General features: G+C 41.0%; 2 protein-coding genes across 2 annotated transcripts in view; one reads left to right on the top strand and one right to left on the bottom strand.

Annotated features, from left to right (window-relative positions):
* Positions 1–14549: 14549 nt before the first annotated feature.
* On the bottom strand, positions 14550–54280 carry ASB8 (ankyrin repeat and SOCS box containing 8). Its single transcript, XM_053694108.1, has 4 exons — positions 54151–54280; positions 28122–28237; positions 20311–20415; positions 14550–15957 (listed from the first exon to the last, which is right to left on the bottom strand). Exons 2-4 carry the CDS (start codon positions 28224–28226, stop codon positions 15325–15327), a joined length of 843 nt encoding a protein of 280 aa, XP_053550083.1. The 5' UTR covers positions 28227–28237; positions 54151–54280; the 3' UTR covers positions 14550–15324.
* A 12980-nt stretch (positions 54281–67260) lies between these two features.
* The window catches only part of PIGQ (phosphatidylinositol glycan anchor biosynthesis class Q), a 46542-nt gene continuing 41713 nt past the window's right edge, over positions 67261–72089 (top strand). Inside the window, exon 1 of the mRNA XM_053694321.1 lies at positions 67261–67320. The gene's annotated coding sequence lies outside the window, so the exon portion shown is untranslated. The remainder of the gene's footprint in view (positions 67321–72089) is intronic.

Raw genomic sequence — 72089 nt, 5'->3', positions numbered from 1 at the left:
AACAAGAATCAGCAGCAGCACAGCGGGGAGTGGAAGTGACAGATACAAAAATGTTCATTTTGCTCTCAGTATAAACCTTTGTGTATGTAGAGAGAGATAAGATAAAGAGGCATTTTTGTATAGAGAAATAAATAAGGATGTCTGCTCTTTTTCCAGGCTCAGTTTATTCAAATGGACTATTTTCAATGAGCAAAAACAGCTATTTCATATACAAAAAAAAAAAAAACCTGCAAGGAGCAATTTCCCATATATTCTATTTTACAGTACTATGTCCTTTAATCTGTATGGTCTTGAACTAGCGAGATCAGCATAATATAGCAAAAGTGAAAGTGGTGGGATTATTTAGCAGTGACATGAAAAATGCTATAATCTGAGGATAGAGGAACATTTTAGTCATTTTTATCCTTACACTATATACTGTATATCATATTTATATCCTCTACTGTGGCCAGTTAAAGGATCATAATAGTCTTAAAAAACTACATGCTCTAATTGTTATCAACCCTGCACTACTATGTGTTAAACCCCTGCAAAAGGGGTTAAACACACACTAGAAATACCTCTCAGGCCCCGCAGAGCACTGCTTATCCTGAACAGAACCTGCTATTGACCCAATCAGCAGCGCTGACTCTGCTGTGTAATTAGCGCTTATGATTAGTTCAGTGCAGATTTCTGCTCGGGACCTGCAGTCCTGAGCAGTACTTTTATTGTCTGTTTAAAGGGCGGTCAAGTCCAAAAAAAAAAAACTTTTCTTGATTTAAATAGGGAATGTAATTTTAAACAACTTTCCAATTTACTTTTATCACCAATTTTGCTTTGTTCTCTTGGTATTTTTATTTGAAATCTAATTCTAGGAGGTTCATATGCTAATTTCTTAGACCTTGAAGACTGCCTCTAATCTGAATACATTTTGACCACTAGAGCGCATTAGTTCATGTGTTTCATATAGATAACATTGAGCTCATTCACGTGAAGTTACCCTGGAGTGAGCACTGATTCGCTAAAAAGAAAGTCTGTCAAAAGAACTGAAATAAGGGGGCAGTTTGCAGAGGCTTAGATACAAGGTAAAAAGTGTATTTATATAACTGTGTTGGTTATGCAAAACTGGGGAATGGGTAATAAAGGGATTATCTTTCTTTTTAAACAACAAAAATTCTGGTGTTAACTGTCCCTTTAAGCCTCTTTGCAGTGTAGGGTCGATAGTCTTAAAATTACATGTTCTAATAAATTAGAGTATGTTATTTTTGTTAATATTATGGTCCTTTAAGGTCAGATATAAATGAGCTCCTGCAACTGATTAATCAATCACTGTGAAGCAGGTTGCAGGGTCTGAGGTCTGCAAGATGCATTCCAGACTCTTTGGGGACAGTGGGAAAACAACACTTCCCAGAGGTAAATTATAGTAAAACAAAGCAAGAAAGTATGTTGGTTTTCGTCACAGTAATGGAGGATGCAATCACATAACCAGTGTCTGTGTGTATAAGGAACAGAATAGATTCCTGAGTGCGCTGTACATTTTTTTCTATATGTCACAAAGGAAGTTACATAAAATGCTAATTCATGCACTGCCAGTTGGGTGTGAAGAGGTTAATAAGGGTAACACATGGTTTAATGATTAATTAGAGGTATCTTTTTCCTGCCAGGCCCTTAGGCTCCCTAGAGAGATACTGACTGATAGATATCTAGATAGGTCACAGGTGAGCGACCGTGAACATGAGTGGCTTTTCCCACCATTAGCAGAAACATTATCTACCCGGCTGAGCAGCGCATGTGAGTGTAGCGATTTATCTGCAGTACGTGAGCGACAGTGACAAAAAGTTATTAAGCAAAGCCTGAGTTAGTATTTTCAACCAATAGTGTGCGGTATATTCTGCTACATATTTCTCTGTATCTTAGTAGTGGTATTATGGGAGTACACCTACATTTTTATAGGGGGATTTCAATGTCCTTAAAGGGACACCGAACCCAATTTTTTTTCTTTTGTGATTCAGATAGAGCATGACATTTTAAGCAACTTTCTAATTTACTCCTATTATCAAATGTTCTTCATTCTTTTGGTATCTTTATTTGAAATGCAAGAATGTAAGTTTAGATGCCGGCCCATTTTTGGTGAACAACCTGGGTTGTTCTTGTTGATTGGTGGATAAATTAATCCACCAATAAAAAAAAAGTGCTGTTCAGAGTTTTGAACCAAAAAAAAGCTTAGATGTCTTCTTTTTCAAATAAAGCTAGCAAGAGAACGAAGGAAATTTGATAACAGGAGTAAATTAGAAAGTTGCCTAAAATTGCTGTTCTATCTGAATGATGAAAGAAAACAATGTGGGTTTACTGTCCCTTTAATATAATAGTATTGAAGAGAAAAAATATACAATAAATGATAGGACCACTAAATGGTCAGCAGAGGGCGCACAAAACAACAAACAAAAAAACAGGATCTTAAAGGGATACTAAACCAAAAAAAAAATCTTTAATGGTTCAGATAGAGCAGCAATTTTAAGCAACTTTCTAATTTACTCCTAGTACCAATTTTTCTTTGTTCTCTTGCTATCCTTATTTAAAAAGCAGGAATTTAAAGCTTAGGAGCCAGCCCATTTTAGGTTCAGCAGCCTGGATACTGCTGGATAGCGCTTGCTTATTGGTGGCTACATTAAGCAAACCAATAAGCAAGCATAACCTAGGTTCTCAACCAAAAATGGGCCGGCTCTCAAGCTTTACATTCCTGCTTTTTAAATAAAGATAGCAAACAAAGACAATTTGCTAATAAGAGTTAAAGGGACAGTCAAGTCCAAAATAAACTTTCATGATTCAGTAGAGCATGTCATTTTAAACAACTTTCCAATTTACTTTGATCACCAATTTTGCTTTGTTCTCCTGGTATTCTTAGTTGAAAGCTAAACCTAGGAGTTTCATATGCTAATTTCTTAGACCTTGAAGGCCGCCTCTAATCTAAATGCATTTTGATAGTTTTTCACAACTACAGGGCGTTAGTTCACGTGTTTCATATAGATAACATTGAGCTCATGCACGTGAATTTACCATGGAGACAGCTCTGATTGGCTAAAATGCAAGTCTGTCAAAAGAACTGAAATAAGGGGGCAGTCTGCTGAGGCTTAGATACAAGGTAATTACAGAGGTAAAACGTGTATAATTATAACTGTGTTGGTTATGCAAAACTGGGGAATTGGTAATTAAGGGATTATCTATCTTTTAAAACAACAACAATTCTGGTGTTGACTGTCCCTTTAATTAGAAAGTTGCTTGAAATGGCTGCTCTATCTGAATCATGAAAGAAAACAATTGGGTTTAGTCTTCCTTTAAAGGGACATAAATATTTTATTTTGTGATTCAGACAGAGCAGACAATTTTAAACAAGTTTCCAATTTACTTCTATTATTAAAGGGACAGTCTACACTAAAATTGTTATTGTATAAAAAGATAGACAACGCCTTTACTACCCATTCCCCAGTTTTGCACAACTAACATTGTTAGATTAATACACTTTATAACATTTAAACCTCTAAATGTCTGCCTGTTTCAAAGACTCTTTGCTTGATTTTCTTGGTATCCTTTGCTGAAGGAGCAGTAATGCACTACTGGGAGCTAGCTGACCATATCTGGTGAGCTTATGACAAGAGACATATGTGCAGCCACCAATCAGAAGTTAGCTCCCAGTAGTGCATTGCTGCTCCTAAGCCTACCTAGGTATGCTCTTTAACAAAGGATACCATGAGAGCAAAGCAAATTAGATAAACTGGTAAATTGTTTAAAATTGCATACTCTGAATCATGCACGTTTAACCCTACTGTCCCTTTAATATAAAGTGTTTAATTGTGTGTAATAAAACAAGTTTGAAAGATACTTTCATTATATTATTTTGTCCCCTTTTCCTGAAATTTGTTGGTTTTCTCAATCCCCTAGAGTTTCTATAAAGTAATGGACGCTGCCATGATGGAATCTAAGTTTTCCCTTTATCGATCTCTTCTTTTGAGGTCAATTAGAGCCTAATATAAAACGGGTAATAAAAGAGTTTGCAAACCTAGCTGTGGAGAATATAGGATGGTTAAAGTAACTAACGAGGCTTTCATGCCGTCTTGTTTGCACATTCTCTTTTATTGCCTGTTTTATAACCATCCCTAATAGTCCTCAGCAGAAGAGAAAGAAAACGGTTTCAACTTGGTGGTGCCCATTACTTTACATAAACTCAGGGGAACGGAGAAACCCAATAGTTGTCACCATGTTGGAACCTAGGTGTTCCCTTTATCTGAAAACCTAGGTTCCAATATGGTGGCACCCATTGGTTTTCTCAGTGACAGCGCCAATTATTTTATACAAACTATAGCACTTTATAGACCCTAAACCTTTACCCTAATATTATAAATATACATCTACATACTATCCTCAAGCTAATGTTTGGTTTGAATACATCATATGTAGCATTTTTTTTAATGTTTAATATTCTTTTAAAAATGGAAATGAAACCCACAATTTTTCTTTCATGATTCAGATAGAACATAGAATTTTAAACAACTTTCCAATTTACTTCTAGTATCAATTTTCCTTTATTCTCTTGGTATCCTTTATTGAAGGAGCAGCAAAGCACTATTGGGAGTTTGCTGAACACATCAGTAAGCCAATCACAATAGACTTATATGTGCAGCCACCAATCAACAGCTAGCTCCCACCTCCTGAGCCTACTTAGATATGATTTTCAACAAAAAATACCAAGAGAATGAAGCAAGTTGGATAATAGAAGTAAATTGGAAAGTTGTTTCAAATTCTATGCTCTATGCCTTTAAAGGGAAACTAAAGCCAAAATGTTTCTTTCATGATTCAGATAGAGCATACAATTTTAAACAACTTTCTAATTTACTCCCATAATCAATTTTACTTTGTTCTCTTGCTATCTTTATTTAAAAAGCAGGAATGTGATGCATAGGAGTCGGCACATTTTTGGTTGAGAACCTGGGTTATGCTTGCTTATTGGTGGGTAAATGTAAGCCTCCAATAAGCAAGCGCTATCCATGGTGCTGAACCTAAAATGGGCTGGCTGCTAAGATTTACATTCATGATTTTAAAATAAAGATAGCAAGAGAACGAAGAAAAATTGATAATAGGAGTAAATTAAAAAGTTGCTTACAATTTCATGCTCTATCTGAATCATGAAAAAAAAAGTTGGGTTCAGTGTCCCTTTAAGGCTGGCCTTGTGGTCAGGCTATGTACATATCTCCTATTTAACGTCGGAGAGTATAATCTTATTTTCGTCCACGCAATTTGAGACAGCACCTGGCAGTGCTACATATCTGCAGGGTAACTAAACAGAAGCTTAACACTGAGTCAAAAGGTTAAAAAAAACCTGTTTTTTAACCTAGATCTATTGTTCGTAAACCCTTTTTCCAAATGGCACAAGAGAAGCAAACACATTAAACTTGTAAAAGTTTGCTGTGCGCAGTGAATACCAAGCGCCTGCTTCTTCCTTACGTGTTTTTTCTCATTGCCCATGAGGTCACTGCTGCGCTTTTGGAATCAGCTCTGATCTTAAGATATAAGCTGCACGGGCCTCGCGAGTACAAAAGGTTAGAGAGGCTTACAGGCGTTTTCTCCTCTTTTTACAGAGAATATAACAAACAAGCGATCAGTTTTTTTTAAAAAGAAAAGCGTAGTTTGCGGCTCCATCAAAGTCCAATTAACAAAGAAAGTTCTGTTCTGCAGTTTAGCACAAAAAGTCTTCTGATATTTTTTTATCAGATGCTACCTATAGAGAGAAAAGCCAGGACGTTTTAAAGTGACATTAGTGATATAAAAGTGCAAATGCTCTAATTTGTTACCTGGAAGCTACAGTTAAAGGGATAATAAAGTCCAAATTAACTTGCATGATTCAGATTGGGCAAGTCATTTTAAAAAAACGTTCTAATTTACTTTTATCATCAAATTTGCTTTGTTCTCTTGTTATTATTAGTTGAAAGCTAAACCTAGGTAGGCTGATATGATAATTTAAGCCCTTGAAGGCCGCTCTCTTATCTGAATGCATTTGACAGTGTTTCACAGCTAGAGGGCGTGAGTTCATGTGTTTCATATAAATAACATTGTGCTCTTACACATGAAGTTATTAAAGAGTCAGCACTAATTGCCTGAAATGCAAGTCTGTCAAAAGATCTGAGATAAGGAGGCAGTCGGCAAAAGCTTAGATACAAGGTAATTACAGAGGTAAAAGTGTATTAATATAACTGTGTTGGTTCTGCAAAACTGGGGAATGGGTAATAAAAGGATTATCTACCCTTTCAAACAATAACATTTTTGGTGTTTACTATCCCTTTAAAGGACCAGTCAACACATTAGATTTGCATAATCAACAAATGCAAGATAACAAGACAATGCAATAGCACTTAGTCTGAATTTCAAATGAGTAGTAGATTTTTTTATAACAAATTTCAAAGTTATGTATATTTCCACTCCCTTTGTACCATGTGATAGCAATCAGCCAATCACAAATGCATATACGTATAGTCTGAATTCTTGCACATGCTCAGTAGGATCTGGGGACTCAAAAATTGTAAATATAAAAGACTGTGCACATTGTTTTTTAATGGAAGTAAATTGGAAAGTTGTTTAAAATTACATGCTGTATCCGAATCATGAAAATTTAATTTAACCTGAGTGTCCCTTTAATTTAAGCTCAACTGGAGCTTTTTGTAAGTATATTCGATTTGTATAGGTTGAACTTGATGGACTTTTTTGGACTGTCTTTTTTTCCCAACCTCCTCTACTGTTACTAAGTTAATTTTGACTTTCAAGTCTCTTTAAAAGGACATAAAACAAGTTGGGATAGAGACAAAATAATATATGTACTTTAATTACTTTACCTGCAAATTTATACTGCAGTGCCTCGCCGTTAGCCCTTTCTTTTTAGTTTCTGAATTGCAAAGCTCTAACTCCCCCCACACATTTCCTTCTATGGCTGTATCTATATCTATTGTTGCTTTGGTAGAATGCAAAAATGCATAGGGATTATATCTGCTGGAGCTGCCTAGAAGCTGTGAACTCAGTTGAAATACAAAGCCTGTGTCCAAACACTGATAAGGGGCTGCAAATGACTGATCCAGACAGCTTAGCTATGTAATTACTTTTGCTTATTTTTGAAAAATTATTTTAAAATACTTGCCAGCAATTTTAAACATTTTTTATGCAAACAATTTTTAATTAATTATCCCTTTTAGGATATACACAAATCTCAACCTGTTTTATGTCCCTTTAAACTCAAGAAATGTGTAGCATGTATATGAAAAAGCACTATAGGGACCTTCTAATGCAAAAAAATGGCAAGCTCAAATTTGTTACAGCAGATTATTCTTGCTCTTCTAATGCTAGATGCGTTTATGCGTTTCACCTATTTGTAGGTGTTAACCTTTGGGAGTTCCAAGCATTACAGCTCCAGAGCAGAAGACAGCCAGCCAATCAGGCATGACACTGGCTCATAGCTGCCAATTAAAACTGTTCTCTGCTTTAGAGCTGCAATGCTTGTTGGTCCCGAGGGGACTTTAAAGAGACAATTCATCAAAATTTAAATGCACATGGATCAATTACACCTTTGAATAGAAACATATTTGCAATATACTTGTATTGGCAAACATGCTTCTAGTAAAAGTAATCACTGTTTTAGTATTAGCATTTTTCTCTGCACGTGCATGTGAGGCATAGCTAGATATTCTCAGTGCACCAGCGTTTTAAATACTGCAGCTGCTCAGATCACCAGTGGGGCTTGTATCATGTCAGTAATTAAAGGGACAGTCAAGTCCAAAAAAAACTTTCATGATTCAAATAGGGCACGTAATTTTAAACAACTTTCCAATTTACTTTTATCAGCAATTTTGCTTTGTTCTCTTGTTATTCTTAGTTGAAAGTTAAACCTAGGAGTTTCATATGCTAATTTCTTAGACCTTGAATGCCGCCTCTAATCTAAATGCATTTTGACTGTTTTTCACCACTAGAGGGCATTAGTTCATGTGTTTCATAGAGATAACATTGAGCTCATGCACGTGAATTTACCGAGGAGTGAGCACTAATTGGCTAAATTGCAAGTCTGTCAAAATAACTGAAATAAGGGTCAGTCTGCAGAGGCTTAGATACAAGGTAATTACAGAGGTAAAAATTGTATTATTATAACTGTGTTGGTTATGCAAAACTGGGGAATGTGTAATAAAGGGATTATCTATCTTTTAAAACAACAACAATTCTGGTGTTGACTGTCCCTTTAACCCTTTGATGACAGGGTTAAACTAAAAATACTTTACTGAATAGTTCAAATTTTTAAAATATTTGCTAATAGCTTATAATTTAGCAAAACATTTCTTGCCAAGCAAATACACATGTGAAACAGCTATAGCTTTTATTAGAAGCATTTTTGCAAATACTGGTATATTACAAAAATGCTTCTATTCAAAACTGAAATGCATCCATGTTGATTCCAATTAGAATGTCCCTTTAAGCCCTTTGCATGAGTTAGACAAATAATAAACTAAAGTCAGTCATGCAAACATTAAGCCTCTAAGTAATTATAGCATGCATTCATTTTTTTCTGGCTTCCACTGCGTTAGTTCCTTAAAAGGGACAGTTTACCCAAAAACTTTCTCTCTAATTTGTTCCCAATGATCCATTTTACCTGCCGGAGTGTATTAAATGATTTACAAATAGGTTCTTAGCCTTTATACTGGCAAATAGCTGATTTAGCCTGTAGTATCCATATCTATAATAAATGTTTCTATACCTAAGAATAGGCCACTGGTTTTCAAACCTGTCCTCAGACCTCACTAACAGGCCAGATTGTCAGGATTACCTTGGGTGAGAGCAGGTAAAATAACCATGTTTATTAATCAGCTGATTATTTCACCTGTGCTCTAGTCCAGATATCCTCAAAATCTGGCCTGATAGGGAGGCCTGTGGACAGGTTTTAAAACCAGGCTATTGAGTAACTATACAGCCAGCAGAAGAAATTACACTCACAGTGGGAGATAGAAGAGATAAAGTTTTAAAATGTTAATTTTCTATTGTTCTTTCTAAGTATTGTACAGAGACTGAGATAAGAAAGGGAAGCATTCGAGTGATAAGATAACAAGATCTGATCTGTCTGCAAGCTTAGACTATTTTGATGGGCTGTGGTTTCAAAGAGCACATCCAGCTATTTATTTTGCAAAAAGAATCATAAATGAGCAATATCTCATACAGTTTATACGCTGCAGCTGGTGTAACAAGTCATGGGGAACACAATTTTACAGTGAACTGTCCCTTTAAACTCACCACCCGCGCCCCCTACCTTACAAAAAAAAAAAAATAACTTAAACATAATATTCTAAATAGCAGTGCACAATCCCTAATGAACATAACGCAATACACTTTAAAAGAGTAATTGATCAAACATTAATTCAAAATTTAAATGAAACTTTTCAGTTTAATTAATAAATAAATAAAAAAAGTATAACCTTAAAGGGACAGTCTAGTCAAAATTAAACTTTCATGAGTCAGATAGGGCATGCAATTTTAAACAACTTTCCAATTTACTTTTATCATACAATTTGATTTGTTCTCTTGATATTCTTTGTTGAAAGCTAAACCTAGATAGGCTCATGTGCTAATTTCTAAGCCCTTGAAGGCTGCCTCTTATCTCAGTGCATTTTGACAGTTTTTAACAGCTAGACAGCACTAGTTCATGTGTGCCATATATATATATATATATATATATATATATATATATATATATAACATTGTGCTCACTCCTGTGAAGTTATTTATGAGTCAGCACTGATTGGCTAAAATGCAAATCTGTCAAAAGCACTGAGATAAGGGGGCAGTCTGCAGAGGCTTAGATACAAGGTAATTTCTTTGTCCTTATGATATTTTTTGTTGAAGAGCATACCTAGGTAGGCAGTGTGGACGTATCTGGAGCACGATAGGGCATCTTTTTGTGGTAACACTGCTGCCATCTAGTGTTCTTGCATTAACATTGTTAAAACCATTCTTGAAAGACCATCTGCTATATAGTGCTCCTGAGCATACCTACCTTATATCAAGACAACAAAGTAAATTTGAAAATGGAAATATGCTGGAAAGGTTTTTTTTTTTACAGTATCAAAATAAAGAGGGAAAAGTGGGTTTAATGTCTTTTTAACATGTATTTTTATGTTTAAATGTTTTTATTTAATTTTCAGATGAAAACATCATAATACAAATAAACTTCAAACAGGAAGCAGTACAGGTTCAGTCTATAAAGAAAGTCACATTCGTTATATGCTTATCAGGATTTTACTCCGAATAATATTGTTATCATCTCCGACATAGTATCCTATTCCAAACAAAAAGAAACAACTCTCACATAATATCTCCTCCACCACTGGCCTGTTGTATGGCATTCCGTCCTATCCTTCTAGACCTTTCAATATGCATAATATATGGTTCCCACATTTCAATGAATCTGTCTTTAGTGTTTAAGAGTTCTGCTGTGGCACTTGACATATAGTGGTATTCTATTCTCTTTTCAATATACTCAAATGAAGGGGTATCCATCTTCCAAAACTTAGCTATACACATGCGCGTGACAGTACAGATCATATTGACTAATTTAGAGTGCCTCTTTAGATGTCCTTCTAGTGGAAAGAGGGCCTGCTCTGGAGAAAGGGCTATATCTGCTTCTAATATTATGCTTAAGTAATTTGAGATGTACTCCCATACCCGCTTGATCCCCCCACAATGCCACCACATATGTAGATACGCCCCCACTTCGTCACATCCTCTGTAGCATCGATGATGCTCGCGATCTTCATCTTTAACCCATCTAGTGGGATAGATGTACCACCTGTGTATTACTTTGAGGTAGTTTTCTTTTACAGTAGCATTAGGGGAGAATTTAAGACCTCTCTGGATATTTTCTGTCCATGTCTCTACTGACCAAGATCTGCCTAAATCCTTTTCCCATTTTACCATGCTATAATTTTTTTTATCTTTTTCTTTGACATTGAAAATTGGGTATAGTAAAGTAATTATGCCCCTCTTGTATTCTTTAGATAAGCACAATGACTCATATATAGTGTTATGCTCTCTCTTCGTGTTTCCTAATATCTCCTGTACCCTTGATTTGAGTTGTAGGTATTGAAACCATAGATTTCTTTCAGGTTCCCCTAGTTCTTCATGCTGCTTAAAAGTTAGTATCCTACTATTTACAAGTGTATCTGCAATACGATATAGGCCCTTATTTTCCCATTTTCCCTGCAATTGTGAACTTGTTATTGACTTGATGGGTATTAAGGGTGTAGCCTGAGATCGGCTATTAATGATTGTGTGTGTTCTGGTCAATTTATCCCATAAAATGATAGTGTGATGTATTGCTACATACTGTCGTAGAGATTGAGGTCTGTCTAGTCTGCCTACCTCCATGATATCAGTTTCTAGTTGAACCCATTGTGGAGTCTTTGTCGTTCTATGCCATTGGATGGTTTGGGCCATTCTAGCTGCATAATAATATCTTAAAGGGACATAATCCTCATATGCTAAATCACTAATATAAAAGGGACATAATCCTCATATGCTAAATCACTTGAAACTGATGCAGTATAACTGTAAAAAGCTGACAGGAAAATATCACCTGAGAATCCCTATATAAAAAAGGAAGATATTTTACCTCACAATCTCCTCAGCTCAGCAGAGTAAGTTCTGTGTAAAAAGTTATACTCAGCTGCTCCCAGCTGCAGGTAAAAATTTTTAAAAAAAATGAAGAAATGAACAGCAGCCAATCAGCATCAGCAGTGCTGAGGTCATGAACTTTTACTGTCATCTCATGAGATTTGACTTGACTCTCATGAGATTTCATTGTAAACTTCCTTTACCTGATTGGTGAAATAAGATGAGAGTGCACGATGCTGATCCCTTCAGATGTCCCAGGACAGACACACTAAAATGCTGCTTAGAAATCCTTTACAATGGGAGGTGGCTACTGAGGAACTTTTGAGGTAAAATATCTTTCTTTTTTACATAGAGATGTTCAGGAGATATTTTCTAGTCAGCTTTTTACAGCTATGCTGCATCACTTTCAAGTGTTTAAACATTTGGGTATTATGGCCCTTTAAGTCTAGGAGCCCCACTCCTCCCCCTGATTGATGTCTGGTCAAAGTGTCCTTATTAATTCTTGCCCTTTTCCCCTGCCATATAAATTTGAGGATTTCCTTCTGCATCGTTTGTAACTCTGATATCGGTACATTTATTGGGAGAGAGCGAAATAAGAGGATTTTAGGTAGTATCGTCCTTTTGATGGACATAATCCTTCCATATAAGGAAAGTTTATGTTTAGCCCAATTGGATAACAATGTCTTAATCTGGTTAAATATAACTTTATAATTTTCTCTGTAAAGAGTGTGCACATTTCTTGAAAGGTTGATACCTAAATATCTGATGGACGTTTTTGCCCAGGAGAAAGCAAAGTTAATCTCCAAAAGTTTTTTTGTGTTATTAGGTAGATGGATATCCAGGGCCTCACATTTACTCTCGTTCACCTTATAACCTGATAGTGGACCGAACTTACCTATCTCTGAGTATATTACTGGGGGGGAGAGTAAAGGCTTGGTGACTGCGAGGATGACATCATCCGCAAACAGTGATATTTTGTATACGTTTCCACCTAATTTAATTCCTGATATGTTGGGGTTGTCTCTAATTTTCTGAGCTAATGGTTCAATACACAGTGTGAATAATAACGGAGATAGTGGGCAGCCCTGTCTAGTCCCATTTCTGATTGCTATTTGCTTCGATTGATATCCCGACAGTCTAATAAACGCATCTGGAGTAGAGTACAACTTTTTTAACCCCATGTAGAATGGACCCCTTATTCCCACCTTATTTAGAACTGCTAGCATATACTCCCAATTGATTCTGTCGAATGCCTTCTCCGCATTCAGGGGAAGGAACAGAGAAGGCATTCCTTTATTTGATGCTAGATTTATCAAGTCTATAATCTTTCTTACATTATCTGGGGCCTCTCTCTGAGCTATAAATCCTACCTGATCAGTATTTATTACATTTTTTATGTGGATAGCCAATCGGTTTGCCAAAATTTTAGTGAAGAGCTTAAGGTCCTGATTTATTAATGAAATTGGCCTATAGTTCTGGCAATATTGTTTACATTTCCCCGGTTTTGAAATAACTGTCACCCTCGCAGTAACCAAATCTTGTGGTATATCTATGCCTTGCAAAATATTATTAAAAATAATTACTAAATGTGGTACTACAGATTTTTGGAGGTCCTTATAGAAGGAGCCTGGAAACCCATCCGGGCCTGGGGCTTTATTTTTCTTTAATCCTTTAATAGCTAGGTTAACCTCCTGAAATGTTATAGGCGCATTGAGCAAATCAAGATCTTCTTGGGATATTTTTTTTAATGTGCTACTCTCCAGAAAATTATCTAATTCTTTTTGTTTATCTACACCGAGTTTAGGTTGTGGCAAGTTATAAAGTGAATTGTAATAGTTAGCAAATTCATTAGCTATCTGTCGAGGGTCATTGGTTACTGATCCATTTGCTAACTGTATTTGTGGACTAGTGGAGGCTCTGGTCATATCTTTCAATTTATTTGCTAATAATTTATCAGGCTTATTCCCATACGTATAGTATCTCGTATCCACTGCTTTAAATGAGGAAATTGCCTCCTTGTCAAGCAACAGGTTAAGTTCCTCACTTTTCTTTTTTAATACTTTAGTTGGGCCTCCCTTGGGATTTCTCAGTATCTGTTCTCGAATTGTGGAGATCTCCCTCCTCAATTGTTCTATTGTGTAGTTATATCGTTTTTTAACTTTGGAAGAATCGGCTATAATCAGGCCCCTAATGGAAGCCTTCAGAGCACTCCAAATTATGTTTGGGTTGGATGTAGAGCCCTCATTTATTTTCATGAATTCGTTGATATGTTTCTCAATTTGGTGTTTAAAAACTTCATTCTGGAATACTTTGGGATGAAGGGTCCAGGACCTTACTCTGCCTGGATTTAACACGCCTTCTAGATCTATTCTCATCATGTCATGGTCTGACCATACGCAACTACTAATAGTAGCCTCCGTAACTAAGGGTAGTATGATTTGACTTATTAATATCAAGTCGATTCTAGAACGTGTGCCATGTACTGATGAGTAGTAGGTGTACTCTTGGGCTCCTCTATTTACTGCTCTCCAGCTATCTAATAAGTTGTGGTCTAGTAGTTTAACATGTATTTTTAATAGTGAAGTGATTACTAAATGTGATATATTAGATTCATTCACAGTGATTATGAACAAGTGTGATACCAGCATGTTGTGTTTGCACCTTATACCTAAGTATACATTGTTCATTGGCTGATAGGAACATCGCCCACAGTTTTTATTGGCTGTCAGGGACACTCCTCTACAAGCCAAAGATATGGCCCGACATGAAACACTTTATATCACTTCCTGTTTAAGAAATGTAAAAAAAAAAACAACAGTACAGAAATCTAGGACTTCAGCTGCATATATAGAATTTCTAAACAGGAAAAAAAGCCATCAAGATAAAATTAAAAAATTTTTTTTTTTAATTTATTGTTAAACCATGAACTGAACAGGTTTGTTAGAAAGTTGCAAACACGTTATCCCTGCTACCCTACACCGTTAGCCCTGGCAAAAGCCTCTGCTCCTTGTGGGACGGCACAAAATGACCAACCTATAACACAACATCACTTATTACAACAGAGCAGCCTAACAAAAGGGCCAGATCAGATTGTGCAGGTTGTTCTGTTTGTCAACAACTAATATTTATAAATCTACTCAAGTGAGAGAAGTAGAGGCAGCCCAAAGTCAAAAAGGGGGAAAAATGGAAATAAGTTTATGGAAACAGAGAAACTGTAAAAAAGTGGGTACAAAAATATCTTAAAGGGACATTAAAGTCATTTTTTTATAGACAGCAGCAATTAAATCACTGAACTGCAAAAGATCTGCTTACAAAATAAATATTTTTAATATTGTAATTATGTTTTTTTTAAAGCTCATTGCTTGTAGCCAGTTAGAAAGATATAAATGAATGTCTGCATTTTACGCACTTACTGTGTAGCATGTTACAGGGTCATTGTCCTGGCTCCTGCAGGAAGACCTCGAAGAACTACAATTAAATTACAGGAAAAGTGGGCAACATAATTAAAAGATGCACACGGTTTTAATATGCTTAGTAAATATATTATAAGGATTTCATTTTCATGGGAAGATGAGAATTCTGCTCCCCGCTTGCAGAAAAATGGTGAGTAAAGGCCGCTTGGGTAACCTCTGGTTGTCACACAGTAATTGTTTAAATCTATTCTTTAAGAAGTATGTAGTCCTGAATAGACCTGGGAATGGGCAGTTCTGGCACAACCTGCGACAGCAGTCGCTCTCCTAAGCAGTCTCTCACTACTCGCCTTGCCAGTGTCTTCATTGTGCCAGGGTCTGAGCACAGCCTGGTCAGTCGCTCGCACAACTGATTATCACGGGACGCCTCTGCTGGGATTCCTCCCTGCTTTCGAAGCCGGAGATGCCCACTAGCTTGAATCAGCAAGTCCAGACACTGCTCCTCCTTCTCGCCCCCCAACCCTCTGCCCATCAGTGCCACTAGGCGTCCTGCAGGGTATAGCCCTTTTAGGTTGACACTATCTGGCTGTGCGCCGTAGTCCAAAAGCAAACGTGCACTTTCCAGGTTACCCTTCATAACAGCCCAACTCAGTGGGGTGTCTTGGTTGTAGTCTCGAGCATTAACTTTAGCTCCGCCCTCCAGGAGCATCTGCACACAGCCCGACATGTTTTTGAAAGCTGCCCAATGTAAGGGAGTGTCTTGGTTCCCATCAAGAGCATTCGGGTTGGCTCCATATTCCAATAAGGTCTCTACACATGCTTCATCCTTCTCCGCTGCGTAATGAAGAGCTGTGCGTTGGAATCCATCTTGAGAATTCACCTGCAGCAGAAGAGAGTAAACAGAAATAGGGAAGCTTAGACACATTGTTAGCAAGTTACACAAGTACAAAAATAACATGCTCTAAAGAATGAAAGCATTTTATGTTTGTATTATTAAGTCCCTTTAAAGGGATATTAAAGGGATGGTAAATCCTAGCTTTTGTGAATTGCTAGGATTTACCAGTGGAACAAATAAAAGGGGACTTTCAGTCATGAAGTATAAAATACTTCATGCTGAAGGTTCCTTTATTTGTTTGAAGCTGCCTCAGACAGCTCACAGCAGAACACTATTTTGCTGAGAGGTGATGTTTCCATCTCTTAGCCAATAGCCGTACTGGATATCCAGCTTGGCGCCAGTTGGACCGCACGGCGATTTGCTAAGAAGTGGAAACGTACCACAGTAAAATTGCGTTCTGCCTCGGGCTACCTAAGCCGCTCAAACAAATAAAGGAACTTTTAGCATTAAGTATTTTATACTTCATGACTGAATGTCCCCTTTATTTGTTCCAATGGTAAATTCTAGCATTTCACAAACGCTAGGATTTACCATCCCTTTATGCTGCTAGGCATAACACCAAACTATATTTTTTCTTCTCTTCAGAGCCGTTTCTAAATTAAACCGTTACAGGTGACAATAGGTAAACTTCCACATCTTCATACTCTGCGCCGCCATCTTGGAACTGAGGTATTACAGAAGCGGTGTGCATTCACAGATAAGTGCCGGCTTTTTGACAGCTTTATTGTGTACTTCAGACTTGCGTGCGTGAAAGGAAGCAGGGGGGTTTACTTTTTCCCTGGCTGCATTACTCTATACTATGTGCACAGCCATTTCTTTATTTATGTTATGTGGCAGTATATAAAACTGAAAACATCCGCTATTTCATTCACACCAATCTGAAGTGTACAACACAGGATACACTTGAAAAAAAACAGCATCATCACTGATCTGTGAAGGTTTCCTACGTCAGTCACAGGGTGCGAGAATACGAGAGCTCCAACATAGCAACGCCCTGTATGAAAACATAGACCTTCGCCAACCAGTAAAGTAAATATACTGTTGAAGTTCTGTCCAGAAGTTTAATGTCCATTTATTAAAGGGACATTACATTGTAATAATTATATTTTCAGATTCATTAGAGCATTTTATTATTAAACATACTCATTTATAAATATGTTTTACCCACTGATAAGGAGAAAACACAAGTTAAAACGTCAGCATCAGGGGTCTTCTAGTGCTATTCAAGAGCATGGCACAACTAGCTATTGGCTCATACGTACATATGCCACTCCTGAATGGCTCTGCAGTTATGCCCTGCTCAGGAGTGGCATATGCACGTATTGCTGCACCATAATTGGACTTTAATTATGTTACTAATAATCTCTTTAGAGTGATATTTTATTGGTCTTGAAAAAGGCGTTATATTTGCTGAAACGCGTTGAGCTAATTTTATTAAATTTTTACCATACAGAGCTGGTTATATATGCTTTTAATTTTGTATAATAAATCCTCTGGAAAGAGTTGCTTTGCTGTCTGGACCTTTATGAAATAAATCCTCTGAATCAAGGCACCTGACTCCTTGTGAGTATTTTCCATATTAGTGCTTATTGTGAGCCTGACTTGCTACACCATTGAGAATCCTCTTTCAAAGTCATCTTTGGAGACAGAATATTAACCCCTGATGGATCAGCACCATTCATTTCTACAAATACATTTGTACGGTTTTGGGAGAGATCTGGGAAGACAGCGATCATATTTGAGGGGAAAACTGGAACAAATCCCCAAATCCGGAATTCCAAAATCCAAACTTATTCTGAAATCCAAACTTTGAAAGTCATATTTTAATAAAAAAAATAAAATGATCAAAAATTACTATTTCTCTCTACCTATAAGTCCCAATTGTCTCTGCCTTTGGTTTGTTTTTTTGTGTGATCTTAAAATGTAAATAATAATCTATATTTATTTAAAGCAACAAATATTACCTTTCTGATTAAAGTGCTGTACTCTCTGAGGGTACTATGTATACAAAAGTATTATATTATAAAAAAACTAACTTTAAGTTACATGTATAAGCTGTATTAGTAGTACACTTAGTCCCATCCCCTCTCCAAACTGTCCCATTTTAAAGATGAAAATATTCCGAAATCTAAACTTTTTCGGGTCCAAAGCTTTGGATAAAGAGTTTTCTACATGTACTCTTATCTTTTGTTTTTGTGGTTCAGTTTTTTTGCAGTCTTGCTTCTATATCTGTATTTGTTCCAATCATGTTCAACTGCGGTTTTATTGTTTCCGATACGCCGTTTTTAACACTGGAGCAATAACAATCCAAAAGCCAACACAATTTATGTATTTCAGAAAAAGCGTAACGCATCCGAGTGGATGTCAAGTAAATCAGCCATACCATGCAATGACAGCATCGATATCTGAGTTTTGCATTACTCTCTGATATGGCCACAGTATTAGATATATGAATATAAGTTTTAGATTCATTATATTTACTATAGTATAATCCATCGGAGGTGGGCAGGACAGACATTTACATATGTATATGAATTTATCAGACATACGTGACATCTTATACAGTAAATGAGATATGTAGGAAGCACGAGAAAAAGAAAAAAACAACATCTAGAAATGGTGTTTAGCAATAATGCTCTTATAATGGTCATTTTTATTTTACACTCGCATTTTCGTGATTGTAATTTACAGTTATTTCAACCAGCAATCATTTATATGTCATTGAGATTTAACAATTTGCTGTTCTGTCTCGTTGATCTCACAAGATCTTTTGCACAGGTTTTAATGAAAAAAATTGTATTTTTAAAATAAAAAAAATAAATCACTATTTACAGTATCTAGAACCTTGTTTTGCCATCTGTAATAATTTCTTTTGTCAAATACAAACCTTGTTCTGTACATTGAGCTTTGGAACTGTTGCCGATATTTTACACCACAATTCTCAGCATTAGAAGTATTACAATACCGTTATAGAAAATTAGACTTTCTTCTTTATTTTAGATGAAAACCGCATCAAAAACAGAAAATGAGGTTCTCTCAATCAATAAAAAAAGTAATAATAATATTTTTAAAAAATTTAAGTTTTTTTTTTTTTTTTTTTTTTAAAGTAATTGAGCAAACAAGCAAAGTTTACCCATCCTACCCATAAATAAATTGCATTCCAAATGTTTAGAATTTATAAGAAAACCTGCCCTATCCAATTGCAACATAAACTCCATTAAAGGCACAGTGTATTGTAAAATTGTTTTTACCTTAATGTGTTTCCGAAGACTTGTTATACCAGCTGCAGAGTATAAAATGTGAGATATTGCTCCTTTCTGTTTATTTTTGTATTTCCAACAGATGGTTTTGTTCTTTGAAACCAAAACCAATCAAAATGGGTTGAGCTTGCAGGGAAATCAGATATACTTAATTTATTACTTTCTGTACACACATGCTTCTTTATATTATCTCTGTAAACCAAAGCCCAATACTTAAAACAATAGAAAATTAACATTGTATTGCTTATCTCTTCTACCTCCTACTGAGAGTGTAATTTCTTCTGCTGGCTATGCTTACACAGGTTTTCTTTAACCTATACTTAAGTATAGAAACTTGTAGAATAGGTACGGATACCATAGGAAAAAACAGCTATTTGAAATGCAGAAATAAAGTAAAAGGATATATTTGCAAACAACTTAATACAGTTTAGCAGGTAAAATGGATCATTGGAAACAAATTAAAGTAGAGAAAATGTTAGGGTAAACTGTCCCTTTAACCCCATTAAGCCATCTCTGTTTTCTGTGATTGACATCCATTATTGGTCATTCAGGTGCCATTGTGAAAAAATCTCACGACAGTTACAATGTTTTTTGTGTTTGACTTAGAAAGAATGTAATTGGTTTAAAAAAAAATAAAAAGCCAATCCTGTTTTTGCAGTATTTAAAAAGAAAATCAGATTGGAACTGACCCTATAGTTATGAAGTATTTGCTTAATTATGCCCCTTTAACAGTAGGATACAACAAACGAATGCATTCTGTGCGTTACCGTCTCACAACGTGTGAACGATACGAGATAGATGTTGCTGGTACTCAGTAGTTTGCTGGTGCGCGTCTCCTGAGTACGGAGTAAAACAAAAGCACTGCTTTAGAGAAACCTTGTAGCCGACACGCTAAAGCTAAAAGGAGGGGAAGAGAGATTGAAGAAGTCTACAGGAGCAGAGAAAAAGCCTGAGGTGTGAATTATTGTGCAGGAGAATAAAAAATGAGGAGCAAATGAAAGCAAAGAGAGAAAAATGAAAAAGAGAGTGAAGACAAGAGAGTGTTATTGTAAAGAAACAGATGATCAGTTTTACTAACATGAGCACCGTACTCCAGCAGAAGCTCCACGCAGTCCAAATCGCACACCATGCAGGCGCAATGCAGCGGCATCAGGGTGTCGTGTGCACAGTTGACATCTGCACCCTAAATAAATTAAAAAAAAAAAAAAACAAGTTAGTGTAAAGACTGGGACTTTGACAAAATATTAGTTTTTTTTTTTTTCTCTCTTAGTACCGGAAGATTTTACCCCCCAAAACAGTTTTTGTTTTTATTCTTTAGAGGCGTTTCACTGTCCACCATTAAAGAAAAGGGAGTTCTGCTTATCAGCCAGTGAGAAATCAGTCCTTAAGGCTGATGTCACATGCACTTCTTATTAGCTTCAAAAGCAAAATAAACGGCTTTATAAGAAGCCTTTTTCATGCAAAAGGAAGATAGTACACTAAGGGCTCGATTCATCAAGCCCTTCTCTCCCCTTTAACTACAGGTTTGCACAAGCAAAGCTGCAGTCAGGATTTACCAAGCAGAGGTCATCAGGTCGCCGCTTCCCTGCAATGTTCTCCACCTCTTAGGTGAAGAATTTCAGTCTCCCGCCCTCTTCTGACTGGCGAGATTGACAGCTTCTGTCCACGCCTGATAGGCTTTGCGCAACAGGGCGGGGTTGCACACAAGCTCGGAGGATCGCTCGTGTGCAGCTCTCCAATCTATTTTTTTTTTTTAATTGTTTTTAAAGATAGATAATACCTTTTACTACCCATTCCCCAGCTTTGCACAACTAACATTGTTATAATAATATACTTTATAACCTCTAAAACTCGGCCTGTTTCTAAGTCCATGTAGGTCAGACCTTTTCTCTGTGCTTTTTATTAGCTTTTTACAGCCAGACAGTGCCATTTCATGTGTGCCATATAGAAAACATTGTACTCACTCCCGAGTTATGCACGAACCAGCACTTACTGACTAAAATGTATATCTGTAAAAAGCACTGAGATAAGGGGGCAGTCTGCAGAGGCTTAGATACAAGGTAATCACAGAGGTAAAACGTATAATAATATAACCAAGTTGATTCTGCAAAACAGGGGAATGGGTAATAAAGGGATTATGTATATTTCCCTTTAATCTCCGCTTCTAAGAACAATTAGGGATTATAATAAATGAGTTAATAGAGTTCATAAACAATCTTTATGAGGATCAGCCCACAATTTTAAGAGTAAAATTTCAGTAAACTGTCATGATAGATACAGAATGCATTTTTAAACAACTTTCCAATGTAGTTCCATTATCAAATTTACTTTGTTCTTTCATATCCTTTATTAAAAAGCATATTTGGGTAGGCTCAAGAACAGCAATGCATTACTGGGAGCTAGCTACCGATTAGTGGCTGGACATATATGCCTCGTCATTGGCTCACCCAATGTATTCAGCTAGCTCCCAGTAGTGCATTGCTGCTCCTTAAACAAAGGACATCAAAAGAATGAAGCAAATTTCATAATAGAAGTGAATTGGAAAGTTGTTTAAGAAAGTGCATGCTCCTTTTTACTGCAAATCTTTATCAATAGCAATACTTCCGCCACCATTTGTCTTGTTTGGAAGAGCCAATCTGGGCTTTATTCTGTAGACAACAAGGTCATTATGTTAGTATAAACAGCATTGATTTGCAGCTACAATCAGCTTAAGTCAATTAGAAACGGATATGAAACAGAGTTAGCCTTGATAAGTCAGCAGGGTGCATTTTATGTTCTGAGAATAAGACAATCCTGAATTCGCAAAAACATAAATTATGCTTACCTGATCATTTCCTTTTCTTCCGTTGGAAAGAGTCCACAGCTGCATTCATTACTTTTGGGAAATAAGAACCTGGCCACCAGGAGGAGGCAAAGACCCACCAGCCAAAGGCTTAAATACTCCTCCCACTCCCCTCATCCCCCAGTCATTCTGCCGAGGAACAAGGAACAGTAGAAGAAATATCAGGGTGAAAAAAGGTATCAGAAGAATAAAAAGACGCCCCACATAGAAAAAGGGTGGGGAGCTGTGGACTCTTTCCAACAGAAGAAAAGGAAATTATCAGGTAAGCATAGTTTTTCTTCCTATTTGGAAAGAGTCCACAGCTGCATTTATTACTTTTGGGAAAACAATACCCAAGCTAAAGAGGACACTGAATGCTAAAACGGGAGGGTACAATAGGCAGCCCATTCTGAGGGCACCAAGTCAGAATCCAATACCAAACAAAAACTCTGCTTCGTCCGAAGCCGAGAAAACTTTGAAAAGGAAAGGCCCCAAGGGCATTGACCCGCAGATAGTCCAGAAGCCTAGCTAGAGACCGCAAAATCAGACTCAACTGAGCCCACAGTCCTCCAGGAGACACCGTTGCCCAACAGGCGGACCCTCACTAAGGGATAAGGCAAAGAAGAACCGAAAGGTCACCACAAAATCCATAAAAGGAAAACCCCCAATAGCGAGCCCAGCTCACAAAGACCCAAATGGGTCTTGACAGACAAGGGGAGGCTATGCCCAGACCAAGCAGAAACCAGAGGTTTAAGACCGGGCCTCAAAACAGAGAAACCTCTCAACATCGTGCAAAAGCACCGAAAGACAACTGAAGACGGAGTCCTCACATCGTCAGAACTAAGAATACTATAGTATTCAGACAAAAAAAAGAACGTGTAACAAACCCAGACAAAAAACCCTGAGTAAAGAACACGCAGCCATCATTAGGATGACACAGAAGAATACTTGCTGAGAAGTAAAAAGCGGGCAGCAAGAGAACAGATTGCAAAAGGAGAACCGCTAGACCTACATACAGGGCTCCAAAAGGGGGAGTACATAACCTCAACGAGACCCACTGCACCCCCAAGAGAGAGAGACGTTACACCCAGAACCCAAAGGTAAATGGTAACCCGGGACCCTCAGCTTGTAAACCCAGGGGGCTAGCTACAATGCCAATCTAGATCCTGAAGATGACAACGCATCTCAGAACCCACTCCCAACTGGGCCAGCCCAAGCATCGGTAGATCTTGAAAACAGACCCAACACCAGCTAAAAAACGAGCAGAAGAATGGCCACAGCCATCCCAACAGAGTACGGGTGCCAACCCGACCCCTTAGAAACAGACAACAAGGCCGTAAACCCAAAGGAATCTAACAAAAAGGCCCACCATAGTCTCGACAGGGAGCCAGAAAGACTCATGATGGAACGTAACAACCTAGAGAAAAACACCCCTCTCTGAAAGGTTAACTCTCAGTTCCAACCTCCTGAATCCAAGAGAATCCCTATAAAAAAGGACCACACCTCGATAAGTAGGAAAATAAGCCCCTCACACTAAGAAAAGGGATGGGGCCAAAAAGGCAGAGCAGCTGCCCACAAGACACAAAGCCACAGGCTAAAGGAGAGATCAATCTCCAACGCAGATGAACTTGGAAGGAATCCCCCTAAGGAATTAGCTAGCTCACACACATCCAATGTGCAATAGCTGCAGCAGAGACAAACCCATTCGTCTGCAAAGCAGTGAATCCATAAGGTTACCACAGCAAGCTGACCAAGGGAAACTGGCCATAAAGGCGTAAGTCCAGTCCAATGAGCATCAGCACTCAAGACAACCTGGCCAACTAGTCCAAGTAAAACGACATAGCCCAAGTTCCCAGGAACTGGGGAACCCCGAACCAGCCCTAGAGCCAAAAAGTCCAGCAACAACTCCACAAAGGAAACCATTGAGCGAAGCCTCAGCAACTGGAAGCACCAGGGAGAAAACAGATCTGAGCCCCCAATTATTTAAACAAACAATATCCGAGAACTTAACACCCCGTCTGATATAAGAAAAACAGACCACAGGGAGATATCAATGCAATATCCAGATCAAACCAGATAACGAGATAAGTCCCGACCCAAGGAAGAGACCACCCCTTGCGAAAGTCTAATGCTCCAAAGGAGCTAAGGTGATAAAAGTGGTACAACGACACTAGAGCCCATAGACTCTGAAACAGCCTCAGGACAACAAGCAATGGGATACCCCGAGGCCAAAAAACACTCGAGCAAAGGCTGGTCTCCGCATCACATCCATACAATCAGAGGATCATAGAGAGAAAAGGACATATCGCAACCCCAGCTCTGAGCGGAGCCCAAGGAGACCATGCCCAGTGCCCCTAACAGGGAACGACCATATCCCGGAGGGGAACCCAGGTCCCTAAAAGGAGACACAACTCACATGGAGACAACAGAGGAATACCAAAAGGTCTCATAAAAAACAGCTAGACAGTACACAGTCAATGTGCAATAGCTGCAGCTGGTCACATTCTGCAACCCATCCGCTGCAAGGCAGCTGAATTGCCCAATAAACTACTAGCTGCTGAGAACTAAGTCCAGAAGGACAATTCCCAGCCTCAAAAGAAAAAAAGGCCAAACCAACTCGGCGCCTCTACCGGACCAGCCAAGCAGAGCGGCGCCACGTGTCCGAACAGCTACCAGACAGAACTGAACCCAAACAGGACCAGACTGCAATCCGGGTCCTAACCGTCAAGCCGCATAAATCCTCCCTCAGATGGGAGGAAGGAAAACAAACAGGACATCCTATTGGATGAAAATAAAATACAAAGCAACCCATAGGTTAACGCCCAAAAAGAAGCAGGCCTACCGCAGGACATGCCAAACGGAGCTGGAAAAGATCTCAATACATGGACAATCAGGAGATTACATCATCTCCACATGTCTAATGAGGTGCGCCATTTGAAGAGCAGACTGAGTATTCCCGTATCCGATAAGGATAGGGTCGTTCAATAACTGAAAAAACATGTCTGAGTAACACGTGAAGGCGTACAACGAAAAGGCACAACACTCAGGGACAGTCGCACCCGCAGGGAACTGTACAGTCCAAGGTGGAATACCCGAGACAACAGGAGAAGGGAAGGGAAGGCACCACCCTGTCCTCAAACTCTATTCAATTTAGGAAATAAAGGTTCATCAGGCAATATGACCTCTGGAACCCCTGAATTCGCCAAAAACTTCCTTTAGAAGAAGCGCAAATTCCTAAAACTAAAGTCTGGTTCCTCCGCAGCTGGAGGTTGAGAGGCAGCAGACTCCGACCCAGAAAGTTCATACTCTGAAGCCTCAGAAAGAACTTCATCCTCGGATAACCCTATCAGTTAAATCCCAAAATTATTTGATGTACTCTGGGAAGGAGAGCAATGTGTAACCTTTCGCTTGTGCTTAGCAGGGCGAGGTAAAGCATTAAGGCCGCAGACACCGCCATCTGAACTGCGCAGTAACGTCTGGAGAAAAAAGGCCCCCTCCAGATGGAGGATCCGCAATGCTACGGGAAAACTGCATGTGTAGAGAGATAACAATGTAGGGTACACACACCTCACTGGACGACAGCTCCTCAGAGGCGGACTGCTCTGTGGTATCAAACATGTTTGATATTATCACATTATCAAGGCATATGGAACATAATTGAGAGGGGGAACTAGGGCCTCCTCAACATATAAACAGGAATTACTCTTTAGGAATAGAGGGAGTGCCCTCTAAAGTAACATAATCCTCCATCACTGGTGCAATAACCGGAGAACTAGAGAAATAAAACATCTTATTTTACTCAAACAACTGCATCTTATACACCTATGGCTGGGGCACTCACCACCTCCTATGACCCATACAATACAGAGATTTATGACTCCTCTCTGATAGACGCCCGGTCAGGAAAGAGGGAATTAATCACAGTGCACAATGCAGGACCGTCCCTGATATGAGAGAAAGCGCCAAGCTTGTAAGCTGCATGGCTCTCAAAGTGAAAGTGAAACCTGTATATTCCATAACAGCCTATGAGCCCATAACATCTCACACATAAAGCAGCATAAAATCAAATAAACATATAAGATTAGTATTCCCCCCTGTTCAATAATCCCCCTAAGGAGATATTAACCCTTGATTCTATAAAGATAAAAGGCGCCACACTGTGACCCCCGACGATCTTACCAGAATCTATGCCGTGGAACAGGAACACGGCCCTTCAAGTGTGACAGGTCGTAGCATCGCTCCCGACATGGACTTGAGAGAAAAAGCAGTCTGCGAAGCTCGTCAATGCCGATTGCTGTAGGAGCTGTTAATATGAGTCGGGATGGTGTCGCAAAATAGAACTCTCCCTGCATCTCCGGACTCTGACTTTCACCCAGGCCCTCACTGAGAAGCTTATAGGGCTACTTAAAACTCCTGTCCCATTGCGAAGTGTAGTACCCTCCATAAGAGGCAAAACAAATTCTGACAATTCTCTGCCAACCTCCTGAGACGAAAAGCAAAGAATGACTGGGGGATGAGGGGAGTGGGGGGTATTTAAGCCTTTGGCTGGGGTGTCTTTGCCTCCTCCTGGTGGCCAGGTTCTTATTTCCCAAAAGTAATGAATGCAGCTGTGGACTCTTTCCAATTAGGAAGAAAACAAAAATTACATGAAAAGGAAGCAAAATAATGAATTTATATTTCAGAACTAACTAAATATTTTATATAAACATTTCAAGGTGTTTACTATCTCATCTTAGTTTAATGCCCCTTTAAGAAATTATACCAAACAGCTGTAGCTTTTCAAAACTGGCTTAAAGGGGATATAAAACCCAAAAAATATATTTCATGATTCTGAGAGAGCATGTGACTTTAAACAAATTTCTAATTTACTTCTATTATCATTTTTTCTAAATTCTCTTGGTATCTTTTTTTTAAAAAGTCGGAACATAAGCTTAGGAGCCGGCCCATTCTAGAGCACTATAGGCAGCAGTTTTGCAAGAACACTAGAGGGCAGCACTATTCCCTGTCAGGTAGTGATCCAGATGCTACCTAGGTATCTCTTCAGCACAGAATATCATGGGAACGAAGCAAATTTGATAATAGAAGTAAATTGGAAACTTTTTTAAAACTGTATGTTCTGTCCGAATCGGAAAAGAAAATGTTTGGGTTTCACATCCCTTTAAACAGAGCAATCCTTACAAACATGAATTTTGATATTCATTGACAAACTTATGTCCATACCAAGAAACAAAAAATAATTACTTAAATAAAAATGTATTTGTTTTACATTTTAAACACTTAAAAAACAACATTCAAAATAATAATATTTTGTGACGTGAACCTTTTATAAAACTTAAATTCAGTGCCTATAAATGAAGTTCTATTGGAACACAGCCATTTTTTTTATGTATTGTTTATGGCTGCTTTTGAGTTTCTATTTTAAAGGGACAGTCCAGTCAAAATGAAACTTTCATGATTCAGATAGAGTAGCAAGTTGCTCATATTATCAATGTTTCTTCCTTCTCTTGATATCTTTATTTGATTGTAAGCTTAGGAGCCAGATCATTTTTGATTCAGCACCTGGGTAACGCTTGCCGATTGGTGGCTACCCAGGTGCTGAACCAAAAATGGGCCAGCTCCTAAGCTCACATTCTTGGTTTTTCAAATAAAGAAAAATTAATAATAGCAGTAAATTAGAATGTTGCTGCTCTATCTGAATCATGAAAGTTTAATTTTGACTAGACTGTCCCTTTAAAGTTGAGACAAAACCATAGGTGGCGCTCTCATTGCTTTGCACGGCGGCTCAGTGCACTACAATATGCCTGACTCAAAGGAAAGCAATAGTCAGAAGAAAAACATGCAATATTAAACAACTTTCCAATTTACTTTGATTATCAAATTTGCTTCATTCTCTTGGTATCCTTGAATGAAGCACATTTTATAATAGAAGTAAATTGGAAAGTAGTTTAAAATTGTATGCTCTTTGTGAACCATGAAACAGAAAAACTGGAGTTTCATGTCCCTTTAATTATCACTAAATTAAAATGTCCCTTTACTTCTACACACATAAAAAGTGCAAACAACCTCACCCGGCGAATCAAAGACTCCACACTGTCACCAGGAAGAGAACGAATAGAGGAAATGGTGCGTATCAGCCTCTCCGATAGAGAGTACTTATTGCGAAGGGAATCCATGGTGCGAGTACCTAGAACAATGAGAACATAGGAGATGGGTTATGATGCCACATGCATCGTGTGCAGAATATCAGCGCTGGACAATGAGTTAATTCAAGGAAAAACAAACAAGCATTAAAGGGACATTTAAAGGGGACAGTACACACCTTGTGATTACAAGATATTTATGTTGTCTGGATAAAGAATAAAAAAATCAGCTAAGTCAAATCTTTTGAAAACAAATTAACATCACATTAACTGCAAATGTCTTTCAATAGCCAAACCGCACCCACCATTTTTTTGAAGGAGCAAATCTGGGAATCTGTCTGCAGACAACAAGGTTAGTCATAGTAATAAAGTTAGTATAATCAATTTGTTTTGCAGTTGTTATTTAGGGACAGATATATAGCAGGGTTTGGCTTGGGAAGTCAGCAGGTGCATTTCTAGTTCAGAGAATTAGAAAATCCAGAATGTTAAGAGCTAAAATTACACACAAAGGGGGCAAAATAAATAATGAAAATATATTGCACATAAAGAAGCATTATGTATTAAAGGGACAGTAAACACCAGAATTTTTGTTGTTTAAAAAGATAGATAATCAATTTATTTACCATTCCCCAGTTTTGCACAACCAACACTTTTATATTAATATACGTTTTACCTCTGTAATTACCTTGTAACTAAGCCTCTGCAGACTGCACCCTTATTTCAGTTCTTTTGACAGACTTGCATTTTTAGCCAATCAGTGCTGACTCCTAGGAGCTTCACGTGCCTGAGCTCACTGTTATCTATGTGAAACACATGAACTAACGCCCTCTAGTGGTGACAACTGTAAAAATGCTTTCAGATTAGAGGCGCCCTTCAAGGTCTAAGAAATTAGCATATGAACCTCCTAGGTTTAGCTTTCAACTAAGAATACCAAGAGAAAAAAGCAAAACTGGTAATAAAAGTAAGTTGTAAAGTTGTTTAAAATTACATGCCCTATCTAAATCAGGAAAGTTATTTTTTTACTCGACTGGGTTTTATGCCTTGAGATTTTAAAGGGACAAATGTTTTCTTTCAGGATTCAGATGCAGCATAAAATTTTAAACAACTTTCCAATTTACTTCTATTATCAATTTCCCTTCCATTCCCTTGGCATCCTTTATTGAAGGAGCAGCAATGCCAATGACAAGAGGCATATTTGTGCAGCCACCAATCAGCAGCTAACTCCCAGCTTCTGAGCCTACCTAGATATGTTTTTCAACAAAGGATACCAATTGAACAAAAGGTTAAAATGTCTCTTTAAGGACAGGCGCACGCTCCTGAGCCCCTATGAACCTTCTTCAACAAAGGATATCAAGAAAACAAAGCAAATAATAAATTGAACTTTGTTTAAAATGGTATGCTCTATATAAGCAAAGGGAGTTTAAAATGTCCCTTTATAAAATACTACTCACTCAGGACGAGCCACGTTTAGGCGCCAGCTGATCAGTGTGAATTTACTGGGAAATTATGAGATACCAGTCTTTCTTATATGCTTAGGGGCTCCTCTGTATTTCAGTGTCAGAAAGAACTGTGACCAATGCAGTATAAAAAAAATAAAAATAATGCCTGGCAGGAGAATAGCATAATAAACAATCAAGATAAAAATAAATAATATTAAAGAGACCATGCAAAACCACTTAGTTTACATTTCAAATGAGTAGTGGATTTTTTTCTGACAAATGTCAAAGTTTGTTACATTTTCCTACCTAATGCATCTGCATCATGTGACAGGAATCAGCCAATCACATAATGCCTATAAGTATACTCTGGGAATCTTGCACATGCTCAGTAAGTGCTGGTGTCTCAGAAAGTGTGCATATAAAATACTGTGCATATTTATATAATGGAAGTGAATTAGAAAGTTGTTTAAAATTGTGTGCTCTATCTGAATCATGGAAGTTTCATTTTGACTTGACTGTCCCTTTAAATACTTATAAATTGGAGGCGGTGCCTAACCGAGCTTAATGGTGGACGCATAATCCGGCTGCTCAGTGTGCGACCAAAGCTTTAGGAGGAGATCCAATATGTGCAGATCCTGAGAGGACCCCTAAAAAGCTTGAGGATTGTCCCCACACTGTTCGGGCAGCGACAACTGAGCTGCATTTGCCTAAATAGAAAGCCGACTAAGCAGTGCAACATCGGAGGTCTCCCGGTCAATGGCGGCACAGGAAACAACCCAGAAAGGCAGACTGCGGATCTGCAAAGGCGTATGACCGGGGAGCCCAGGGTAACTAAAGTTGTTCGGCCAGACCACAATCCGGTAAGAGGGGGAGTATGTGCAGACTATTACTAGAGGCAATAGCACGGTGAGGGAAGAAGCCGGTCACGCTCACACGCCATGTTAGTCTAGCTGCCACGTGGGAAGATGTTCTGAGATGCATACGGAGGCAACTTAATAAACTTGAGGGGCAACACTTACAATGTAAACTACAACATATATCCTTGACAGCCCTAAGAGATGCTCTTATGTAGCAAAGGATTTAAACCACATTTTAAACACATGCTGCTGTAGGGGAATAAAAAGTCACGGACTCAGTAAAACTTATACACGGCTATACACAGCCTATCGCATGCCATATTGGGCTGACTGGAAAAAACAATACTACAGGAAAAGTAATTTACTACAGACAAGCAACGTATAAATCAGTAAGCTCCCTTTCTTATATATATATATATATACTGTTGTGAAGGTTTAGAAGAGCATTTTAGCGCCAAAACAACTGGGCTGATACTCTCACTATCACAGACTCTAGTTACACACTTTCATATATAGGAGTACAGATTTATCCTGCTCCAACCTCTACAAGTTAACATGTCTGTAAGAAGACAGAGCAAATTGGGAACTGTAAATAAACCTGCAGCAGCCAGCATTTTTTTTAAACCCCAAAAGGGAGATAAACTAATAGACATGGATGAGGACAAAGAAACAAGTTCTCATGGGGACTGTAATATGTCAATTACTAAAAGGGACTTAAAGAATCTTGTCTCCAAGCAAGATATAGCCTCCATATTTGACAAAATGTAGGAAAAGATGGACATCCTTCAGAACACTGTCACCTCCAGCCTCACTGAGATTAAGCAAGATATCTCCAAATTAGGGACTAGACTGGAAACATTAGAAGAAAAAGAGGAAACTATGGAAGAAGATATCACAAATGTCAACCAACAATTAGCTGCCCAACAGCAAGAAATAGCGGACATTAATGACAAACTAGAAGACCTGGAAAACAGGAGCCGTAGGTGCAACATACGTTTAAAAGGGATTCCAGAAACAATAGTGACAGCAAACCTTCGTGACTATCTACTTCAACTATTCCAAGCAATCACGGGCTCCCCCACGGAAGGGGCATTCCAGATGGAAAGGGCTCACAGAGCTCTGAGGGCAAAACCTAAAGACTCTGATCCCCCGAGAGATGTGATAGTCAAGCTTTTCCGCTTCCCAGAAAAGGAGGAAATTATGACGGCAGCACGGAAAAACCCTACTTTTAAATTCCAGGGTTCTATTATACAATTTTATCAGGACCTTTGTATTACAACTCTGCAAAAAAGATTTGCCCTACGTCCATTAACACAATTGCTAAGGAAAAATCAGACCACATACAGATGGGGATTCCCCTTCGCACTACATATACTTCATGAAGGTAATACCTTCACCATCAAAGAGAAGCGAGACATCCCAGATTTATGTCAGCGGCTCAAATTAGAGTGTCCAGAGCTCCCAGACAACCGCCAAGACAACCCCAAAAACCGATCACAACTCCCAAAAGGAACGATTCAAAATGGACGCTGGACGAAGGTCCCTAAAAAGAAACAGAGACCATGAAAGTCTCTCATGATACAAAGAATCATCTGAGGCATCTGATTAAAACATTCTAAACTTTGCCCTCCTACCAAAAAAGAGGAACTCCATCTAGACCCATGACCCTATACTGGACATTTGAGCGCTCTGTCCAAGATCTCACAGGGTTGATTTTGATTGAGAGAGAGTCTTATAGCTTAGGAAGAATTTATCTTTAGGACGTAAAGCAAAGTGAACTCAAGTTAAAATGTAGAGGGTTACAACAGATCTCATTGTTAGTTAACAAAGGCTAATGGATAATCAGCTGTACAGATCATTCTAACTTACTATGCATTTTATAGGTCTTTAGCAGTCAAGGGTAGGTTGCTTAGAGACTAGGGGTATTGTTTAGTTAATTATGGATCTCCAAATTTATGGATCTCCAAATGTTGAATTTTGTACTCAAAAATGCACACTCAGTTGGATTATTGTGTCACTCCAATTAGACAGAAGACACAGTATGTTTTATTTATTTCATGTTATGTTCTTGTTTAATGTTTGGTTTTTGTCTTTCCTTATTTTAAGTACTATCGAGCAGTGGTCGAGAAAGTTTCTCCATCCTAAAGCTGGCCTGAAGGGAGCAAGGTACATACAGAATCCGGTAAAGGAACACTATACAGGTATGAGAGAAGGGGGGGGGGGAGGCGTAAAAAGGATCTCTTAGATGGACCCTAAACTACATATAATATCACACAATGTTAGAGGTCTAAACACCAATGTTAAGAGGAAGACTGCACTTACCCAATATAATAACATGAAAGCCAAAATAATTTTTTTTACAAGAGACGCATTTTACTAATAATCAATCTCCCAAATATTGGGATAAGCATTTCCTGCAACATTTTCACTCCACCACAGATGCAAAAAAGAGGGGGGTTTCGATACTGCTACATAACTCACTACAATTCACTAAAGACGAGGTGATTAGAGATAAGGAGGGTAGATATCTCATTCTAAGAGGAACCATTCAGGGCACACAAATAACATTATGCAACATCTATGCACCTAACGAACAGCAACACGATTTCTTTAATAAGCTTTCACACATGCTTACACAGTGGTCACAAACATTAATGATTGTGGCAGGAGATTTTAACGTGAACTTAAAAATATTACGAGACACCAATACAATCAAACTTACAAACAAACAACGTAGACTAAACTCGATAACTAAATTGATTAGAGAAGAACTTGAGTCTCATAATATAATAGACTCCTGGACAGCACTTTATGGCCAAACTACTGATCATATATATTACTCGCCAGCTCACAAAATATATACAAAATTGGATTATATTTATATAAGCCAAATTCTACTCCCTAACCTGATCTCTTCGTCCATTCATGCGTCAGTTTGGTCAGACCACTCTATAATACAGATACAATTAACAGGATTGGTAGATTTAAACAGACAGAAGTCATGGACGTTTGACCCTACATTACTAAAACACCCTGACATCCAAACTAACATTCTAAATAGCCTTAAAGAATACTGGAGATTTAATGTAGACCCATCAATCAAACCGGTAATGGGGTGGGCGGCTCATAAACCGTACATCAGGGGCTTACTCATAAAAGAGAAAGCTCTATATCTGAAGAGAACTAAAGCAGTGGTGAGCTCCTTACAACAAGAAATAGAACAACTAGAAAAGTTACACCAAACTACACTATCGCAATCAACCCTAAACACGTTAAATACTAAAAGAAAAGAGCTGTCTAAAATTTTAGCCGACAACTCCATGAGAGCCATAAATAGACTGAAAACATTTTACTTTTTATACGCCAACAAACCTGATAGATTTTTAGCTAATCGATTAAGAGACAAAACAAAATCCTTTGCAATAACATAGATACAAAAAATAGATGGCACGTTGACATCCCACCCGCAAGAAATTGTGGAAGAATTTGCTAAATATTATGAAGCCCTTTACGATGGGAGGAAGGTTTGCCACTCTCCCTTGACGTTAAAACTTAGAGAACAGATTTTAGAGTTAGCAAAGTTACCTAAATTAGAGGATGTTGACGCGAAAGCCCTAGAGGCAGAGATCACATTAATCGAAATAGCGACCGCAATTAAAGATCTTAAAATAGGTAAAGCGGCAGGTCCTGACGGGTTCCCAGGAGAGTATTATAAATTATTTAAAAATGAGTTGATCACCCATCTCCACAAGTTCTGCAATGACATATTAAATGGTACGCCAATTCCCCCAGAACTACTTCAGGCTAAAATAATTGTAATCCCTAAGCCTGGGAAAAATCCCAAGTTGACACAGAGTTACAGGCCAATCTCACTGATCAACCAAGATGTGAAAATCTTCACTAAAATTTTGGCTAACAGGCTTAAGCATCATTTACCATCACTGATACACCCCGATCAGGTGGGGTTTATTAAAGACCGGGAAGCACCGGATAACATTAGACGCACAGTAGCCTTGGTAGACTATTTGAAAGATACAGAAACGCCTTCTCTGCTTCTATCCCTGGATGCGGAGAAGGCGTTTGATAGAGTTGATTGGCTCTATATGGGGGCGGTGTTAGAGCACTTGGGGTTTGGTAACAAATTCATAGAGGCGATCAAGAATATTTACTCCCAACCAGTAGCAACTATTAGAGCAGCAGGATACCAGTCTAGATCTATAAATATTTTAAATGGCACCCGACAAGGATGCCCACTTTCTCCACTGCTGTTTGCTTTGTGTGTAGAACCCTTAGCAGCATGCATACGCAACTCTGAAGACATTCATGGGGTCAAGTTGCAGAAAGGTGAATATAAATTATCATTATTCGCAGATGATATCCTACTTTCGATTACGAAACCTATGATATCGTTGCCCAACCTATACCACCTATTAGAGGATTTCTCCAAGATATCGGGTTTTAAGATAAACTCTGATAAATGCGAAGCACTCCCTTTATCATTACCAATGCACACTCGCAAATTGATAGAAGCTAACTTCGATTTTGTATGGGCTAGTAAATCTATCAAATATTTGGGTATCAATATTACAGACACAATAGATACACTACATAAGGTAAACTATAACCGAATATATAAAAGTATTAGGAAAGACTTAACCAAATGGAAAAAAGGGAATTTCTCTTGGCTAGGAAGATTGGCTATAATAAAAATGAACATCCTGCCAAGGCTATTGTATCTATTCAGAGCTTTACCTATTAAGATCCCATTGAGGGAACTGGAGGAGATGCAAGCAGAACTCATTAGATTCATAAGGGGACATAAAACTGCCAGAATAGCTGCCCAAGTGTTAAAAACTCACAAACAATTAGGGGGTGTCGGGGTCCCTAATCTTAGGGACTACTATCAAGCAGCCAGATTAGCGCAATGTGCATTACTAAATAAGGATTGCAGAGGAATCACATGGCCTAATATCGAGACGGATATAGGAGGACTAAATACCCCAGGAGACATTCTTTGCAACTCGCCTAACACACATAGTCATAGATTAGTAACACTAAAAATTACAGAAGAATCCAAGGCCATATGGAGATTCTTAACTAATAAACTGAATCTACTCTCCCCGCGAACTACTATAATACCAATAAGGGCACTACTACCAACAGATTTCCATAAACAAATAACTAAATGGGAAAACAAGGGATTATACAGGGTGGCAGATTACTTGGACAGAGGGAAAATGCTGACATACATACAACTAAGAGATAAAGTAAGTCCACATACTTTACATTGGTACTTGTACCTCCAACTCTCACATGCTATTAACAAATATAGACAAGGTGTGGCGGGTTCTCCGGTCTCTACTCTGGAACACATCACATTGTCACCTGGTAGAAACAAAAAAATGATCTCACGCTTATATCTGGCGATTCAAGAAGCGAAAAACATAACACAGCCGCTGTTGCATAACAAATGGGAACAAGACTTAGGCTTAACCCTGAGTGAGGTAGAATGGAGACAAGTTTTTTCAGAGCTGGGCAAAGGTCTAATAGGGGCAGATCTGGTGGAAAATTCGATTAAAACGGCACACAGATGGTACTTGACGCCATTAAAAACGTCACATTATACGCCTCAGAATAATAGGTTGTGCTATAGGGGCTGCGCAGAGCTAGGTACTTATCAACACATGTGGTGGGGGTGCCCAAAAATACGACCTATATGGGACAATCTTACACAATTATTTAAGAGAGTTCTAGATGACTCTTTCATACTCCCACCCGCGAAGGCCTTATTACACATTCACCTAGACAAGTTAAATCACTCCAATAACAAATGGGTTAATATAGCATGCACAGCTACTAGAATTTGTATAGCCAGGAAATGGAAGGTGGGGGCCCCAGAGTGGAGTGAGGTACTGGATAAAATTGAAGACATATATCATATGTCTGAAGCAGCAGCTTGGATGCAAGGTACTTCAGAAAACTTTCTTAAAATTTGGTCCTCTTGGATTCTAAATAAATAGAGGGGGTCGGGGACACCTGTTACAATTACTTCCACATAAGGATGATACTTTTAAGCTAAACATCTTAACAGATAGTTCACGCTTTTATTTGTCTGGAGGAACATGCTTTAAAGATTTTCCTAACAATAACGACACTGCTCGATAGGAAAGGTTCACAGTTGAAAGTTTTATTCAGTTATAAAAAGTTTATTGTTGGGGGGGGGGGGGGGAATAGAAAAGGGGAAGTGGGAGGAAATAGAAAGGAAGGAGAAAATGCAATGATCAACGTGTATTGTTTATTTTTCCTTTCATCCTAGTGTGGATGAGAGATACTATGCAATTGAACTGATACATGTTGTAATATTACGATGTTTTTGATGTGAAACATTAATAAAAAATATTTCAACTAAATACTTATAAATTGGACTTTTAATTAAATATTAAGACCTACATGAAAGTCAAATTAAACACTCATGGCTCAGATAGGGCATGCAGTTTTAAAAAAGAGTTTTCAATGTAATTATATTATCAAATTGACTTCATTCTCTTGGTATCCTTTGTTAAAAAAAATACCTAGGTAGGCTCAGGAGCAGCTAGCTGCTGGTGGGTGGCTACACACATATGTCTCTTGTTATTGGCTCAACACCTGTGGTTGTCCTCATTAGCCAATGAGCTTCTATACAACACTGACCGGTGCTTCCTGTTGGTTTCAAACAACAAAATAAACAGTTTTAGGGGCCGATTTATAAAGCTCCGTATGGCGCTTGATGCTCCCTGTTTGGCTCGCCGGAAACAGAAGTTATGAAGCAGTGGTCTAAAGAACGCTGCTCCAAAACTTGTCCGCCTGCTCTGAGGCCCCAGACAGAAATCAACCCGATCGAATTGATTGACACCCCCTGCTAGCTGCCGATTGGCCGTGAATCTGCAGGGGGCGACATTGCACCAGAACTGCTTGTGCAATGATAAATGCTGTCGGCATTTATCGATGTGCTGCGGACATAATACGCTACATCGTCTCATGTCCGCTCGCACTTACATAAATAGGCCCCTATATGTAGCCACTTTCAAGCAAATAAAAAAAATAAATTATATTTCCAAAAACAGGTGAGCCATTTAAGTCAAGTTCTGCTCACAGATCTGCAAGGCACAGCAGGAGAACCAATTAGGAACAGCATACGCACGTAGCTAGCAGCTGAGGAGTTTTAATGTGCCGCTACTCCAAGTGAAGGTGGGTGCAATGCTAAGTTTGCAATGAATATGAAAATAAAATGCTGTAATGGATGACCGTAGTTTATTTCTCCATGTATCATTTTGCTAGAAACATTACCATGATTACTTTATAAAAAAATAAAAAGGAAATTTGATGTTTAAGATATAAAAGGCACGTGTATTAGAGGGTGTGCACGAGCGTTCTTCTCCCAGACAAGCAGGGCTCGCTAACCTGTTTGGCTTGAGATTCCATTTGTGCACTCACTTCACCTCTCCAGAGGGTGCACTTGAGGTGCTGATCTCTTGCCTTAGCCCCCAGGGCGCCTCCCTGCCTCTGGCGCGCAGCGGGCACTTGAGATAGGGCCATGGCAATGCCTCCTAGGGCTGCTTTTAATGGCTGATGTACAGTAAGATTCTCCTTCCATTAACGCGGCCTCCGATGGGATAAAATATTCAGCAGCCACAGGGAGAAGGGAAGAGGGAGATAGAAAGGAGATTAGACTCCTAGTCCTGAACAGGATGACGCCAAACCTTCACACTCTGCACAAACACAGCTGAAGTTAGGGGCCTTTAACCCCGTTTATGCCAGCTCGTACATACTTGTGGAGGGAATTAATATACTTATACAAAGTTTTACAAATAAGATTTAGCAGCATTTACTGGCACATCATAAGCGGTGTAATAAAAATGACATTAAAACAAATGTTAGATAGAATGATGTGCTTAAAACAAAGATTAGCCTGTGAATAATACGGAGAATTATTTTTAAAATCGCATTGGTTTATTAAATATTTTAGTCTCTAATGGACGCTGCCATTTAAATGGCTGTTATCTCCTCTGATAAGAAGAATAAGGGGCAGCTATAAATGAACTGAGGGTTTACTGTTAAAGAAAACTATGGAAAAACACAGACACATCACAGATATGGCAGATTACGGAGGGAGCTTGACTTTACAGTTCTGTCTACTCTGACTCGTTTGTCAGTCAGGGAACATGATCAGGGGAATTGAGAGAGCAAGGCAGTAAGGTACAGGAATATTAGTGGCAACTGGCAAAGATGGCAGCGAAGAGAAAATCAAGGAAATAGCAAGGAAGAAGAGTTAATGAAAAAGCATAAAGGTACAGAGGGAAGGGTAAAGACAGATTAGAGAAGAAATGGCACAGGGCAGCAAGACCAAGGGGCAGAGATGGTAGAGGGCAGTAAGACCACTCAGTAGAGGCAACAGGGGTAGAGATGCAGGGTGCAGAGACAGCAAGGCACAGTTGGAGGTACACAGTGAGACCTGGGGCTGAGCGGGCAGCAAGCAGAGAAACCAGGGGAAGACATGGCAGTGCGCAGAAAGTCCCAGAATAAAGACAATGGTGTGCAGGGAGACAAGGGGTACTGACAGCTCAGGGAGACAAGGGGTACTGACAGCTCAGGGAGACCAGGGGTACTGACAGCTCAGGGAGACACTGCCCGTGCGCAGGGAGACCAGGGGTACCGACAGCTCAGGGAGACACTGCCCGTGCGCAGGGAGACCAGGGGTACTGACAGCTCAGGGAGACACTGCCCGTGCGCAGGGAGACCAGGGGTACTGACAGCTCAGGGAGACACTGCCCGTGCGCAGGGAGACCAGGGGTACTGACAGCTCAGGGAGACACTGCCCGTGCACAGGGAGACCAGGGGTACTGACAGCTCAGGGAGACACTGCCCGTGCGCAGGGAGACCAGGGGTACTGACAGCTCAGGGAGACACTGTCCGTGCACAGGGAGACCAGGGGTATAGACAGCTCAGGGAGACACTGCCCGTGCACAGGGAGACCAGGGGTACTGACAGCTCAGGGAGACACTGCCCATGCGCAGGGAGACCAGGGGTACTGACAGCTCAGGGAGACACTGCCCGTGCGCAGGGAGACCAGGGGTACTGACAGCTCAGGGAGACACTGCCCGTGCACAGGGAGACCAGGGGTACTGACAGCTCAGGGAGACACTGCCCGTGCGCAGGGAGACCAGGGGTACTGACAGCTCAGGGAGACACTGCCCGTGCGCAGGGAGACCAGGGGTACTGACAGCTCAGGGAGACACTGCCCGTGCGCAGGGAGACCAGGGGTACTGACAGCTCAGGGAGACACTGCCCGTGCGCAGGGAGACGAGGGGGTACTGACAGCTCAGGGAGACACTGCCCGTGTTCAGGGAGACCAGGGGTATTGACAGCTCAGGGAGACACTGCCCGTGCACAGGGAGACCAGGGGTAATGACAGCTCAGGGAGACACTGCCCGTGCACAGGGAGACCAGGGGTACTGACAGCTCAGGGAGACACTGCCCGTGCGCAGGGAGACCAGGGGTACTGACAGCTCAGGGAGACACTGCCCGTGCGCAGGGAGACCAGGGGTACTGACAGCTCAGGGAGACACTGCCCGTGCACAGGGAGACCAGGGGTACTGACAGCTCAGGGAGACACTGCCCGTGCACAGGGAGACCAGGGGTACTGACAGCTCAGGGAGACACTGCCCGTGCGCAGGGAGACCAGGGGTACTGACAGCTCAGGGAGACACTGCCCGTGCACAGGGAGACCAGGGGTACTGACAGCTCAGGGAGACACTGCCCGTGCGCAGGGAGACAAGGGGTACTGACAGCTCAGGGAGACCAGGGGTACTGACAGCTCAGGGAGACACTGCCCGTGCACAGGGAGACCAGGGGTACTGACAGCTCAGGGAGACACTGCCCGTGCACAGGGAGACCAGGGGTATAGACAGCTCAGGGAGACACTGCCCGTGCACAGGGAGACCAGGGGTACTGACAGCTCAGGGAGACACTGCCCGTGCGCAGGGAGACCAGGGGTACAGACAGCTCAGGGAGACACTGCCCGTGCACAGGGAGACCAGGGGTACTGACAGCTCAGGGAGACACTGCCCGTGCACAGGGAGACCAGGGGTACTGACAGCTCAGGGAGACACTGCCCGTGCACAGGGAGACCAGGGGTACTGACAGCTCAGGGAGACACTGCCCGTGCGCAGGGAGACCAGGGGTACTGACAGCTCAGGGAGACACTGCCCGTGCGCAGGGAGACCAGGGGTACTGACAGCTCAGGGAGACACTGCCCGTGCACAGGGAGACCAGGGGTACTGACAGCTCAGGGAGACACTGCCCGTGCGCAGGGAGACCAGGGGTACTGACAGCTCAGGGAGACACTGCCCGTGCGCAGGGAGACCAGGGGTACTGACAGCTCAGGGAGACACTGCCCGTGCACAGGGAGACCAGGGGTACTGACAGCTCAGGGAGACACTGCCCGTGCACAGGGAGACCAGGGGTATAGACAGCTCAGGGAGACACTGCCCGTGCACAGGGAGACCAGGGGTACTGACAGCTCAGGGAGACACTGCCCGTGCGCAGGGAGACCAGGGGTACTGACAGCTCAGGGAGACACTGCCCGTGCGCAGGGAGACCAGGGGTACTGACAGCTCAGGGAGACACTGCCCGTGCACAGGGAGACCAGGGGTATAGACAGCTCAGGGAGACACTGCCCGTGCACAGGGAGACCAGGGGTACTGACAGCTCAGGGAGACACTGCCCGTGCACAGGGAGACCAGGGGTACTGACAGCTCAGGGAGACACTGCCCGTGCACAGGGAGACCAGGGGTACTGACAGCTCAGGGAGACACTGCCCGTGCACAGGGAGACCAGGGGTACTGACAGCTCAGGGAGACACTGCCCGTGCGCAGGGAGACCAGGGGTACTGACAGCTCAGGGAGACACTGCCCGTGCACAGGGAGACCAGGGGTACTGACAGCTCAGGGAGACACTGTCCGTGCACAGGGAGACCAGGGGTACTGACAGCTCAGGGAAACACTGCCCGTGCGCAGGGAGACCAGGGGTACTGACAGCTCAGGGAGACACTGCCCGTGCGCAGGGAGACCAGGGGTACTGACAGCTCAGGGAGACACTGCCCGTGCGCAGGGAGACCAGGGGTACTGACAGCTCAGGGAGACACTGCCCGTGCGCAGGGAGACCAGGGGTACTGACAGCTCAGGGAGACACTGCCCGTGCGCAGGGAGACCAGGGGTACTGACAGCTCAGGGAGACACTGCCCGTGCACAGGGAGACCAGGGGTACTGACAGCTCAGGGAGACACTGCCCGTGCACAGGGAGACCAGGGGTACTGACAGCTCAGGGAGACACTGCCCGTGCGCAGGGAGACCAGGGGTACTGACAGCTCAGGGAGACACTGCCCGTGCGCAGGGAGACGAGGGGTACCGACAGCTCAGGGAGACACTGCCCGTGCGCAGGGAGACGAGGGGTACCGACAGCTCAGGGAGACACTGCCCGTGTACAGGGAGACCAGGGGTATAGACAGCTCAGGGAGACACTGCCCGTGCACAGGGAGACCAGGGGTACTGACAGCTCAGGGGAGACACTGCCCGTGCACAGGGAGACCAGGGGTACTGACAGCTCAGGGAGACACTGCCCGTGCGCAGGGAGACCAGGGGTACTGACAGCTCAGGGAGACACTGCCCGTGCACAGGGAGACCAGGGGTACTGACAGCTCAGGGAGACACTGCCCGTGCGCAGGGAGACAAGGGGTACTGACAGCTCAGGGAGACCAGGGGTACTGACAGCTCAGGGAGACACTGCCCGTGTACAGGGAGACCAGGGGTACAGACAGCTCAGGGAGACACTGCCCGTGCACAGGGAGACCAGGGGTATAGACAGCTCAGGGAGACACTGCCCGTGCGCAGGGAGACCAGGGGTACTGACAGCTCAGGGAGACACTGCCCGTGTACAGGGAGACCAGGGGTATAGACAGCTCAGGGAGACACTGCCCGTGCACAGGGAGACCAGGGGTACTGACAGCTCAGGGAGACACTGCCCGTGCACAGGGAGACCAGGGGTACTGACAGCTCAGGGAGACACTGCCCGTGCGCAGGGAGACCAGGGGTACTGACAGCTCAGGGAGACACTGCCCGTGCGCAGGGAGACCAGGGGTACTGACAGCTCAGGGAGACACTGCCCGTGCACAGGGAGACCAGGGGTACTGACAGCTCAGGGAGACACTGCCCGTGCACAGGGAGACCAGGGGTACTGACAGCTCAGGGAGACACTGCCCGTGCGCAGGGAGACCAGGGGTACTGACAGCTCAGGGAGACACTGCCCGTGCACAGGGAGACCAGGGGTACTGACAGCTCAGGGAGACACTGCCCGTGCGCAGGGAGACAAGGGGTACTGACAGCTCAGGGAGACCAGGGGTACTGACAGCTCAGGGAGACACTGCCCGTGCACAGGGAGACCAGGGGTATAGACAGCTCAGGGAGACACTGCCCGTGCACAGGGAGACCAGGGGTATAGACAGCTCAGGGAGACACTGCCCGTGCGCAGGGAGACCAGGGGTACTGACAGCTCAGGGAGACACTGCCCGTGCGCAGGGAGACCAGGGGTACTGACAGCTCAGGGAGACACTGCCCGTGCACAGGGAGACCAGGGGTACTGACAGCTCAGGGAGACACTGCCCGTGCACAGGGAGACCAGGGGTACTGACAGCTCAGGGAGACACTGCCCGTGCACAGGGAGACCAGGGGTACTGACAGCTCAGGGAGACACTGCCCGTGCGCAGGGAGACCAGGGGTACTGACAGCTCAGGGAGACACTGCCCGTGCGCAGGGAGACCAGGGGTACTGACAGCTCAGGGAGACACTGCCCGTGCGCAGGGAGACCAGGGGTACTGACAGCTCAGGGAGACACTGCCCGTGCACAGGGAGACCAGGGGTATAGACAGCTCAGGGAGACACTGCCCGTGCACAGGGAGACCAGGGGTACTGACAGCTCAGGGAGACACTGCCCGTGCACAGGGAGACCAGGGGTACTGACAGCTCAGGGAGACACTGCCCGTGCACAGGGAGACCAGGGGTACTGACAGCTCAGGGAGACACTGCCCGTGCACAGGGAGACCAGGGGTACTGACAGCTCAGGGAGACACTGCCCGTGCGCAGGGAGACCAGGGGGTACTGACAGCTCAGGGAGACACTGCCCGTGCACAGGGAGACCAGGGGTACTGACAGCTCAGGGAGACACTGTCCCGTGCACAGGGAGACCAGGGGTACTGACAGCTCAGGGAGACACTGCCCGTGCGCAGGGAGACCAGGGGTACTGACAGCTCAGGGAGACACTGCCCGTGCGCAGGGAGACCAGGGGTACTGACAGCTCAGGGAGACACTGCCCGTGCGCAGGGAGACCAGGGGTACTGACAGCTCAGGGAGACACTGCCCGTGCGCAGGGAGACCAGGGGTACTGACAGCTCAGGGAGACACTGCCCGTGCGCAGGGAGACCAGGGGTACTGACAGCTCAGGGAGACACTGCCCGTGCACAGGGAGACCAGGGGTACTGACAGCTCAGGGAGACACTGCCCGTGCACAGGGAGACCAGGGGTACTGACAGCTCAGGGAGACACTGCCCGTGCGCAGGGAGACCAGGGGTACTGACAGCTCAGGGAGACACTGCCCGTGCGCAGGGAGACGAGGGGTACCGACAGCTCAGGGAGACACTGCCCGTGCGCAGGGAGACGAGGGGTACCGACAGCTCAGGGAGACACTGCCCGTGTACAGGGAGACCAGGGGTATAGACAGCTCAGGGAGACACTGCCCGTGCACAGGGAGACCAGGGGTACTGACAGCTCAGGGAGACACTGCCCGTGCACAGGGAGACCAGGGGTACTGACAGCTCAGGGAGACACTGCCCGTGCGCAGGGAGACCAGGGGTACTGACAGCTCAGGGAGACACTGCCCGTGCACAGGGAGACCAGGGGTACTGACAGCTCAGGGAGACACTGCCCGGGCGCAGGGAGACAAGGGGTACTGACAGCTCAGGGAGACCAGGGGTACTGACAGCTCAGGGAGACACTGCCCGTGTACAGGGAGACCAGGGGTACAGACAGCTCAGGGAGACACTGCCCGTGCACAGGGAGACCAGGGGTATAGACAGCTCAGGGAGACACTGCCCGTGCACAGGGAGACCAGGGGTACTGACAGCTCAGGGAGACACTGCCCGTGCACAGGGAGACCAGGGGTACTGACAGCTCAGGGAGACACTGCCCGTGCACAGGGAGACCAGGGGTACTGACAGCTCAGGGAGACACTGCCCGTGCGCAGGGAGACGAGGGGTACTGACAGCTCAGGGAGACACTGCCCGTGCGCAGGGAGACCAGGGGTACTGACAGCTCAGGGAGACACTGCCCGTGCACAGGGAGACCAGGGGTACTGACAGCTCAGGGAGACACTGCCCGTGCACAGGGAGACCAGGGGTACTGACAGCTCAGGGAGACACTGCCCGTGCGCAGGGAGACGAGGGGTACTGACAGCTCAGGGAGACACTGCCCGTGCGCAGGGAGACGAGGGGTACTGACAGCTCAGGGAGACACTGCCCGTGCGCAGGGAGACCAGGGGTACTGACAGCTCAGGGAGACACTGCCCGTGCACAGGGAGACCAGGGGTACTGACAGCTCAGGGAGACACTGCCCGTGCACAGGGAGACCAGGGGTACTGACAGCTCAGGGAGACACTGCCCGTGCGCAGGGAGACGAGGGGTACTGACAGCTCAGGGAGACACTGCCCGTGCGCAGGGAGACCAGGGGTACTGACAGCTCAGGGAGACACTGCCCATGCGCAGGGAGACCAGGGGTACTGACAGCTCAGGGAGACACTGCCCGTGCACAGGGAGACCAGGGGTACTGACAGCTCAGGGAGACACTGCCCGTGCACAGGGAGACCAGGGGTACTGACAGCTCAGGGAGACACTGCCCGTGCGCAGGGAGACCAGGGGTACTGACAGCTCAGGGAGACACTGCCCGTGCGCAGGGAGACGAGGGGTACCGACAGCTCAGGGAGACACTGCCCGTGCGCAGGGAGACGAGGGGTACCGACAGCTCAGGGAGACACTGCCCGTGTACAGGGAGACCAGGGGTATAGACAGCTCAGGGAGACACTGCCCGTGCGCAGGGAGACGAGGGGTACCGACAGCTCAGGGAGACACTGCCCGTGCACAGGGAGACCAGGGGTACTGACAGCTCAGGGAGACACTGCCCGTGCACAGGGAGACCAGGGGTACTGACAGCTCAGGGAGACACTGCCCGTGCGCAGGGAGACCAGGGGTACTGACAGCTCAGGGAGACACTGCCCGTGCACAGGGAGACCAGGGGTACTGACAGCTCAGGGAGACACTGCCCGTGCGCAGGGAGACAAGGGGTACTGACAGCTCAGGGAGACCAGGGGTACTGACAGCTCAGGGAGACACTGCCCGTGTACAGGGAGACCAGGGGTACAGACAGCTCAGGGAGACACTGCCCGTGCACAGGGAGACCAGGGGTATAGACAGCTCAGGGAGACACTGCCCGTGCACAGGGAGACCAGGGGTACTGACAGCTCAGGGAGACACTGCCCGTGCACAGGGAGACCAGGGGTACTGACAGCTCAGGGAGACACTGCCCGTGCGCAGGGAGACGAGGGGTACTGACAGCTCAGGGAGACACTGCCCGTGCACAGGGAGACCAGGGGTACTGACAGCTCAGGGAGACACTGCCCGTGCACAGGGAGACCAGGGGTACTGACAGCTCAGGGAGACACTGCCCGTGCGCAGGGAGACGAGGGGTACTGACAGCTCAGGGAGACACTGCCCGTGCGCAGGGAGACGAGGGGTACTGACAGCTCAGGGAGACACTGCCCGTGCACAGGGAGACCAGGGGTACTGACAGCTCAGGGAGACACTGCCCGTGCACAGGGAGACCAGGGGTACTGACAGCTCAGGGAGACACTGCCCGTGCGCAGGGAGACCAGGGGTACTGACAGCTCAGGGAGACACTGCCCGTGCACAGGGAGACCAGGGGTACTGACAGCTCAGGGAGACACTGCCCGTGCACAGGGAGACCAGGGGTACTGACAGCTCAGGGAGACACTGCCCGTGCGCAGGGAGACGAGGGGTACTGACAGCTCAGGGAGACACTGCCCGTGCGCAGGGAGACCAGGGGTACTGACAGCTCAGGGAGACACTGCCCATGCGCAGGGAGACCAGGGGTACTGACAGCTCAGGGAGACACTGCCCGTGCACAGGGAGACCAGGGGTACTGACAGCTCAGGGAGACACTGCCCGTGCACAGGGAGACCAGGGGTACTGACAGCTCAGGGAGACACTGCCCGTGCACAGGGAGACCAGGGGTATAGACAGCTCAGGGAGACACTGCCCGTGCACAGGGAGACCAGGGGTACTGACAGCTCAGGGAGACACTGCCCGTGCACAGGGAGACCAGGGGTACTGACAGCTCAGGGAGACACTGCCCGTGCACAGGGAGACCAGGGGTACTGACAGCTCAGGGAGACACTGCCCGTGCGCAGGGAGACCAGGGGTACTGACAGCTCAGGGAGACACTGCCCGTGCGCAGGGAGACCAGGGGTACTGACAGCTCAGGGAGACACTGCCCGTGCACAGGGAGACCAGGGGTACTGACAGCTCAGGGAGACACTGCCCGTGCACAGGGAGACCAGGGGTACTGACAGCTCAGGGAGACACTGCCCGTGCACAGGGAGACCAGGGGTACTGACAGCTCAGGGAGACACTGCCCGTGCACAGGGAGACCAGGGGTACTGACAGCTCAGGGCAGTGTGCAGAAAGACAGCAGTGACAGCGCTATACAGAAGTGGGCGCGCACAGGAAGAGAGTAGAGATACAATAATACAGGACAAAAATATGTTTTTTTGTTTTTCATTTGCCATCTGAGCGTGAGGTCTTTTAAACTACATATATATGTGTCAAAGGTTGCTTGTATTTTAAGTACCAGTTTTCAGTATTATCTGGTCTCTGCAAAATCGTTTATTCATTGTTATAGCAAAAAAGCACGTAAATATTTTTTATAAAATAAAAAAAGTACAGGTAGAAAACCTTAATCCAAACTGCTTGGAATAGTTTGGATTTTAGAATATGGGACAGTTAGGAGAGGGATGGGACCAAGTGTAAAAAACAATATCTTATGTTATTAAAGCAATATTTACCTGTCATAATACATCTTATACATGTAACTAAAGGTCATTTTATATTATTTGTAATACTTCTGTGACTTGCAGGGAAAATAGTAATTTTTGATAAAAAAAAAAAAATATTAAAGGGACACTGAACCCAAATTTTTTCTTCTTTCATGATTCATATAGAGCAGCAATTTTAAGCAACTTTCTAATTTACTCCTATTATCAAATTTTCTTCATTCTCTTGGTATCTATATTTGAAATGCAAGAATGTAAGTTTAGATGCCGTCCCATTTTTGGTGAACAACCTGGGTTGTCCTTGCCGATTGGTGGATAAATTCATCCACCTATAAAAAAAAAGTGCTGTCCAGAGTTCTAAACCAAAAAAAAAAGCTTAGATTCCTTCTTTTTCAAATAAAGATAGCAAGAGAATGAAGAAAAATTGATAATAGGAGTAAATTTGAAAGTTGCTGCTCTATCTGAATCACGAAACAAAAAATTTGGGTTCAGTGTCCCTTTAATATTAGTGAAAAAGTTTAGATTTTAGAATAACTTTGGATTTGGGAGTTTGTACTTGTATCTTACTTTCTCATACCAATATCAACAGCACCACCTAGTGTTTTAGGAAAGAATAGCATGGTCAAATGATATACCAAGATGTGCATTCTCATTGAAACAAATAGAAAGAAAATAAATAAAAAATTAAGTTAAATTCTAAGATTTTTTTTTCTGTTGCTGGCACTAGGTGCTACTTTATTTTTACAAACAGAAAAGGAAGTAGCCTGTCTGCCAGGAACGAACTACAGCTCGGTATCTTGTTCTATGGCCCCGTTACCACCTAGGAGCAGCTTCATTTACTACAGGTGCAGGCTGATCTGAGGTAGGGGAGGAGACAATGGCCCTGCAAGCGCTAACATATTTGTTGTGCTCATGGTTGGCTATCAGCGGGTGCGGTGAGAGCGCTGCACACAGCCCCTTAACTTGGGCAGCAATGTGAAAGCAGGCAGTGCATTGTGGGTGATTGAACAGTAGGATTTTGGTTGCGGATTCAGTTCTGAGGTCTAATGTTTCCTTAGTTGTCACAAAGTGCAATTGTAATCCATCATAAAGTTCTCTGGCACTCTGCAGGCAAGCATGGGGGTTCAGGCAGCCTTTAATTATGACTAATAAATATTCTTGCATATGTAATATATATTTAGTTTCAAAGCCAGGCTTTATTTTGGTGTCAAAAAATGTCCAACCCTCCAGCTGATAAAATTTAAAAGGAGCTTTATTCCACTTCCGTGTAAAGGTCACACAAATATAGAATCAATGTTTTAGGCTTAAAGGGACACTAAACCCATTTTTTCTTTCATGATTCAGATAATTTTTAAGCAACTTTGTAATTTTCTCCTATTATTAATTTTTCTATTGCTATCTTTATTTAAAAAGCAGGAATGTGATGCATAGGAGCCGGCCCATTATTGGTTGAGAACCTGGGTTATGCTTGCTTATTGGTGGGTAAATGTAAGCCTCCAATAAGCAAGTGTTATCCATGGTGCTGAACCTAAAATGGGCTGGCTGTTAAGATTTACATTCCTGCTTTTAAAATAAAGATAGCAAGAGAACGAAGAAAAATTGATAATAGGAGTAAATTAGAAAGTTGCTTAAAATTTCATTCTCTATTTGAATCATTCAAAAAATATTTGGGTTCGGTGTCCCTTTAATGCTAGCCCTTATTCATGCTTAAAGGGACATTAAACACTTTGAGATAGTAATATAAAATTACAAAATCATGTATACACAAAAAAACTCTGCAATATACTTTTACATTTTATTTTGCCCCCTTTACCTGTAATTCCATTCTGAAATTGTGAGCATTTCAGTTGCTGTTAGAAATGGAAGTGCAGAACACTGTTATATTCCATACAGTCATTGGCTGCACACTCTAGTGACCTATTTATAACTGACCCAAATTGGTCACAGAAGAGAAGGTAACTCTAAGTTACAACATGGCAGCTCCCATTGTTTTATAGACACAAACTTTACACTTATTTTGTCAATATTTAAACAGCTAATAAAACTTAAAAAAAAAATATATCTACATGTTATTCTCAGACAAAGCCGGCAAGGCCCTGGAATGGATCACCTCCTTCCTCACCGGCAGAACCCAGAAAGTCATATTCCCACCATTCACCTCCAAGTCCATATATATCAGCTGTGGTGTACCACAAGGCTCCTCACTAAGCCCAACACTCTTCAACATTTACACGGCCCCTCTCGCAGCCATTGCCAGACATCACAACATCGTCTCCTACGCCGACGACACCCAGCTAATCATATCTCTCACCAGAGAACCCACCACCACCAAGAGAAACATCCACGAAGGGCTTACAGCAATCACCACCTGGATGAGCAACAACTGCCTCAAACTGAACGCAGACAAGACCGAAGTACTTCTCCTCAGACCCGACAAATCAGCTTGGAATAACTCTTGGTGGCCCACAGCCCTCGGAACCCCTCCAACCCCCACCGACCATGTACGAAACCTAGGCTTCATCCTAGACTCCTCACTATCCATGAACCGACAAGTCAACGCCGTCTCCTCTGCAGGCTTCCACATGCTCCACCTACTGCGAAAGATCTTCAGATGGATCCCATCCGACACCAGAAAAACTGTGACCCACGCACTCGTCAGCAGCAGACTAGACTATGGCAACGCACTCTACGTCGGATCCACCATCAAGCTCCTAAAGAGACTCCAGCAACTCTGCCAAACTTATCCTCAACATCCCTCGCCAATGCCCCATCACAAAACACCTGCAAGACCTACACTGGCTCCCCATCAACAAAAGAATCACCTTCAAGCTTCTCACCCACACGTTCAAATCCCTCCACAACATCGGCTCTGAATACCTAAACCACCATGTCACCTTCTACACCCCCACCAGGCAACTGTGATCAGCCGACCAAGCTCTCGCTCTCATCCCCCGAATAAGGAAAATCACGGCTGGAGGCAGATCCTTCTCTTACCAGGCAGCCAAAACCTGGAACACCCACCCTCCCTTTGCACTTCAGACAGGCTACCGACCTAACAAAGTTCAGAAAGGACCTCAAACCTGGCTCTTCAACTGAACACCATAACTACTCGCACCTAATCTGTACATATATATATACCCAATAGAATAGACTAATCTTATCTTTGAGTGCATCAATCCATCTAGCATTTATTTAGTGTTTAATGTCCCTTTAAAGCTCTCTAGGTATGCTTGTCTTCAAAGGATACCAAGGGAACAAAACAAATTAGATTATAAAATTACATTTGAGTTGTTTAAAATGACAAGCTCTACCTGAATCATTAAAGAACATTTTTTTGTTTCATGTTCCGAATTTTAAGTTTACTTCTATTATCAAATTTACTTCATCTCTTAGCCATGAAGGGGATAGACACAGAGCTACATTTAACGGGACATAAAACCCACATTTTTTCTTTCATGATTCAGATAGAACATTCAATTTTAAACAACTTTCCAATTTAGTTCTATTATCAAATTTTATTTGTGTTTTTTGTTATCCTTTGTTGGAAAGCAGGAAGGCAAGTTTGGGAGTGTGAACGTGTCTGCAGCCATGTATTGCAGCAGTTTTGCAAAAATGTTCTACATTAGCAAGAGCGCTAGATAGCAGCGCTATTTCCTGTCATGTAGTGCTCTAGACATGTCTACGATACCTATCTCAATGTCTCTTCAACAAAGAATAACAAGAGAACAAAGCAAATTGTATGCTCTTAATTATAAAGGAAAAATGGTGGGTTTTTATGTCTTAAGCAACAGTGTGATAACAAAATGCTCCAACACATGACAGCATTTCTTGTTATATTTGCACGTTTTTGTCTCTTTAAATTAGATTAGATTCTTTTATTGTCATTGCACAAAGTATAAAAACGAGGACAAGAAATGTGGTTAAGCATCAAACCCAGACATAGCAAGAAGTAGTATACGGTGCAAGAATTAGTGCAATTAGTAGTTACAAGAAGAAAAATGTCTAGAGTATATACATACATTGTGAGATATGTAATATCGATGATTAAAGAACAAATGTATTGTAAATATAAATAAGTGAATAAAGTTTAAAATGTATTAGATATGTGCAGTATAAGTGAGATGTGTGCAAAAGCAGTAGTCAGTAGCGGTAGATTGTCATCATAGCGCAAAAATGCATAAATCACAATCTTTTAAAGGGACACTGAATTTACAATAAAACAGAAAAATAAAATTATTGCACCTAAGTAGTGCATATTAAAAGGGACATTACAATCAAAAAATTAAATGGTCTAATCAAACGTGTAGTTTTATCACAAATGATGAATATTTGTTTAACCTCAGCAAAAAGGAGTTAAACACATAGTTAAAGTTTGGCCATGTTTGGTCCCAAGCTTGAAACTACTACTGAAACAATGTGCAGCACTAGTCGCATGACCCAGTTGTGTAACTAGTGCTGCTGATTGGATCAGCGTCAGTTTCTGCTGGGCACCAGCAGTTCTCTATGGCTCCCAAGCAGTAATTTACCTATGTGTTTAACCAACTTGCAGGAGTTAAACCTGCAGGGTCAATAGTTTTACATTACAGGGTCTTATCCCTTGTTTTTAGCCTGGGGTTCTTGAAGCTTTGGTAAGGGGTACTCCAGCATTTGCTAATTTTTTGCCCTGATGCAGCTAGTCTGGTCAGATGATGACTCACTGGGACTGACTCACCTGTACTTAGGTAGGGAAATGCTTAGACTGGAGCTGAGAAACACTGAAAGTACCATAGAGGCACGCCAGACATAGGAGCACAGTAAAATATCTTATGGAAACTATGTCAAGATAAAATGTGCAAGGTAGAGTGTATTATATTGCATTTATATAGTAGTGTATTGCATCCAGTAAAACTCCATTTTAAAATAAATTCCTATAAAAAAGAAAATAGTATCTGATACAAGTTTTTCATATTCTCTGGTATGCAGGATTGCCTTTTATTTATTTAAAGGGAGGGACAGTCAACACCAGAATTGTTATTGTTTAAAAAGATAGATAATGCCTTTATTACTCATTCCTTAGTTTTGCACAACCAACACAGTTATATAAATACACTTTTTACCTCTGTAATTACCGTGTATCTAAGCCTCTACAAACTCCCCCTTATTTCAGTTCTTTTGACAGACATCCATTTTAGCCAATCAGAGCTGGCTCACCTGAACTCCACGTGTGTGAGCACAGTGTTATCTATGACACACATGAACTAACACCCTCTAGAGGTGAAAAAACTGTCAAAATGCCCTGAGGTGAGAGGCGGCCTTCAAGGGCTTAGAAATTAGCATATGAACCTCCTAGGTTTAGCTTTCAACTAAGAATACCAAGAGATGAAAGTAAAAGTAAATTGAAACATTGTTTAAAATTACATTTTCTATCTGAATCTTGAAAGTTTATTTTGGACTAGACTGTCCCTTTAAGGCAATAATAATATTTATGTATTGCAGCTGGGGGTACTAGATAAACAAAGGTTAAAGGGACAGTAAAGAAAAATTAAATGTTCAAGATATTCATACAATTTTTAACAACTTTTCAATTTTCTTTTGTTATCTAATTTGCTTAGCTCCATTTGTGTGCTTTGTTGAAAAGTATACCTAGGTAGGCTCAGGAACTGCAATGGACTAGTGTGAGCTAGCTGCTGATTGGTGGTAACATCTCTTGTCATTGCCTCACTTGATGTGTTCAGCTAGCTCCCAGAAGTGCAGTGCTGTTCCTTCAACAAACTACAGCAATTAAGCATTTTATGATTCAGATAGAAGATACAATTTTCTCACATTTTCTTCATTCTCTTGTCATCCATTGCTGAAGGGACAGCATTGCACTACTGACAGGAAGCTGAAAATATCTAGTCAGCCAATCACAAGAGACAAATGTGTGCAGGCACCAATTAGCAGCAGCTCCCACTAGTGTAGGATATGTGTGTAGTCATTTTTTAACAAGGGGTACTAAGAGAACGAAGCACATTTGAAAATATAAGTGAATTTTAAAAGTGTTTTAAAATGACCTGCTCTATGTGAATCATGCAAGTTTAATTTTGACTTTTCTATCCCTTTAAAATTGTTTGTTCTGTCTGAATTATGCAAGAAAAACTTATGTTTTGTGTTTCTTGCAAGCTACTTTTTTAACACGTTAGAACATTTTGGTTTTGCCCTTTTAAACCCCTTTAATAGATGCTTTGGTCACAATGATTACTATTAATATGTGATACTCAGTGTAATGTTTTAGACGATATTCTACCTTTATTGTCCCTGTATGGCATAAACCTTTAATTACAATGACTAAATACCTGATGTCTCTAATGGAACATAACCATTTTACATACTTCTCTAATATTACTGCATCACAAGTTAATTTCGTTTTTGCAATCCAGCATTAGGCAATATAAGTGCTAGGAAGCGCATGATGTTTAACATATGGTCACTCACCAGTGTCAGTCCGGTCTCCAGTTGGATCACTACACAGATCATCAAAAACAAGTATAATATTCAGTTTAATTAGTGCTTCATACAATAACTAATTGCACAGATACAACCATACTTGCTGCAAAGCTGTCAGAGGCACCGCCCCTTGCCGATAACATTTGCAACAAATCGAAGGCTGGAATCATTTGATCGACAGCTAGTTTCACCAATAAGAATCATCTTAAACCGAGCTGGCGCTGTGGTTAGGAAGTTGAGTGGAAGTACCCAGTTATGGAATGTGTTTAGGTCACTAGACAGCCATTTTTGTCATGGGCAAGTTCTGTCTTCTGATAACACAAGTATAAGTTTATGGAATTAATTTACTAGATGGCTTTGGCGCATGTAAGATCAACTCTGTCACTATTTAAAGGGAGAGTGTAAAACATACAATAATAATAAACATACTTTATGGTAATATTAGCAATTGTTAGCAATGAGTATTGCAAAATTTGGCATGGCAGTATAGGAATAATACTGATGTGGCTAATGTTGCTAACTTGACAGGTGTCTGTATTGTATTTGTCCAGTAAAACCTATTAAAAAATGACTGACACTTTAGACTTAAAAATAAATAGATTTATATAAGTAAAATCTGATGAGATTATTTAAGAACGCTTGCCTGTACTTCTATTTCCTTGGTGGAATTATCTAAAGCCACTTTTTTTCTTTCATGATTCAGATAGAGCATGACATTTTAAACAACTTTCTAATTTACTCCTATTATCAATTTTTCTTCGTTCTCTTGCTATCTTTATTTAAAAAGCAGGAATGTAAAGCTTAGGAGTCAGCCCATTTTAGGTTCAGAACCTGGCTTATGTTTGCTTATTGGTTTGCTAAATGTAGCCACCAATAAGCAAGCGCTATCCAGGGTGCTGAACCTAAAACCGGCTGGCTTCTAATCTTTACATTCCTGCTTTTTAAATAAAGATTAGAACAAAGAAAATTTGATAATAGGAGTAAATTAGAAAGTTGTTTAACCCCTTAATGACCACAGCACTTTTCCATTTTCTGTCCGTTTGGGACCAAGGCTATTTTTACATTTTTGAGGTGTTTGTGTTTAGCTGTAATTTTCCTCTTACTCATTTACTGTACCCACACATATTATATACCGTTTTTCTCGCCATTAAATGGACTTTCTAAAGATACCATTATTTTCATCTTATCTTATAATTTACTATAAAAAAATATATAAAATATGAGGAAAAAATGGAAAAAAACACACTTTTTTCTAACTTTGACCCCCAAAATCTGTTACACATCTACAACCACAAAAAAACACCCATGCTAAATAGTTTCTAAATTTTGTCCTGAATTTAGAAATACCCAATGTTTACATGTTCTTTGCTTTTTTTGTAAACTATAGGGCCATAAATACAAGTAGCACTTTGCTATTTCCAAACCATTTCTTTTCAAAATTAGGGCTAGTTACATTAGAACACTGATATCTTTCAGGAATCTCTGAATATCCATTGACATGTATATATTTTTTTTTAGTAGACAACCCAAAGTATTGATCTAGGCCCATTTTGGTATATTTCATGCCACCATTTCACCGCCAAATGCAATCAAATACAAAAAATCGTTCACTTTTCACAAATTTTTTCACAAACTTTTGGTTTCTAACTTAAATTATTTACAAACAGCTTGTGCAATTATGGCATAAATTGTTGTAAATTCTTATCTGGGATCCCCTTTATTCAGAAATAGCAGACATATATGACTTTGGCGTTGCTTTTTGGTAATTAGAAGGCCGCTAAATGCCACTGCGCACCACACGTGTATTATGCCCAGCAGTGAAGGGGTTAATTAGGGAGCATGTAGGGAGCTTTTTGGGATAGTTTTAGCTTTAGTGTAGTGTAGTAGACAACCCCAAGTATTGATCTAGGCCAATTTTGGTATATTTTATGCCACCATTTCACCGCCAAATGCGATCAAATTAAAAAAAAGTTAAATTTTTCTCAATTTTAGGTTTCTCACTGAAATTATTTACAAACAGCTTGTGCAATTATGGCACAAATGGTTGTAAATGCTTCTCTGGGATCCCCTTTGTTCAGAAATAGCAGACATATATGGCTTTGGCATTGCTTTTTGGTAATTAGAAGGCCTCTAAATGCCGCTGCGCATCACACGTGTATTATGGCTAGCAGTGAAGGGGTTAATTATGTAGCTTGTAGGGAGCTTGCAGGGTTAATTTTATCTTTAGTGTAGAGCTCAGCCTCCCACCTGAAACATCAGACCCCCTGATCCCTCCCAAACAGCTCTCTTCCCTCCCCCACCCCACAATTGTCCCCGCCATCTTAAGTACTGGCAGAAACTCTGCCAGTACTAAAATAAAAGGTATTTGGCCATTTAAAAAAAAAAAAAAAAAAAAAGCATATTTACATATGCTGATGTGTATGATCCCCCCTTAGACCCCAACCTCACTGATCCCCCACCTAACAGCTCTCTAACCCTTCCCCTCTGCCTTAATGGGCGCCATCTTGGGTACTGGCAGCTGTCTGCCAGTACCCAGTTTTGCAAAAAATTTGCCATTTTATTAAAAAAAAAGCAATTTTCTGTAGTGTAGCTTTCCCCCCCACCAAGACCAACCCCCCACCCCTTCCAGATCCCTTAGATTATATTTTTTAAAGTTTAAACTTTATTTTTTTTTAATACTTTTTACTATATTTTTCTGTAGTGTAGCGGTTCCCACCCGCTCCCGCCCCGTGCACGCGCGCGCTCCCGTGCGCGCCCCCGTGGGTCCCGCCCCCTATCCCGCCCCCCTCCACTCCATACACAACATCGATGGCCGCCCACCCGCCTCCCACGTAAGCTCCCACCCACCAACGATACCGGCCATCGATGTCCGGTGCAGAGAGAGCCACAGAGTGGCTCTCTCTGCATCGGATGGCCAAGGGGGGTTATTGCAGGATGCCTCCATATCGAGGCATCACTGCAATAACCGGAAAGCAGCTGGAAGCGAGCAGGATCGCTTCCAGCTGCTTTCCAGACCAAGGACGTACGCCACACGTCCTCGGTCATTAAGTGTATTTTTTTTGAGGACGTGTGGCGTACGTCCTTGGTCGTTAAGGGGTTAAAATTGCATGCTCTATCTGAATCATGAAAGAAAAAAAATTGGGTTTTGTATCAATTTAAGTGGCATCAAAAATCGTAACAAAATTGTTCATCAAAAATCTTATTTTATCAAAAACTTAAAATTTGTATGTAAATTACATAGGAATAAATCGTATTAAATATGCACAGCATAAATTAAAATTTAAGTACACTGGATGTGCATAAACACATACAAATTTGTACAAAGCATAAATGTTTTTTTTTTATTTTAAAATGGGCTGACCATGGAGGATGTTCCATGGGTGTGTATAAAATATTCTATTAAATATCAGCGTAGTTTTCTAAACATATCCGCCCTATAGTTCTCACAGTTTTTTCTCGCAAACTAAAAGGTGGCGAGGTTTTGACAAAATACGCAAAATACTTAATAACCTAATAGTAAAGCACATGCATACGAAAATAGAGGCAATTGCAAGATGCTGTATGCAGAAAGCAGTGCAATGTGTTTTTAATGCAGGATTTAATTTTTAAATTGCGCCCGCTGCTCACTGCTAAATTTGCTCTACCCATTGAAGTTTCCCTTTCCACCAAGCTCAAGTACTTTCTATAGGAGACATCTCGCCACTCGCAGGGACTGACACTTTTTTAAGATAATTCCACCAGGGCAGCTCCTGCGGAGGTCGGCGTGAAAAAACACGTATGAACTGGCGATGTTTAGATAATCGGCTCCTAAGGGACTAATGATCAAAAACTCGCCATCTTGGAGAAAAATCTCACAAAATCTTTGGGGGATTTTTTTTTTTTAGCATTAGATAGTAATGTAAGTGTCTCTCTTTCACATTCAGAACAAGCATAGAAAGATAAACAAATCTCAAGCTAAAATTTGCCTTTCTAAAGTTCTTTGAGGAACCTCGTAGGACTGACAAGACTTTAAAGTTAGCTAATCTCACCAGAGCAGAGAGCTTGAGATCATTGGGCCCTAAGTATTGGTATCACCGTTTATATTGAGATCAGTTAAGGAGGATTTTTTTATAAATATATACAGAAAAACTAATGAGCTCTCCCTGCAAGCTCAGTCTATTTAATTGAGTTGTGGTTTCAATGCACACACATGCATATACTCTCATACACATGCGCACACACACACACATATATATATATATATATATATATACTCACATACACACACACACACACACACAAACACACACAAACACACATGCATATACTCTCATACACTTGCGCACACACACACATATATATATATATATATATATATATATATATATATATATATATATATACTCACATACACACACACACACAAACACACATGCACACACACTCTCACACACACATGCATATACTCCCATACATACGCACACAAACACATACATATACTCACATACACACTCATTCACACACACACACATATTCTCACATACACAAACACACCCACACATACAAATACATACATATACTCACATACACACTCATTCACACACACACATATTCTCACATACACAAACACACCAACACATACAAATACATACATATTCCCAAACACATTCAAACACAAATAAATGCATACACAATCTACATAGAAGCACACATATTTTATACCCATATGTATTAACTGTAAACACACACATACTGAGTAGGGATGTTTACAATTGTGTGTGTGTGTGGGGGGGGGGGGGGTTGTTAGGCATTACAACTCACATAGGAAAGATATGGGCTTGTTTTACTTATTTAACACAAGTAGGTAATTTGTGGAGGGTTTTTAAATAGTTTAGCCCCCTTTTGTGGACAATCCTATTCTAATTCAGATTTAAAATATTTTGCCAACAGTAAAATAGGACAAATGCCAATTAAGATTCCGATCATTAAAAAAAATATAATAATAATGTTTATTTAGTGGCTTGAGTAGTGTTGCTTAATATTGGTCTCTAACAACATATCTAAGGAAGTGAGATAGACAGGATTAATATGCAGAAAGGTACATATAATACTGTGGCTTGCAGGCAGCGCTGGGCATACTGTGATCTACTCAGACCCATCAAAAATAAATGAGACTGGTGAGTTCTGGAACAAAGATAACACATTATTGTTTACTTGGCCCCCTGGCAGATTTACTATGCTAGACATCAGTGAGACAGAGTTTATACTGCAGGGAACTTAACAGATATATCTTAGGGGGACAATATTATTTTTGCCACAGTGCAGGGTGTGCACAGGTGGTGCACTAAGGTCCAGGAGTGTTAGAAAGCAATGCTCACGTATTGATAATAGTACAGTTTTACACAAATCTGTATTTAACCTCTCTGCTGCCTAAGTTAGTTTTTAGAAGGGAGTGTGAGGAAACAAAGGGAGTGTTTGCAAAGAAAGAAAAGATAAGATAGGTTGTATGCATCTCTGAGCAAGTATGTTTTCAGAAACTCTATCAGCTTAGCCTTACACAGCGAGTAAAGAATACTACAGATTATGTGCAGTCGTTTATACGTCTTGTAGATGGGGATTTGAGCAAATAATGAGAGACGCAGAGAGAAGATTTTCTTTGGAAGTGAGAAGGGGAATGAAGGAAAAGTATTTACACACAAGGGCAGAGATCTCGGAGGGTGCAGTATTTAAAGGGACAGTATACACCAATTTTCATTTTACTGCATGTAATAGACAATACTATAAAGAATAATATCCACAGATACTAAAATAAAAATCCAGTATAAAACCTTTTAAAAACTTACCTAGATGCTCCCAATTTAGCACTGTTGATGAGGTTAGGCTGGGACACCCACTGAAAGGGGCTGAGAGCAAACCTCCCCCCTCCCCTGCTTATGAAAAGACCCATTATACAAAAAGAAGCGTTCTGAAGTCTGTATACATCAGTATACATCTAAAAATGTTGGGGCTTGGTTAGGAGTCTGAAAAGCAGCACAATGTTATTTAAAAATAAGCAAAACGATACATTTTGACAAAAACACACCCAGATGGGCTTTATAAATGGATCATCAACAAAACATTTATGTAAACAAAAATCTAGTGTACAATGTCCCTTTAAGGGGAGTGTAGGCCAGGTGAGGCAGAGCCAGAGGTGGGGAAGATGAGGATCTGTATGTAAGGAAGATAAGTCTGGCAGAGGTAATGATGATGAGGTTGCCTTAGAGACAGACTGCAGCTTGGGAGGCTAACGAGTATCAAGTTGCCTTAGTGAAGGGCGGATATAAAGAGTGAGTGCATTAGAGTATGAAACGCGTTAGAGTATGTAATGCATTAGCGTATGTAACGCGTTAGAGTATGTAATGCATTAGAGTATGTAACGCGTTAGAGTATGTAATGCATTAGCGTATGTAACACGTTAGAGTATGTAATGCATTAGCGTATGTAACGCGTTAGAGTATGTAATGCATTAGAGTATGTAACGCGTTAGAGTATGTAATGCATTAGCGTATGTAACGCGTTAGAGTATGTAACGCATTAGAGTATGTAATGCATTAGCGTATGTAACGCGTTAGAGTATGTAACGCGTTAGAGTATGTAATGCATTAGCGTATGTAACGCGTTAGAGTATGTAACGCATTAGAGTATGTAATGCATTAGCGTATGTAACGCGTTAGAGTATGTAACGCATTAGAGTATGTAATGCATTAGAGTATGTAACGCGTTAGAGTATGTAATGCATTAGCGTATGTAACGCGTTAGAGTATGTAATGCATTAGCGTATGTAACGCGTTAGAGTATGTAATGCATTAGAGCATGTAACGCGTTAGAGTATGTAATGCATTAGCGTATGTAACGCGTTAGAGTATGTAATGCATTAGCGTATGTAACGCGTTAGAGTATGTAATGCATTAGCGTATGTAACGCATTAGAGTATGTAATGCATTAGCGTATGTAACGCGTTAGAGTATGTAATGCATTAGTGTATGTAACGCGTTAGAGTATGTAATGCATTAGTGTATGTAACGCGTTAGAGTATGTAATGCATTAGTGTATGTAACGCGTTAGAGTATGTAATGCATTAGAGTATCTAATGCATTAGAGAATGTAACATGTTAGAGTATGTAATGATGATAGGTTGCCTTAGAGACAGACTGCAGCTTGGGAGGCTAACGAGTATCAAGTTGCCTTAGTGAAGGGCGGATATAAAAAGTGAGTGCATTAGCGTATGTAACGCGTTAGAGTATGTAATGCATTAGCGTATGTAACGCGTTAGAGTATGTAATGCATTAGCGTATGTAACGCGTTAGAGCATGTAACGCGTTAGAGTATGTAATGCATTAGCGTATGTAACGCATTAGAGCATGTAACGCGTTAGAGTATGTAATGCATTAGCGTATGTAATGCATTAGAGCATGTAACGCGTTAGAGTATGTAATGCATTAGCGTATGTAACGCGTTAGAGTATGTAATGCATTAGCGTATGTAACGCGTTAGAGTATGTAATGCATTAGCGTATGTAACGCGTTAGAGTATGTAATGCATTAGCGTATGTAACGCGTTAGAGTATGTAATGCATTAGCGTATGTAACGCGTTAGAGTATGTAATGCATTAGCGTATGTAACGCGTTAGAGTATGTAATGCATTAGTGTATGTAACGCGTTAGAGTATGTAATGCATTAGCGTATGTAACGCGTTAGAGTATGTAATGCATTAGCGTATGTAACGCGTTAGAGTATGTAATGCATTAGCGTATGTAACGCGTTAGAGTATGTAATGCATTAGCGTATGTAACGCGTTAGAGTATGTAATGCATTAGCGTATGTAACGCGTTAGAGTATGTAATGCATTAGCGTATGTAACGCGTTAGAGTATGTAATGCATTAGAGTATGTAACGCGTTAGAGTATGTAATGCATTAGCGTATGTAACGCGTTAGAGTATGTAATGCATTAGCGTATGTAACGCGTTAGAGTATGTAATGCATTAGCGTATGTAACGCGTTAGAGTATGTAATGCATTAGCGTATGTAACGCGTTAGAGTATATAATGCATTAGCGTATGTAACGCGTTAGAGTATGTAACGCGTTAGAGTATGTAACGCATTAGAGTATGTAACGCGTTAGAGTATGTAATGCATTAGCGTATGTAACGCGTTAGAGTATGTAATGCATTAGCGTATGTAACGCGTTAGAGTATGTAATGCATTAGCGTATGTAACGCGTTAGAGTATGTAATGCATTAGCGTATGTAACGCGTTAGAGTATGTAACGCGTTAGAGTATGTAATGCATTAGAGTATGTAACGTGTTAGAGTATGTAACGCATTAGAGCATGTGACGAATTAGAGCATGTAACGCATTAGAGTATGTAACGCGTTAGAGTATGTAATTCATTAGAGTATGTAACGTGTTAGAGTATGTAACGCATTAGAGCATGTGACGAATTAGAGCATGTAACGCATTAGAGTATGTAACGCGTTAGAGTATGTAATGCATTAGAGCATGTAACGTGTTAGAGTATGTAACGCATTAGAGCATGTGACAAATTAGAGCATGTAATGCGTTAGAGTATGTAACGTGTTAGCGTATGTAACGCATTAGAGCATGTGACGAATTAGAGCATGTAACGCATTAGAGTATGTAACGCGTTAGAGTATGTAATGCATTAGAGTATGTAACGTGTTAGAGTATGTAACGCATTAGAGCATGTGACAAATTAGAGCATGTAACGCATTAGAGTATGTAACACGTTAGAGTATGTAATGCATTAGAGTATGTAACGTGTTAGAGTATGTAACGCATTAGAGCATGTGACAAATAAGAGCATGTAATGCGTTAGCGTATGTAACGCATTAGAGTATGTAATGCATTAGAGAATGTAACATGTTAGAGTATGTAATGATGATAGGTTGCCTTAGAGACAGACTGCAGCTTGGGAGGCTAACGAGTATCAAGTTGCTTTAGTGAAGGGCGGATATAAAAAGTGAGTGCATTAGCGTATGTAACGCGTTAGAGTATGTAATGCATTAGAATATGTAACGAGTTAGAGTATGTAACGCATTAGAGTATGTAACACGTTAGAGTATGTAACGTGTTAGAGCATGTAACACGTTAGAGTATGTAACGCATTAGAGCATGTGAAGAATTAGAGCATGTAACGTGTTAGAGTATGTAACGCATTAGAGTATGTAATGCATTAGAGTATGTAACACGTTAGAGTATGTAATGCATTAGAGTATGTAACACGTTAGAGTATGTAACGCGTTAGAGTATGTAATGCATTAGAGTATGTAACGCATTAGCGTGTGTAACGCGTTAGAGTATGTAACAGGGTGGTGGTCTCAAGATAATAGTTTATATGTGTCAGAAACAATGCCTTGATGTAATCCGTTTTTTCAACATGTAATATGTATTTTAAAGGGACATAGTACTCAAAATCTTTCTATTGTGTATATGAAAGAAAAGCAGTTAAGAAACACTAACTTTTTCTTTCATGATTCAGATAGAACATTACATTCTAAACAATTTACTTCTATTATCAAATTTGCTCATTCTCTTGGTATCCTCAGTTGAAAGAGCAGCAATGCACTACTGGCTGCTAGCTGAAAACACTGGGTGAGTCAATGACATGAGGCATATATTTGCAGCCACCAATCAACAGCTTGCTACCAGTGGTGCATTACTGCTCCTCCAGCCTACCTAGGTATGCTTTTCAACTAAGGATTCCAAGAAACAAAGCAAAATACATAATAGAATTAAATCAGAAAGTTGTTTAAAACTGCATGCCCTTTCTGAATCATGAAGGAAAACTTTTGGGTTTCATGTCCCTTTAAACACATTAAATATATATATATACTCTGTAATACATTTTAAAGTATTCTCTTTTAAATAGAACATCATGTTCCTTAAAAAAAAAAAAAAAAAAAGAGGTATAATTTAAAGTAATTTGATTGGTGTATCTTTTACAACAATAGTGGCTAATACAGCAAAAACGTTTTTATAGATATTTCTATATGTATTAATAAGGTAAGGAATTAGGTATTAGGCATGTGCAGGGAAGAACATTTTGTATCGGACAACATTTTCATTCCGAATATTAGAGAAAATTTGTTTCTCCAAATATCCGTTGCCTGTATTATTTGTTTTTTCGTTAAACATTTACATTTATTTAAGTTAAAACAAATGTAAATGTTTAAAAAACTACAGAAGAAACGTTCACTTGTAGCTACATTCTTACCCTAGCGCGCTCTAAAGAGCGCGCTAACCTGATTCACTTATTGCCAGAGCTCTTGTTGCACTGACAGGAAGCTTAGCCATTCGGGTTCCAGGACCAACACTAAAGTTATTGCACGTCCTTAGTGCCGAGCGCTCAGGGACCTGGCAAGAAGAGGATTAGGTTAGCGCGCTCCTCAGAGTGCGTAAGGTATTAAGCCATTCAAATTGATTTAAAGGAAACAAATAAATACTGATGAACTTCATCAGTATTTTTTCAGCCTCTTTAAATTTTGCTGGTGCATTCATTCGGATATAATCTGATTTTCGCTATGAATGTGCATTAGTCCAAAAAACAAATGCACATCTCTAGGTATTAACTTTGAAAAAATTAGTAGGGTAACTAAATACTTATTATTTGAAATTAAATTGTATGTTTCTTTCAAGCATGATGGACACCTCATTGGAGTGCTCCCGTCAGAAGGAAGACTTACTTCGCACTGTACGTAACGTGCAGGTTACTTCCCAGAATACATTGCAGAGGGCGGTTCCCCTCCTTTCCTCACAGTCTGGTCTTGGTCTTCTTCAGCCTTCACGTTTACACCAATTGTGTCAGAAGACCTCCGTATTTTGCCGGGAACTTGAGGATGTTGGGAACCTACTCTTGTTCCGTCAGGACGAGCTAGTGAAGAATATTTTGGTGCCAAGATCTGGGAGCTGCAGCTTTGTCCTCTACTGTCCAGATGGTTCCTTGTATGTTTGTGGAGAAGATGATCCTTATGTCCACTTGTTGACCAGTATTGGGAAACCTAGCCATGCCCTTCATTGTTGCGACAATGGGCTCTTTCTCCCAGATGGCCTTGCCATGACCCGCTCTGGGTTTGTGGCTGTTACTGACATCACAAATGGTTTAGTTCGCATTTACAATCCTGATTCACAATCACACTGGGTAAGAGTTGGTGGTAATCTACAGTCACCTAGAGGAATCACTGTGGATACCACTGGACGGATCCTGGTTGCAGAATACATTGCTGGAACAGTTCAGGCATTTCACCTAGACCGTGCTTACCGTGTACATGGAGCCAGGCATGTCTCAGGCCTCAATGGCCCCAACTATATCTGTTCCTTGCCGGATGGAGGTTTTGCCGTAAGTGAAGAGTGTGGTGATGTCAAGTTATTCACAAGCAGCTTAAAGCCACTTGGCTCACTGTCCAAAACTTACGGACATAGTTTTGGAAATCCCTCTGGTATCTGTGTTGACCTTGAAGGTAATATTATAGTGGCTGATGAACAGAAACGTAACATCACTCTCTTCCCTTCAAAAGGTTCCCCTATTTGTGTGGTATCTCAGGGTCTCCGCAGGCCAACTGGACTGGCATGTTCCCCGTATGGCTTCTTATATGTGGCTGATGCCGGAGATCAGTGTGTGAAGGTTTACAAGTACCGGGCAAGACCATATTATAACCCCACTAGCCCACGGGGGGTGGCAGAAAGCACATAGTAGATGTCAACATTCCAAAGATGATTTGGGGACATGGAAGTCAACAGAAACCTTTTTAGATTCTGATAGAACATACATAAAAAAAAACAAAACAACAAACACATAAAATAAAAAATATGCCTCTTTCTCTTGGTGACCTTTGTTTAAACTATACTAATTTCCATACTGAGGTATACTGAACATGCACATGTCTTGAGCACTATTTAGCAGCAGTGTTTGCAACAAATTTAAAAGGATATGAAACACATTTTGTTCATGATTCAGAAAGAGTATGCAAATGTAAGAACTTTCTAATTTACTCCTATTATCATTTTGTCTTTATTATCTTTGTATCTTTATTTGAAAATCAGGAATGTAAGCTTAGGAGACAGCCGATTTTTGATTTAGCACTCTTGGTAGCGCTTGCTGATTGGTGGCTAAATATGGATACCCAGGTTCTGAACCAAAAATTATCCGGCTCCTAAGATTTTGATGTGTCAATCCTTTTTTGTGAAACATCCATTAATTGCCTTCGATGTATTTATAATTTCTTGATTAAGGACAATAATTATATATTGTGTGTATCTTCTTTTTGTTAACCTCATTGATTTTGTTATGATAATTTAGTAACTATTTTTGTATTCCTTATGACCACTAGATGGCATTCTAATAAGGTAATAGTTTGGTCTGCAAAGGGTTAATTGATGTGCGGGAGGGTATTTGATGGCCAGTGTATGCAACATGATTCAGGGCTGAGGCGCAAAACTTTGTTAGTTCTTGTTTTGTTGGAGCTACATGCAATAAAGGGGAATATTTTGGAATCATTGTGTGTGCTGCTATTCTCTACTTTGGACAACAAACTGCATACTTAATCAGCATAATAAAGACACTATTTTCCTGCTTCACTTATTATGGAGGAGGGTGTAGAGGAAATTTACAAACCAGCCATCAAAGGAACATCACATATAAAATTAAACTTTCATAATTCGGATATAATTTAAAAGAAACAAAACAAAAACTCTTTGCAGTTCACTGCTTTTATTAAATTTTCTGTTTGTTTTTTTTATACATAATTAAAACTCAGCTCCTTTCAATAAAGCATATTAAGGTAGGTTCAGTGTTTTGAGCACCATATGTATAACATTGTTACAAATACTACTGATATATATTGGCACAAAAATGCAATCATGCAGTTTATTGGTGTGATGCTTATTTGTGTGCAATGTTTTATTAAGATTAACATAGGAACTGTGACTTGCTGCAGAAATGGCTTGGCTAGAGTGTGATAATTAGAAATAGAGGGCAGTGTACACAGAACTTACAATGTGATTTGCTCACACTATCAGCCATATCCTGACTGCACAGTTGGGAGATGTGCTCTTATCATAAAGGCATGCCTGTCCAGACGTTATAACCCATAAACTAGGAGAAGGCGGATGATCCACAAACCGTGAGTAGATGTTCTCAGTGTCCATAGATCAAATTACAAAACTCTTAACATTGTATAACAGGATTTTATTGGCAGATATCACTTTTATTCTATTTGCATTTCTTAATCATCCTAAAACATTACAGACTACTTTTGAAGAGGTTGAAAATTGAATGTAGGAATTCAGCAAATTATACTGTAGTTACTGAAAAAAAAAAAAAAAACTACTTTATTTTATTTCATACAATTTGGTACTAGCAAATTTAAACAAATAAAGGGCACTTTCATTCATGAAGTATTAGATACTTCGTATAGAAAGCTCCTTTATTTGTTTCAATCGATCACCGTTTTTAGCTGCTACAGCAGCCCAAGGCAAATTTTTTTTTTTTGCTAAGAGGTGATGTTTTCACCTCTTAGCCAATAGCCGTGCGGTAAATCCGGCTTGGCACCCATGGGAGCCGGATTTACTGCATGGCTAATGGCTAAGAGGTGAAAACGTCAACTCTTAGCAAAAATTTTTTTAGCCGTGGCTGCTGTAGCAGCTAAGAATGGTGATCGGTTGAAACAAATAAAGGCGCTTTCTACATGAAGTATCTTATACTTCATGAATGAAAATCCCCTTTATTTGTTTCAATAGTCAATCCTAGTGTTTGTACAACGCTAGGATCTACTTTCACTTTAAACTGTCAGATACATCAACATTGTTAAAGGGACAGTCTAGTCCAAAATAAACTTTCATGATTCAGATAGGGCATGTCATTTTAAACAATTTTCCAATTTACTTTTATCACCAATTTTGCTTTGTTCTCTTGGTATTCTTAGTTGAAAGTTTAACCTAGGAGGTTCATATGCTAATTTCTTAGACCTTGAAGGCCGCCTCTTAAGAATGAATTTTAACAGTTTTTTTCACCACTAGAGGGTGTTAGTTCATGAATTTCATATAGATAACACTGTGCTCATGCACGTGAAGTTACCTGGGAGCTATCACTGATTGGCTAAACTGCAAGTCTGTCAAAAGAACTGAAAAAAGGGGCAGTTTGCAGAGGCTCAGATACAAGATAATCACAGAGGTAAAAAATATATAAATATAACTTTGTTGGTTATGCAAAACTGGGGAATGGGTAAAAAAAGGGATTATCTATCTTTTAAAACAATAACAATTCTGGTGTAGACTGTCCCTTTAACTATATAAGAGTACAAAAGTACAATATTAAATATTAAAAATTGAGATTTTACATGTAAAAAAATAAGGGACAAATGTTTTAAGAGAAGATATTTTTTTAGATGTCTAAAGGAGATCCCTTGAATTAAGGGAGGGCTGGGAACCCTGAGTGTAAATGTACACACTACACACACACAAACATATACACATATATAAAAACAGAGATGAACACATAAACACACACATACATATATTCACTCAAACATATACAAACATACACACAATAATAGTATGGGTTTTCCCAGTCCGGTTTATGCTCTGCACTTTATCACCAAAATCATTCAGCTTGCCGTTTTAGGTAGGAGACAAGGCTGCACTTTTCGATTCATGGTCTCTGAAGAAAAGAAAAAAAAAAGTGTATATATGAAAAATTGAGGGAAGAAAGAATATATAAAAAAAAATTATTTGTTTACTAACCATATAGTCACAAATGACTTTTTATCCCCCCCTCCTATTGAGAGCAATATAAATGTAGCACACATTGGGACTCTGTCTACTACTTTGGGGAGTTAGACTTGTATGAACTTGATATGATGTAAAATGCCTAGCTGCAGCAGGTTGTAGCTATTGAGCAGGGCACAAGCCATGGGCCAATCAAGGAACGCACACGTGCGTAGCCGCCAGCTGTGCTGCTCTCACAATCTGCATCAGACATTAGTTATGTATTGTTAAGAGACATTAAACACGAATTGTAAGCTGCATGATAATGTGCCTTCATATCTGAAACACATTTTGCAATGAATAATGCAGCTTTATTTTGTAAAATATGTATATTGCTTTATATTCTTTTCTTTTCACTGATTTCCCTGTCCTCCCGAACAAAAGAACCCTTGCTAACCAATCACAAACTAATATACATATATAGGATTTGAGAATGAATTGTTGTTCAAAAAAAAGACATGGGGTAGCCCTGTCCTCTTCCCTTCACTTGAGGTGGTTTAGCACTGATACAGCGTAACTACTTAACAACACATTGGCGATCGTTCACATACCCCCATAGATGAGCTGGAAATAGCACAGGTCTTGCTGATGTCCCCAAGACCGACCACGGTATATGTGCAAACCTCAGGAAGTGAGATGCAACGTACAGGGTAAGTCAGTTAAGGGGTTAATCAATCAAAAATAATTTATTAACAAAGTATTTAAAAAAAACCATATTCCTTTCTAATCTTAATCGAATAGCTAAATATAAATATATATTTATATTTACAACTAAACTACCTAGAATAATTGATAATACACCTTAAGAGAGCAAATGACTTGAGAGACAAGGTGGTGGTGTGGATAGTTCACAGTCGGAGTTCACAGTCATTGTTTGTTGCTAGGACTATATGTATTTTGTAGTAATTTGACCCCCTTAACTGCCAGGAGCACACACAAATTTAGGATTTAATACTCCTTTGGCTACCTGTAACACATAATAGAAAATACATGTTACAATTTTTCTTGGCTTTATTTGTAAAGCATAGAGGCATAGAAGTCCTTTTAAATTTAGCTGAAACTTAGGGGACTTATTAAATGTTCTAGGGGTCTATTTAACAAGGGCCGAATGGCCCCTGTTCCCCTTGTTTTGCCGCGAGCCTTAAGACCGCTGCTCGTAAACTCATACGTGACGTCGCCTCTGAGGCGGCATATAGCAATCCGCCCAATCATGTACAATCGATTGGCCGCGAATTTGCAGGGGCAGTATTGCACCAGCAGTTCACAAGAACTGCTGGTGCAATGATAAATGCCGACACCATTTATAGATGTGCGGCGGACATGGTTCGCTATAGCGGATCATGTCTGTCCGCACATATATACAGTAAATAGACCGCTTGGACAGTTAAGTGTCAAGTATTGTTGTATAGATTTTAAAGGACAGCCTGCTAAAATACTGGACTGTCCCGTTAAATATGGGACACTTGGCAACCCTATATGTACAACTTATTGCACTCACACTTAATTTAAAACAGGAATCGCTTTGGTGTAGTCTGCGGTGATAAAACACACCCTCTGTGTCTTTAGTGTTAGTGTCACAGGTACAAGTGCCTCTGCCTGAAGTGTTTTGGAAAAAAAATATCGCCCATGCTCATTAAGTATACATTTGCATAAATAATTTAACAGTATAACTCAGAAACTAAAGCTGCTAGGACAGACTTTAAATGCTCACTTGCTCATAATTAGATCCTGACACACTTAGAATTAGTTTCATCATCATAGAACCAACATTTCTATATTTATTCTTTATTTTCTATATTGGCCTCAATTTTAAAAATACTAACCATGCTGGTAAAATACCGGCTGGGTGGCAACCCTATGCCCATTTGGTACTGGTCCAGAGTCTTCTGTGAGCGGCACTGCACATCATAGTTATCCTAGTACTTGCAAAGATCCCACAATGCACCTCAACATGTTTTTTTTTTTTTTTTTTTTTTTTTTATTGAGGTTGTGCGAATAATACAACATGAATGGGTTACCCCAAAATACACATAACATGAATATCAAGACCTTTATATGAACATTCAAAGGTATAGGTTAATATGATACACCAAGGAATACATAGTAGGGGAAAATCTGAAACCTCAGTTTTATAGTCTCTACTTTAGAGGGTTTCCTCATATGGCACATAAGGTCACTCTTGTACCTTAAAACACTTATGTATTCTAGAGGAAAATTAGTTTTTGAAATGGCCACTTTTGGGCCTGCATATATATTTAATATGAAATAGCAATTGATATTCTTAATGATTTACATACATTTAGTAAAAATAAAATAACACATGAACCAAGGAACTGTGGGGACTATGAGCCCAGGGAATGGACCAATAGTAACTAACGTCTGACATACCATAGAGAATACAGACTCAAAAACTATAAGGCAGCATCATCTACAAGAGCAGTGTAAAGTACACGTATAAAAATAAATATACCCCCCTTTTTGATAGCTAGGTATAGAATTTCACTAGTGGAGGAGGATTGAAAGACTCAATTAACCTGTGTTGGGAACATAGTAAAGCAATTACCTGTAAATTAGCCCACTGATTCATATAGGGTTACTAAATAAGGAATAACAAATTGGCATCTGTTTAATACTGCTGTGCAATGTTAAGTATAAGGGGCCCCTAACGCCTCGGCCGCTGGCGCCAGGACCATCAATTCTAAAGAGCAGCCTCTACAATAATAAAACTAAAGGGCAACCATATCTCTTATATAATTTTATACTTGATGCACTGAAGTCAGAGATAGAAAAAAGAGAAACAATAAGAGTCTACATGCAAGATAATAGTGTGGCGAGGTCTTCTGTTACTTGTTAGACATGTCTTTAAACTTCAGGGCAGACATTTGAATAATAGAACCCCTAAGCTGGTTGGGAGGGACTAGGAGAGGAAAAGTACTATCTTGCTCTATAAATAGGTGGAGCAACTTGTGAGGATATAGGCAGGCATAACAATAAAAACAGCTTAATGGAAAGCAAAACATAGGCTGGTTCTATATGAAACAGTTAACCCCTAATAGCCCCAGAGATTAGAGTCCACTACCATTTTTAACTCTTTTCTGAAAGTAAAGCTTAATGTCAGAAGCAACAT

This window comes from Bombina bombina, chromosome 11 (genome assembly GCF_027579735.1).
Source record: "Bombina bombina isolate aBomBom1 chromosome 11, aBomBom1.pri, whole genome shotgun sequence".
NCBI classification, from domain to species: domain Eukaryota; kingdom Metazoa; phylum Chordata; class Amphibia; order Anura; family Bombinatoridae; genus Bombina; species Bombina bombina.
This window is presented reverse-complemented; position numbering and strand designations above follow the sequence as displayed.

What these genes read in the sequence shown, in the direction of transcription:
- ASB8 (XM_053694108.1), bottom strand. Translation starts at nt 28,226, where the DNA reads ATGGATTCCCTTCGCAATAAGTACTCTCTATCGGAGAGGCTGATACGC. An exon ending in TGGAGTCTTTGATTCGCCGG is followed by an intron (nt 20,416 to 28,121) that starts GTGAGGTTGTTT and finishes TAATTTATTTAG; the next exon opens with GGTGCAGATGTCAACTGTGC. An exon ending in TGCTGGAGTACGGTGCTCAT is followed by an intron (nt 15,958 to 20,310) that starts GTTAGTAAAACT and finishes CTTCTGCTGCAG; the next exon opens with GTGAATTCTCAAGATGGATT.